The 72089-nt window shown below is 32.4% G+C and overlaps 3 protein-coding genes across 3 annotated transcripts; 2 read left to right on the forward strand and 1 right to left on the reverse strand.

Annotated features, from left to right (window-relative positions):
- The first annotated feature begins 13837 nt into the window (after positions 1 to 13837).
- Positions 13838 to 16369, forward strand: LOC133295946 (ultraviolet-B receptor UVR8-like). The gene is made up of 6 exons (XM_061494883.1): positions 13838 to 13931; positions 14162 to 14323; positions 14420 to 14455; positions 14584 to 14732; positions 14859 to 15768; positions 15820 to 16369. Exons 1-6 carry the CDS (start codon positions 13838 to 13840, stop codon positions 16143 to 16145), a joined length of 1677 nt encoding a protein of 558 aa, XP_061350867.1. The 3' UTR covers positions 16146 to 16369.
- Positions 16370 to 16938: 569 nt separating this feature from the next.
- On the forward strand, positions 16939 to 30336 carry LOC133295888 (nuclear pore complex protein NUP85). The gene is made up of 18 exons (XM_061494779.1): positions 16939 to 17323; positions 17754 to 17856; positions 17977 to 18087; positions 18192 to 18275; positions 21902 to 21973; positions 22081 to 22137; positions 25115 to 25234; positions 25325 to 25525; positions 25660 to 25770; positions 25911 to 25948; positions 26189 to 26345; positions 26809 to 26910; positions 27030 to 27086; positions 27208 to 27354; positions 27496 to 27566; positions 27658 to 27745; positions 29152 to 29208; positions 29901 to 30336. Exons 1-18 carry the CDS (start codon positions 16965 to 16967, stop codon positions 30093 to 30095), a joined length of 2130 nt encoding a protein of 709 aa, XP_061350763.1. The 5' UTR covers positions 16939 to 16964; the 3' UTR covers positions 30096 to 30336.
- Positions 30337 to 67480: 37144 nt separating this feature from the next.
- Positions 67481 to 68236, reverse strand: LOC133295937 (ethylene-responsive transcription factor TINY-like). Its single transcript, XM_061494871.1, has one exon. The coding sequence runs from the start codon at positions 68234 to 68236 to the stop codon at positions 67481 to 67483; it is 756 nt and encodes a 251-aa protein (XP_061350855.1).
- Positions 68237 to 72089: the final 3853 nt, after the last annotated feature.

A 72089-nucleotide genomic window follows, 5' to 3' on the forward strand; every position in this document is an offset into this window, starting at 1 on the left:
TCAAACGAAGAAGACTGTTGTGCATGGATAGGAGTCCAGTGCGACAACAATACAGGCAGGGTTACAAAGCTTGCTCTTGAAAACTTGAGGTTAGAAGGTGAAATAAACTTATCTTTGCTAATAATTTGTCAGGAGAAATACCCTCAGATTTATTTGGGCTGATTAAAGTTCAATCATTAAACTTATCTCACAATCATTTCACTGGAACAATACCAAAGGAGATTGGAGGCATGAAAAATCTTGAATCTCTTGATCTCTCAAATAATAACCTTTCGGAAGAAATTCCTCAAAACATGACTGTTTTGTCTTTTCTCGGTGATTTGAACCTATCATACAACAATTTTAATGGACAAATCCCAACAGGGACTCAGCTTCAAAGTTTTAGTGCATGGAGATGGTGGCATAGAAAGAGAGTCACTGTATCTTGGAATGGGAGTTGGATTTGTAGTGGGCTTTTGACACACATTATCGGTTCATTGATCGAGGGATAACTGATCAAAATGTCACTTTTCACTAATTTTTTTACCTAAATGCCACGCGAACAGTGTTATACTGTTATTTCCCAATCTGTCACGGGGGCAAGTTCGCTTCTGACACAGGCGAACTCGGTTTGCTGACGTGTCACATTTTTAGTGGATAACAAGTATCAAATTTAAAATAAAAATAAAAATGAAGGTCATCTACATGGTAGGCGAACTTAGTTAAAAACAGAGATCGCCTGTGTCAGAAGCGAACTCTGACACTACCAGCTTCCTGACACATCATCATGTATAGTTCGCTACTGCTGCAAGCGACTTTGCCTGCGTGACAGTTTGAAAAATTAGTTCAGGAGCATGGCATTTAGGTAAATTTGTGTGGAAAGAGTGACACAATAGTCAGTGTACCTTGATCGAGTGACTGACCAACTTTATGTTACATTAAATGGTAAAGTTCAACAACTTCCGTAAAGTAGAGGTATCTGCTAGTTGAGGTCAGTAAAATCTACGCTATAGTTTTCGATATTGTTCCTGTTAGAATTTATATTGATTGTGGAATTTTTAATATAGATTTAAGTGCAATTTAATCCACTAAAATTAGTTAATAGCTGTTGCTAAAGTGTTTTAAGTGTGTGAATAATTTTTGATGTGAGCAATATGAACATGAGAGATATTGAGCCTTTTACATAAAAGAGTTAGTAAGTGCAATTTATTTTCAATATTTAGTTATGCACACAGAAACATAATATTATTGAAAATCTCTTTTATAATATGGTCTTTAGAGTAGAAAAGAGTGGGAGCCTATGACAGAAGCCCTGAAACCATGCCTCTAAAAATTCATCAGCTTAGGGACCAAGTTTATGACAGACATTATTGAACTCAAAATGACTAAAAGCATACCCATACCATTATAAGTGGCAAATAACATAAACCAACAATCATAATGTAGCGCCATAATATAATTTTCTAAAGGCCTCAATGGGATGCATTAGTTTGTATATATATAGAACTAGAAAAATGTTATATTTACAAAGTTTTTGTTTACAAATTCTTACAAATTACACTATGTCTGACCGGTAATACATTCTTGAGTGAAGTATTGCCGGTCAAACATATATAGTGTAATTTGCAATCCTTCCGTGTAGAACTAATAGGTGATATAGCTACGTTACAAGTAAAAAGATTGTGTTTTATTGGATTAAGAAGTATCTTTCTCGAATGATCTATAAAATAATATAGGGATAAATAACAATAATGTTACATGAAAAGGATTCCTGTAATGCAACACCAAAGACAAAAAAATTTATTGAAAAGAGTGTCTCTTCCAATTCTTTATTATTATTTAACTCGTCATTTTTTGCTGCAGGAAACGAAATTTGTTGTTGACGCATGACGAAACCAAAGCCCAATAATATATATTGTTTTAGGATATTCTTACTACTAAAATCTTCTACTACTAACTTAGTACCTATCTAATCACCATTGAATCAAGGGGAGAGAATGCTAAAAAGTTTTTGAAAAAAAAAATATTGATCCAATGGTGATTAGATAGGTAGTGAGTTGGTAGTAGAAGATTTTGGTAGTAAGAATATCCCTCCTCTTGTTTTCAAAAGAAACTCATACGACTAACAAAAAAATTTCGACTTGCAGTTTCTCATGGCAAGACTTTGGCACCTAGCATTAAGGAGGAATACCCGAAGGACCATTCTAAATTAGTGCAGTAGTTGTAATCCATGTGTATTTTGCACCAGTTTCAGCCTTTTATTCTGGTCAGTTTCAGTTAACATTTTATCTTCCAAAGCATTTGAGCCCAAAGTATAGAGATAAAAGATGAAGCAGAGGATGAACTCGAGCATGCACCAACAAGTTTCATATAGATGCTGCGACTAGTGCTTTGGTTCAAATTAGTCTTCACAAATTGTGTTTTGTTAAATTATAATTTGTATTTTTATTTACTTTCCTTTTTGCTGTGTTTTGTTGGCCACTTCAATGTCTATTCTCAATAATGGTTGACAACATATAAATGGTCCCACTATAACTACCATGAGATTAGATCTCTTTTCTCCCTGATTGCCTTCAAAATAACTTAATTAGAAATGATTTTCCAGTAATAACTTCTAATAAAACTACATAGCTTAATCCTCCAGGATTTAATATACAACTGGTGAAAACAGGGAGACCGAACAAACAGGTCTGATCAAACGGACATTTTTCCAGTATTTACAGGATTACATCAAGACTTGACTATCAAGACCTTAGCTCATATATATGGGCTGGTTTGGAAGGGCTGACAAACCTGTACAATAGCTACTATCATCTCCAAATACTTTTCACCAAATATTTTTAAAATCTTTTATTAGTTTTACTTTTAAAGAATAATCAACATTATCATAAAACAAAAAAAAATTAACATATATAATGATGCAATACAACTAGTTTCAATATAAAGTTGTAATATATATATATATGAAAAAATATTTGTCCTTTTAAAGGATGATCATTTAGTTAAAACTAGTGTTTTTTATTTAAAATTTAAATTAAAAAAATATCACCCACTTTCTCCCCCCATTATTTTCATTGTGTATATCTTTCTTTCATTTGAAATGACACAATTCTATGTCCTTTAAGAACCCGTTTGTTTGGACTTCTCAAAAAATTAACTTTTATCTCTTCCTTATTTTAGAAGTGCTTTTTATAAAAATTAAAGCTATTTATATTTTTATAAAATATTTAGTTTTTGAAAAAAATATTTGGCTTTTGACTTCTGATTTTCTTAAAAGTTAAAATTTTTAGCTTCTGAAAAAAGTAGGTTTTTGACTTTTTTTGCGACTTCTGCTATTTTTTTAAAAGCAGACATCCAAACAAACTAAAAACGAGAATGACTTTTTTCTCAAAAGGACAAACACCAAATCCTATAATATATATATATATATATATATTGGAAAATCAAATCTTATGTTGCAGGAATGGAATTTTTTTCTCCAGCTCTCCATTCGAAAGTAGCACCGCATGTTTTTATGTTTTTTTTTCTTCCATGTAAGACCCCCACCTGATTGTTTCTGCGGGAAGTAAAATCCTCATCCTGCAACATAAGAATTCCATTGCCATATATATATATATATATATATATATATATATATATATATATATATATATATATATGGCTTATAGTTTCTCAAGTTACTTGAGATAATTTTATCTCTAGCCACTAAATCATAACCATATAAAGATGGATAAATGGTAATAAAAGAAGAGAGAGAAAAAGAGAATTATGATTCATAACCATTCAAAGGTGAATCAATTAATATAAGAAAATAAATAAACAAAATGACGTAATTTTGGTGTGGATGGAGATAAATATATCTCAAGTGACTTGAGAAATATTTTTTCATATATATATGAAAAAATATTTCTCCAGAAACCACACATTTATAACTATGTACCATATGCAGTATATAGTTATAATGATAAAGTTATTTTTTTTCTCTCTCCATGTGAGCAGACAAGTCCTGAAAAAAGTTTGAAGAGAGAGAATTTTTTTTTTAACATTATAACTATATATTACCCGCAGTACATAGTTATAAGGGGTGACTTGATATAAGCTTATTTCAAGTGGATAGTTATAACGGGTGGCTTGATATAAGCTTATTTCAAGTGGCTAGAGAAATGTTTATCCAATATATATATATATATATATATATATATATATATAGGGATAAGTTATTCTACCTATCTTTTTTCTGCCTACCTTTGCTTACCACTTTCCAACACCGGTCATATATGTATATATAAAAATGACAGGTCATTTATCTTTCTCTCTCCTCTTTAGATTCTAATTTAACGGTGTTGGAGAGTGATAGCCAAAGGTAGCCAGAAAAAAAGGTAGGTAGAATAACCTATATATATATATATATATATATATATATATATATATATATATATATATATATATATATATATATATATATATATAATGTTATATTTACAAACTTTTTGTTTACAAACTATATTAAATATGACCAGTCATACTCTAATCAAGAATGTATGACGGTAATACTTAATGTAATTTGTAAAAAAAAAATTGTAAATAGATCCTTCTCCATATATTTATATATATATATATATATATATATAGGGGCAGGATCATCTTACACCGGTGTAAGAATAAAAAGTCTTACACCAAATCTTAACCATTGATTTTGTGCATCTAACGGTTAAGATTTATTAGATTCCACTCATTAATTAATTTTTAATTCCCAATAAATCTCAACCATTAGATGCACGGAAATCAACGGTTAAGATTTGGTGTAAAATTTATTATTCTTACACCGGTGTAAGTTGATCCTATCCCATATATATATATATATATATATATATATATATATATATATATATATATATATATAGGGCTTATCGTTTCTCAAACTGTTTGAGATAATTTTATCTCCGGCTACTAAATCATAACCGTAAAAAGATGGATCAATGGTGATAAAGGAAGAGAGAGACAAAGGGAATCATAACCATTCAAAGGTGAATCAGTTAACATAAGAAAATAAATAAACAAAACGACGTAGTTTTGAGGTGGCCGGAGATAAACTTGTCTCAAGTTGCCTGGGAAATGTTTTTCTTATATATATATATATATATATAAAGGAATCAAGGATAAGTTATTGTATGTCCTCGTTTCGATCACACATTGCCAACGCTTCCAAAGCCGTTTGGCAACGAAAAATTGGTATTACAAGTTAGAAAGAAGTTATAGTTAAATTTGCGTAGTTAAGTACTGTTTTTCTTATTTGGTCTCTCTTGCTATTTCTGACATATTCATGTATCAAAGAATGTGATTGCAAAATAGCAAGTAGAGACGTATAAAACATTAATGCTTGGAAAGACAAATAGGAATACGTAGTCATCATAATCATATTTCGTGATATTATCTGAATCTTATTCCATCTTGCGTAGCATAATTTACATTTGGCTAATGAAAGAACATTCCACACCACCAGTATCATACCCCACGAGAATATTAAGTAATCATTGACAAATTCCAAATTTCTAATGTCGTTTTTCATGATTAAACCAAAGAATAGACTAATATTTCATCACAATAGTACATATAATCTGAAAATATATGTCTTATCTGCTCTAATCAATTGTACCTAATTAGTCCAACACATATTAGGCTGAACCTAATCACACATAGTTGAGGTTAGAGAATATATTGATGGGGGAGAATGAGAGAAATGATACTGTTGTTTAGAAGCTTGAATGCCTTATGGGATAGGATGGAATGTTGGCGAGATATACACGAGATCTCTTTGACCTACTGGATCGTTGTTGAGCGATTGGAGGTACTTGCAATAACACTCTGACGCTCAAGTTAGTTTAACTCTAAGGAGGTTCAAGTATTATAAGAGAGATATATATATACATGGGCCAATGACCTCTGTATTTATAGTGATCGAGCGCCTTGTTTGTCACCGTCCTTTCATTAGGCGGAATTCATGTTGATTGGTGGAGAGGGGTTATAATAACCCTTACTAGTAATGGTGGATTTAATGTTGAAGAATAATTAGAAGTAAAAGAAATAAAGTCACCTTTGGTGAAAAAGGAGTTAAAATGACAGTTAAGGAGTAAAAATGCAGGTAAATAAAGTTACCCGAAAGTAAAAAGTAAAATTATAAATATTACCATAAAAATATTCTGGACTAGTATACAAAGTTTGGTAGGGAATGGAGATGTGTAGATAGGTAAGCTGTTACCCAGTTAAAAAGTAACTTCAAATAAAAGCCTTAAGAAACCCGTAAGCTTTCATTTCTTCCTCTCCGTGCGCGTTGGTTACTGTCATTTTTTTTTCCTTAGAAGCCAACTTAGGGTTTCATCTTTTCTTCCTTCCATTCTCACTCATTTGGTCACCAAAAGTCATGATGCCATACATGAAAATTGTAGGAAAAAGGCTAGTGAATCAATTCCACTACTCTATTTGGGCTGATTTGGCTTGTGGAGAGAGTTATTCATCACCCCTAATTCGTGGCACTATTCATCCTTGTGAAAAAATGGGGCTTTTGAGTGAGCAAAGCTTAGGTTTTGTTCTTTGGAGCTTGGAATAGCAACTATAGGTAAGAAACCTCTAATTCTATGGTTCTATGTTTGTGATTTAAGTCTTGATAATTGTGAGCATATTTTGGTAGAAAATAATTTAGTTTGAATTAGAAATTGATGATGAATTGTTGTTCGTAGTAGTTGAAAAGTTATTGAGAATGGATGTTGAAATTTGAGAAAATGGATGGCCTACCTCTCATGTATAATTCAGCCTATGTACAATAAAAGGGGTAGACCAAGTGTGTGATGAAATGCCAAAGTGAAAATAATACCTTGTATGTAATTATTGATAAGTGGTGTGAATTAGGATTGGTAAAAGTGATGAAAGTTAAAGAAAAAGACATTGTTCCTATATATATGTATTATGGCCAAGAGGAAAAAGAACAAGGAATATCATGCTTTAATATGTTTGAATGTGTGTTTATGTGTCTTGAGGTTGGTTAATGATTATCTACTTAATTGGAGTTATGTGAAGTGAGAAATAAAGGAAAGAAAAGCATGAGAAAAAAATGATAAACACTTATGAGTGCAAATCTGCCCTCATCATGAAATAGGTACAAATGAGGTATTTGGTGATATTTAAATAAGAGATGATGATGGATATTCGATGTAGTGATGAAGGGAATGGTTGCTAACAAAAGATAGCTTGAGAAAAAGTCATGAACACACCTATATGTGTCATTTTCAACCCTTAAAGAAGTAAATGGGTTGGAATTGTATTGGACTTGGAATTATGATTTGTAAGTTATGTTGAGGACATGATAAGTCCATGTAAAGTGAGAAATGCCCACTAAGAGTTAGTGGTTTTATCCTAACTAGCTTTGGGGTTCTATATGTAAGTTTGAAAGGAATTAGTATATGACTTGTGTATTGGCATAGATTTAGCATAAACGTAAAGAAACGAAAATAAACGATAAAATATATGCCTTATGTAAAATCTAGGCATGATAGCATTTTATTGATTTGTATTTTTGCATTCTTTCTCTAGGTGTACCTAGGGACTGAAAAAGATCGGAACCTTCTTGAAGATATATAAGTAACTTGTGCCACAAGTAAGCGGATTGAAAAAGCTTCAAGAGGTAAGCTCTATGTTTATGAGGTTCGCTCCTACTTTGTGTTCCGCCATAGTGTACGGACTGTGGTCGGGTTGTATGATATGTATGAGATATATTATATAGATGCATTCATATAGAGCTATATGATAATATGATATGGTTTGTTTTGATGTGTTTACTTTGATGTGTTAATATGATATGTTTTGTTATGATATGACTTCTGTAATATGATTTCTGTAACAATATCTGACCATTGATTGTATAGTACCCGGATGTTCGCTTTGGGGTCCTCCCTCGGGACTGATGGTGTACGCCTCTGATATGTTCTGGTTCCGCTTTGGGGTCCTCCCTCGGGAACACGTGCGTTGATTTTCGCTTGGGGTCCTCCCTTAGGAATGACTGCGTACGCCTCTGATATGTTCTGGTTCCGCTTTGGGGTCCTCCCTCGGGAACACGTGCGTTGATTTTCGCTTGGGGTCCTCCCTTGGGAATGACTGCGTACGCCTCTGATATGTTCTGGTTCCGCTTTGGGGTCCTCCCTCGGGAACACGTGCGTTGATTTCCGCTTGGGGTCCTCCCTTGGGAACACGTGCGTTGATTTCCGCTTGGGGTCCTCCCTTGGGAATAACTGCGTACGTTTCTGATAAGATATGTGTATATGTTTTGTTTAGTTATGATATTTGATTATATGACATGTTTTATGGGATATGTATGATGATTTTGTAAATGATATTTGTTACGTACGTTGATTTCCGCTTGGGGTCATCCCTTGGGAACGATTACGTACGTCTCTGATATAACACGTTTTGTTCTGATGTGAGTATTGTGATGATTTTTGTAAAAGATATTTGTTACGTGCGTTGATTTTTGCTTGGGGTCATCCCTTGGGAATGACTGCGTTTGTCTTTGATAAGATATGTATATATGCTTTGTTCAATTATGATAATTGCTTATATGATGTTTTGTATATTATGTATCTGCTTGTCATGCAGGAAGTGAGCCCAGGGTATGAAGGGTTTTCCATAAACCTGGAGTTTACTAGAGATTCGTCTCTAACCCCGTTTGGGGATATGATTTCAGGAACACAGTTAATTGAAGAGCCTCATGGGACCAGGACACTAACCGTGGCTAGAGGTACTAGTATGAGGATGTGGAGTTTTGGGTGGTCGGATGCTACTATTTGTTTTAGACGTATTTTTGGAAAAGATGTATTGTTGCATAGTGTTCATATTCGATACATGTACATTTATATATTCAGGCATGATGATATGACTATGTAGTATTCAGTTATGTTATGTATTGGATTGCATGCTATTAGATTTGTGGCACGGAGCCAAGTTCAGCATGCGCCCATAGATGGGTATCTGAGTATATTTGCATGACTGGTACTTCTGGAAATATATATTGTTTAAACTGTCTATCAGGAACTCTTGAGAGTGGGATTGGAAAATCCCCAGTTGTCCGATTTACAGAGGTTACTCTGTCCGATTTTCGTCTCCGTAAAATAAGAATTAAATTAGAAGAAGTATGCAATGTGATATGTCATGTGAAAAAGGATTAACGGAAAAAAAAAGTTAGTTCGTATTTTCGTAAGTTAAGTCTTCCGCTGTTTCTGTTAAGTATCATATGCATGTTAATTGAACCGGCTCGAGGCTGGGGATGTTACATGGGTGATCTCTCTTAGGCTATTCCTTAAGAGGCAAGCCTCAAATTCATAGGTGTGGTGGCAAGCTGGAGCTGCCACCCATTCACTGTCCCTTAGAAGTGGTCAACTTATCTGAGCTGCTGATAAGTGTTGGCAAAAATGAGCAACATGTCGGGTTGGCTCGTAATTGTCAAAAATGAGTCGGGTTGGGTTGGTAAAATGAGCTGTCAACCCAACCTGACCCGAGCCAGCTCTGGAAATAACGAGTCAACCCGCGGGTCAAACGAGCCAGCTCGCAGATTATTTTTTATATATTTTTTTAAAAATAATACAAAATATAATATACAAAAGGAACAAAACTCACACACGCTATCGTTGTCTTTCTTCTTTCTCTAAATCTAAGTCCCTAATCTTCTTATATCGTTGCCATTTTTATATTGTTAGACTGTGCTGGCTCTGTTTGGTTCAAATATCTTACCTACTTGGTAATAAGTGGTTCTTATTGTTTCTCGATGTTGGTGCAAATTTGTTATGAAGAAAATTCAAAACTAGAACATTTTTCTTTGGCTTCTCATTCTGTAACCTTTTTCTATTTTGCTTTTTTTATAAACTATTCTGTAAGACAATTATATTATTTAAGCTGATAGAAGCCACATAGCTGGTGCATTAATATTACAGGTTCATTTAAATAGGCTGAAAACGAGCCAACCCACGAGTCAATTTTTGAGTCAACCTGCGAGCCAATCCTAACCCGGCTCGGGTCGGGTTGGGTTGAGTTTTCTGACTCGCTTTTTTTTTTTTAACCAACCCTAACCCAGCTCATTTTTTTCGGGTTGCACACGGGTTGGGTCGGGTTGGGTTGAGCTGGGTTGGCCTGTTTTGACAATCCTACTACTAATGAGCTGCTGACTTCCACAATGATGACTTCTTGTAAACTAAGCATTGTTGACTTGGTAGCCAAGCATATACTAGATATGTGTTTCTTCAATATAGCCTGCTTTAAATACTATGTCGCCCTAGTGTAACTAAGTCAGTGATGGTGGCTTGGGCCTTATTTTTGTTGGGCCTTGCCCTTCCGTACGTTGGTCCAAATCAGTATCAAATATGATTCTTGATAACTTTACATGAAATTTTATTAAAAGAAGCCAGTTTTCACCTCGATAAGGAAATAAAAGTAAAAAAATAAAATAAAAATAAAGCATTGATTATGATATAAAAAATGAAAATATTTAATAGTTTTTTAAAGTAATTAGACGTATATAATAAAATTCTTCTACTAAAAAAGGAGTATATCATAAAAAATATTAAACTTTATAATCACTGTCTGGTACTCATTAGCAAAATTCACGTGTTATAAAATTATGGGATTAATATTTGTCCAGGACATAAAATTGTGTTATTTTAAATTAGAAAAAGAAATACACAATAAAAATTATAAGGGAGAAAATGAGTGCTTTTTAATTTAAATTTTAAATAACATATATTAGTTTTAACTAAAATAACCCTCCTTTAAAGGATAAATATTTTTATCTGAAATTATTTGTTATCAGATTAGTTTTTTTATTAAGTAAAGCTCAACTACCTCCTATGAGATGTATTCTAAAATTTTACTCCTGCAATTTTTTTGGTCCAGATCGGTATGAATTCTTATTCAAAAAAATGAAAATATAATAAAAATATTCTTTGGTCAAAATATTTAGTCAAACTTTTTATTTATTTTTTTATTTTTAATGACTTCAAGTTTTAATTTCAAACAGTTCGGGGTTTGCATACCAAAAAAAAAAAAAAAAGTTCGGTGTTTAGAAATAAGACATAATCCAGAAATGAAGCTAATTTTACGTTCATTTATATATTGTTCTCATGAGCAATATAGACAGTTTATATAATTTTAAATGATATTTAGGTTAATTTGAAAAAAATAAAAATTAAGGGACAAATGACTTTAAAATAAATCACATTGAGTAATTGAACTTGTTTTCTCTCCCTATATTAGATTAATCTTTTGTCAACGGGGTGTTAAGGTTGAAAACGAAATTGAAAGACACCTTGTCAATTGTCAAAGGAATTCTTATCTATATTGATATTAGATACGTGTGTAAACTCTCCTTTTCACTACTAGCCATGGATCCGTCATTTTGTCTTTCGTACTTCTAATCATTGTGTCATATTTACGTTACTCGCCGTACAAAAATAAATTAATAATGATAAAAAAATAAAGAAAAAAATATTAAAAAATATAATTACAAAATCATAATTATTGATTTATCTGTGTATGATTGTAATTGACTCACCTGACCATCTGTTGTTAAATAAAACATGAAAGTATCCATTTTCGCTTAAATTATTCATTTAATTCATATGGGTTCATTTTAAATTCAATTTATTTCCTAACGTGCAAAATCTTTATAAAAGTCCCTACAAATTTTAACTAATGTAAAATTGTCGAATAGTCTGTAAATAATGTAAAATGGCATTCATAGTTTTCAAACAACACAAAATGATTATGATTAAGTTTCTATAATTTCACTCTAAATAGAAATTAAACCCATCAAATAAGAACTGTTTACATTTTTTAAAAAACTGTACGGACTTTTTAAATGGGTGTAAATTATAAACTCTAAATTATATTTTCATTTAAACTATAAGGTATCAAATAATTAATTTAACCAAAAAAGATAATGATCTAAAGTTAAAATTTTTAAAATTCAAAATAGAGTAAAGCCCCTTTTGGGTACTAACAAAAAATACAGTTCCATTTTCGTCTCTTACAAAAATATATATCCTTATTAGTTCTTTTTTACATTCAATTTATTTTTGATTTTATTTTTATAATGGACGAAAATGAGGACCGTAATTGAAACGATATAATATTATTGAGTTAGGAACCCAAAAGGTGCTTACTCTTGAAAATAAAAATACTAGGTATTATTGAAGATAAAAATACAAATACGTAATTGAAATGATATAATATTAATAAGTTAACATGAACTAGGGGTGTTCATCAACCAACCTAAATCGATTTAAACCGTCGTGATCGAACCGAAAAATCGATAATCGAATAAACCGAAAACCGAAAATCGAAAAAAACCCGCAAATTTTAATTGGATTGGATCGATTTTTGGATGGGTTGATGAAAACCGATCCAATCCAAACCGATCCAATATATTAATTCTCCTCTATCTACTTGGGTCTTTCCCTAATCATAGTCCAAAAATTTCTAAACCCAAGACCCATTAACCCATCAACTAAACCCAAGAAAAAATTTAGTCACATCTCATCAACAAAAATTTATCTTTGTAGAGCTTCATATCTCATTGCCCAAAAAAAAATTATATTATAGTTTACTAATGCTTTTGTATTTTGAAAATAAAATAAAATTACAAAGCCAATATGTACAAAAAAAATGTTATTTGCACAATAATTATGAAATCAATTTTAGGATTTTCAAAAAACTAAAAACCGATTCAGTCCAAACCGAAAAAAATTGGATTGGATCGGATCGGATTTGAAAAAAAATTCAAACCGAATGGATGATTATATGATCAAACTGAAGTGATTGGATCGGATGATTTTTGCTTTCAAAATCGATCCAATCCAGACCGCGAACACCCCTAACATGAACCAATCTACGATGCATTAGTTAAACGCTTACATTTATGAATAATTTGAGAATATATACATTTAACTTTACTCTAAATTTATTAACTGACTTGTGATCATAAAAAAAATTAAAAATTATTTTGAAAATAAAAATCATTTCCCTTTAATATAATGTTTTATATTTCGTCCACACATTTAACACCACAAGCATATGAGATTAACTAATAAAAGGTTGTTAACCAATGATCTCGAATTCTTGTGTTTAAAACTTGGTAGCAGAAGCTTTATTGTTCTTGTTAGAGCTGGTAAAACAGGTTTGTTGAGCGGATTAACTCGTTCTGTCTATTAAACGAAACAGGCAGACTGAATTTTACAATTTATTCTCAAAATTAAGATGATACTGACTAACTTATTTTATGGCAGAAAAAAACGGAATGAGACGAGTTAGTGTAAATTAGATTTGGCCAGTGGACAACCCGTCCCGTTTGCTAAATAGGATCGGACACGCCACCAACTTTGTTATCTCTAATTCTTGTAATGTTGATCAACTCGAACATATTAGTAAATTAATTAATAGTATAGTGGAGAAATAATATGAAATTTAACCGCTTAATTCTTTAGCTCATTACGAAATAATATTGATATATATGCTAATAATATTTTTTATATTTATACACATATAAAAATATATTGAGTTCATATTTTTTTCTTTTCCTTTTATATAGGATTTTATATATTTTTATATGCGTATAAGAATATAATATAAACAACCTAAATTCTTGATATATATATATATATAATGACATTATTATTTTTAATACTGTGTGATAATTTTATTTAATATAAAGTGTGTAGGGCCAATCCGGCAATGAGAAAAAAAAGAAAAACATGAGCTATGTGTAGTTATCTCATACATGATTAAATAGAGAAATTGGTTATCTTGTGTAGCCGTTTGCATAATGGAAGACGCCGGAAGTTTTCCCGTCTCCGGCAACTTATCAACTAAGGTAGTCGCCGTCGCTGCGGGGGAAGCGCACACTCTCCTTCTTACTGGTTACTAACTTTTTCTGAATGTGCTCTTTTTCTTTTTCGACCTACTAACCACTAATTCGCATTTCGTCTTGATCGCAACTGAGATAAATTACGTTATGTCTTCGTTTCTGTAATTTGTTGCTCTTTCTGTTGGTTCCTTATTATTAGAGATTTGTTGCGTTAACAAAAGCAATGGAATTTTATTTTATCTTATTTTATTCTAATTTAATTTTTGGTGTTTATGAGTGTAGGGGATGGGCGTGTATATTCTTGGGGAAGAGGAATATTGGGACGGCTTGGGTTAGGTTCAGAACAAGATGAGTATTTTCCTGTTGAAGTGAAGTTTGGATCAGGAGACAGTGTCAGAATAGTGGGAATTACTGCTGGTGCTTATCATAGTCTGGCTCTAGCAGGTTCGTTGAACATATTTGACTTAGAGAAAGTGGAGTTATATTTAAAAGGTTTTGATTTTCAATTGTTGACTGTTCATGTTACTTGTGTGTTAACAGATGATGGATCTGTTTGGTGCTGGGGTTATAATATATGTATCCTTAATATGCTTCAAGTCCTTCCTTGGTGGAATTAAAGTTATGGAAATTACTTTGTTCAGTTATTCTTATTTCTAGAAGTTTGGTGATTTATGTTGTTTACTACATCCTTGACTCCTTTATGGATGGTCAACTTGGTATCAATAATGGAAAATGTGCTGATGGAGATTATTCTCCAGTGCCCTGCTTATTGAACGAGTTTCTCGAGTTGCATCCCCCTAATGCTGATTCTTCAATAACTGTGTCAGAAGCAGAAGGAAAAGGATCACTAAAGGTATAATATGAATTGCATTTTTTTGAGTTTATTCAGAAAAAAAAGAAAAGAAAAGAAAAAGAAGCCAAGGTGTGGGTGCATCATTAATGTGTTTTCAACTGTTCAACTCACCCCTCTTTGCAACAGATTGTTGATGTCAAAGCAGGAGGAATGATGTCTCTGTCTATTGATAATCTTGGGGCCCTGTGGATGTGGGGAAATTGTCCTCATCAAAGCAACGAAGTTGGGTTTTCTCTTGTAAGCAATTTCACTCCAACACCAGTGTGGGATTTTCATGGTCACACTGTAGTTAAAGTTGCATGTGGGAATGAACATGTTGTAGCACTTGTTAGTGCTGGAGAATCATACAAGGGTGAAGATGATCTAGTGTGCTACTCTTGGGGTAACAACAGCCATGGTCAATTAGGCTTGGGGGATAAGGAGAATAGGCCAGGTCCAGAAGTGGTGAAAACATTTGATCAGGAGTCCCCTTGGGCAATTTATGAGGTAGCATGTGGTGCCTTTCACACTGTTTTGCTCACTCACAAAAAGAGGTCTAGTGACACATTAGAAAGCACATGCTGGACATTTGGCCTTGGGGATAATGGCCAACTTGGGCATGGAACAACCCAAAGCAAATTACTTCCTGAACCTGTTAAAGAATTGCCACAATATGTTTATCTTATTTCTGTTGACTGTGGCTTGTTCCATACTTGTGCTGTTTCCTCAGCTGGGGATGTGTGGTCCTGGGGAATGGAGAAGGGTCTTGGCTTATGCCCTGATGCTAGTTATGCTGGAACAGAATCTGGTGACGCTCTTTCTCCCCTTCTTATCTCATGCCATCCATATCAACCTAAATTTCCAAAACCAGTTCAAGTCGCATGTGGGGCTGCTCATACTATTATAGTTGCACAGGAGGGATATAAGCTCTGGTCTTGGGGTAGAGGAAGGAGTGGGGTTCTTGGAAATGGAAAGGCAATGGATTGTTACACTCCCAAGGTAGTGCTGTGGCCTCCACTGATGGAAGATTTTAAACAAGAGGAACTACAGAACTCTGGTGAACAAGATAAGATGAGGGAAAGGGAGACTGAAGGAGCCACAGAAACAGATGAGAAATTATTTTCAGCATTAAATGAACTGAAGCTACTTCAAACAAAGCTATCTATGATGGAAAGATATGCTAGTATACTTCATAGTTCTATCTTTGGAAAACCTTTTGATGAGCAAGATATCCATGATTCGTTGCGAAATTCTGGGGCTTTTGACATTGCCAAGGAATGGGAGAACATGTTAGAGGCAGCAGATCATAAGAAGCTAATTAAGTTGGAAATGTTCTACCGAAACATGCTTGCTGGAGTGAAAGATAAATTGATGAAGAGAAAGATCAAGGAAATTATAAAGGAATGCCTACAATCTTCAGAGGTGGAAAATTAGTATATATAAAGGGTTTTATAAAAGCAAGAAGTATACGATTCTGATAAAAGGATTTCTCATACAGATTAATAAGCTAATTGTGCGCAAAATGGTATCTCAGGCTTGTTTACAAGACTCTGGGAGATTGAGATATGTACAGAAGTTGAGCACCAATAGCCCACAATTTAAAATATTTAAATTACTTACGTATATATTTTTTCTTTGGAAGCGATTACTAATGTACATTTGAATATACCAAAAAGCGTCATTTGGACAGCTGTGTGTGCATAAAATTTATGCAGTATAAAAAAGAAATGCAAATTAATTTTATGTATAGATGAAATTATTTTAATCCTAAAGAAACACTTGATACTAATTTAATTTTTTAAAAATTGTAACATTAAATTAATCTTTTAATATTTGAAATAAATTTAAAGTGTTCCTTTTATTAAGCTTGGTGTGATATCAATTTAGATTATTTGGATGTTACTTTAAATATTTTAAAAATTAATTTGATATCAGAAATCTTTAAAAGAATAAAAAATAATGTTATGATTAACGTAATATATAATTTTGAAACTTATAAAAATAATAACAATGCTTTAAATTTTTAGTGAAAGGGTATAGTGATATTTCTACTTATTTTTTTATTTTCTTTTTTCTAATTCATTGCCAGCATGGCAGCATGGGTTGAAGAAGTAATGAACAAGTTCCCGCGTAAACAACTTTGGCTTAGCTAGTTAGCTGAACTAAGCTAAGCCGAGCTCGTATTCTCCTTACGCGTATTTTTATTTTTTTTCTCTAAAACCCAAAACCCTAGAACACAGTATCCTTTCAACAATGCCCTCCGACACCGTCGGCAATGGCGCTCTGGTCCCGTTCTCCGGCGAGACCAGAGACTCGCCAGCGGTTTACCCTCTCCACCATGGCCTCACCCCTCCAATTTCTCGCATCGCCTTCTCCTGGTCCCGCGGCAACTCTCTTCGCGTCTCCCTCTTCACCGAACGTTCCGGAAGTTCCGACGCCGAAGCTGGCGGCAAGGTCGTTGAAGTCAAGCTCAGCGGTGAAGATCCGGAGATCGCCGACGCGCACTGGCGGCGTATCGAGTACGGCTCCGTCGAGCCCTTCGCTCTGCTCCAGAGTCGACGGAGCTCTCTTTCTGCTCTGTCGAAGGCTCCTTCGCCGTATCATGTAGATTGGTAATTGAACTCAAGTTGTTTTGCTTGTAACAATACTAATGTAGTGTTAGATTCGTTCGATTCACGTGCTTATTTGTTTCAGTTATTATTAAGGTTTGGACATTGAAGGTCTGGTCATTTCTTTTTTGGTCATTGAATTTTTTATTTTTACTTGGATGCATTCCAATGTTTCCATATAAGCATACCAAAACTGAATCTTGAGGTTGTGCCCTTCAATTTTTATATTTATTCATCTAAATCAACTTCATCTCGTTGCACGGGGCACCTCCTGCAAATGGTTGCACTTTCAAATTGGGTGGCATTGGAAATTGCTGACTTAATTTTATATGGATTTTTAAATCATGCATTTTTGCGGCGGGTTGACAATTATGTGCGGTTTCATGTTAAGTGCGCTTGTTGACAATAGCTTACCATTTTGTTTTACACTCAGGTGGGAGCATGTTCTTGAGTATAGCAGGGACATAACGTCACTTCTTGGGGGGCTAAAGTTGGCCCCTAGTCCTATAATTGAAGATCCGAACGCAATTGTTAAGGTACTATACTATTGTAGTTTCTAAATTGTTTTACTGACTGTATGGAATTGAGCTGAGGCCAGCTTTGTGGGACTTATAATACCAAGAAGTTAGTCGCTTACTTTTTAACCCTTGTTGTAGAAAGGTGAGGAGCCATCATGTTTGAAAGCTGCATGGGAGTTAATGGAAATATTCTATGTGGACAAGCAATCTCAAGCATGGCTACCCGAAAGGCTTGTTGATTGGTTAGCTGTAATAATCTTTTATTTTCTTGACAAGTTTTGCAGATTGTTGCTTTTTATTTTAACACTAATAGCATATGCTTATTTTAAGTTCATGGTTGCACTTCATGACAGGATTATGACAGTCTCTTTACTAGTACACACGAAACAATCCATGGCAAGCTTGTGGATTTTCAGAAAGACCTTGTCAGCATACAGGTCTGGCTATTTCTGCATTAGATGAATAATAGTAATAATAAGAAATGCATATTAGGAAGTCTTTGGTCACTTGATCCTTCAAGTGTGTTTTTCCGATAAATCTTACTTTCAATTTCTTACCCATTCGTCAAATAGAGTTTCATTCCACCTTGATAAACCTATTAGGAAGTCGAAATCTCCCTCTAAGGTTAAGTCCTTTGAGTTATGTGTGTTATGACATGTAGCAGGTTCATTGGCCACATAAGGCTATTTCCCCGAATATGTGTGTTATGAGCTCAAAATGAATTCTCCATTTGTTCTTACATTGCTTTGTAGCTGTTTCTTTATGGAATTCTTTGTTTGTGTCTGGGTTAAACGAAGAAGAGATTGATTGAGAAAGCAGAAAAGAAAAGGAGAGAGAAAACTGATCTTTGAATCTTGAGTATTATTCAATTGGTAATTATGAGAATACATGATGAGACTTTATAGCTTTGAGTTAACAGTACTAACCAAAGCAATTCAGTTACATAAGATGTAACTGATCATAACAAATCATAACTGACTACAACAGAAAGATAACGGAAAGTACAGCTAAGCTACAGCTATATATACATATACACTAATATTCCCCCTTCAAACTTAAGTGGGTTGGATCAGTAGTGAATGGTCCAAGACCTTAAGTTTGTCTCTTAATTCTGCAAACCTTGGAGCTGAGAGGGGTTTTGTAAATGTGTCAGCAACGTGAAGAGGAGCTGGTACGTGAAGAACAGTTAGAGACTTGGCAATAACCTTCTCACGAACAAAGAACAGATCTAATTCCATGTGCTTTGATTGTCACAGTATATGATGGGAACTTTGCTAGGAATTTGTAGTTCCTGTAATAGCGTCTGAACCCATAGGATTTCAGCTGTAGTGAGAGCTAAACTGCGGTATTCAGTTTCGGATATTAAGTTATTAACAGATCTCAGATTCTCAGAACTTGCTTGAAACTTGGCTATCATAGCTTCTTGAGCTAACAATTGTGACTCCAGATCTTCAAAACTACACTCCAGATCTGCAAAACTACTGGAGTCTCTTCCTTGAAAGTAAGTGATAAAGGTTGCATAATCTTCTGATAGACCTTGAAGAACGCATTGAATTAATTCATTTTCTAAAATTTGATCTCCTATTGCTATAAGAGTGTCTCCTAGAGACTTTACACGAGCAAGATAGTCTTCCACACTCTTTTCGTTCTTCTTGATATTCCTCAATTCTGAATGAACTTGATTTGCTTTGGCTTTTGTCATCGATTCGAAATGTCGATGAATTTTGTCCCACGCTTGAAACGATTGACGCACTCCAAGGATTTTGTTGATGATCTCCTCTGACATAGTTGATTGAAGCCAAGTCAGTAACATCTTATCGATTCGTTCCCATTCTTTGAATGCTGGATTTACAGTATCAACAACACGATCTTCTTTCGTTTGATATTTCAGAAAAACTTTTGGATTTACAAGAAAATGCTCCAATTGATGAGCGGTTATAGGTGGTTCAACGATCTGCTTCCATAACAGGAAGTTCTTGTTTGTGAGTTTCACTGAAAGCTGAGTGTTGAACAGAACCGGTGTTGTTTGTGAATATTTTGAAGAAGAAGCAGCAGTTTGAGGATTGCTTGTTGTAGCGGAAGCCATGGAAGCTTGAAATGTGGATTAGGGCCCAGAAGCTGGAGCTCTGATACCATAAACGAAGAAGAGATTGATTGAGATAGCAGAAAAGAAAAGGAGAGAGAAAACTGATCTTTGAATCTTGAGTATTATTCAATTGGTAATTATGAGAATACATGATGAGACTTTATAGCTTTGAGTTAACAGTACTAACCAAAGCAATCCAGTCACATAAGGTGTAACTGATCATAGTTGACTACAACAGAAAGATAACGGAAAGTACAGCTAAGCTACAGCTATATATACATATACACTAATATGGGTTTGCCAAAGTTCCTTGGACTAGTCTCTGTTGACAAGCTTGACTGTTTTCGGGAGAAGGAAAGAAGCCAAATTTTGGTGGTAATTCCTGCATCTTTAAGGGGGGTGTTTGGTAGGTGGGGAAATTTTTATTTTCCTGGGAAAGTGACATTGGATTTCTTACTTTCCCATGTTTGGTACAAAGATGTGCAGAAATTTTCTTGGGAAAATTACAATCCTAGGATTCTTATTCACACACACAAATCCCAACCCAAAATACCATCAACATGTGGTATTTTGAGAATCCCATCCGATGGGAAACTTTGTTATTTTTTCTGGGACAAAATTATCCCCGTCTCTTCTTCTTTGTTCTTCTTCTTTTGACTCCTTTCTGATCTGCTGACTGTTCAGGTAAAACATTTTAATCTTCAGCTCCTAAACTTTGCTTCCACGATTTTGTTTTCATATGTTGGTTAAGCCAAGCAATTGGACCTGTAATTTCTGGAACCGTTTTGCAATTTTGTGTGTCTGTTTTTTTTTGCCCTTTTGCGTTCATGGTTCCAACTTCTAACTTTGCCATGCGTCTTTATCTTTACCAGTAATGGATGAATTTTTTTCAATCTTTGTTTTTACTTTTTCAAAATTCTTTCAGGGCACTAAGACAATAAGAAAGATAAAAGTTGCAGGGTTATTTTCATAAAATTACTTCACATTCCTAGCAATATTTTACAATCAACCCAAACATAACATCAGTAAAATTGACCCAACATCCCCGGGAATATTTTGGCCTACCTAACAGTTTTTTTATAACATTCCCTAGAAATTCACTTTCCCACCATATTCCTGAGAATCGTGATTCCTGGATAATTTTTTTTTTCTCCTCTACCAAATGCCCCCTAAGGAGATTTTTTTGAATTAGCAGCTCCTTTGGGATAAGATTGGGTGTATGGCTTTTACTTGGTGTAAGGCCCATGGTCCTTTTTAAGGGGTTTCTCTTACAGAAATGTTAAGAGATTGGACAGCTTTGCTTTATTGATGTCTTTCTGTACTTTGTCGTTTTTTATTATTTATATTGTAAGGAGGACATCTTACCCTCCTACCCTGTAATCATCTCCTCTTCATCTTAATGAATTTATTCTTTTACCACCCCCTGCAAAAAAATAGTCCTATCAATAAAGAGAGGCTACAAAAGAGTCCTATACCATCACATATATAAGGGAAACAGGAGCCCTTGAAAAAAATGGGAATCCATTCCAATCAAATACTCCTTAGACAGCTCAAACCCCACACTGCCACTGCCACTGCCATAAAACCTTAGCTTCCGTATTCTTGCCAAATCTCTTGAAACATACCACAAGAGGAACTGCTTCAAGAAGGAATTATGCTGTATACATGCAGTGCTCACCAAGAGTTAGCCACTCGACAATGTAAAGACAAATTAGCAATTGTTTCTGAACTAGACCTACTCATAAATAACATCCATATGAGTTGAAAGATCTATATGAGGTCTGTGTCCAAGGGTTGGATTTTGTTTTCGTATTCCACATTTACAGAGAGTGCTACCTTAACAAATATAGAGTATTATTTAGTACATCACCTATTTCATTACTTATCAGTTTTTTGTTTAACTAATGTCTATAATCATTGTGTTTGGTCAATTTCTCGGATGTCTGGCAAGTAAAATTATGAAATTTGTCTAAGCAGGTGATTGAAGATAATGCTAAATACTGGGAAGTGATGTCATCTGCTTTGTCAGTTGGTTGGCTTGATATTGTGGTTAGTAAAGGCTAGTAGGCTACTGTATTTCTGCTATTTCTCTGTCGCATCTGATGTATGTTTCCTTGTACATAAAGACTTTATACTAAGTTGGATTTTACTTGCAGGTAAAAATGCTGCGGTTGCATGGATCTTACCAACTAGATCAGCTCAGCAATCGTGAGGTGGGCATGAAAAATATGGAAACGTTATTATATGAAAGAGATGAATTTGCATAATATGGTTTTGGTAATTTTATAGTTTGAATTTGGCTTTCCTGGTAAAAATCTGCTTTCTATTATTGGCCACATGCCTGGATTATTCAACTAGATTCACATCCCTGATCTATTCTTTTTTAGTATTTAAATCTTCCCTTGTGATTTTCTGTTTACCCACTACATATTCCCCTTCTCTTCACCGATAACAATTGATGAATATCAGAATCTGTAGTGTTGTGGGCCTTGTAGCTTATACACAAGCATTAAAATAGAATTTCTGATCTGATTACAGTATACGCAAACCAAACATATGCTTGTTAAAATATCTATAGTGTTGATATTATAAGGATTTAGGCATAGATGGAGAAAAAAGAGAAGACTGTATAATATTGTATATTGATGTGATTTAAAGTGATTAAATGATAGAAAAGACAAAGCTCTAATCCCTATTTATACTAAGTAGGGGACTCTTAAAATAAGGAAACAAATCATTATATTTAAGGAAATAGGGAAACTAATCCTAAGAGATCCATAAGGATATTCTAAACTATATTAAGATTTGTAATATTATATGATATCTTCAAGATATTCTAACACTCCCCCTCAACCTAAAGCTTAATAAGCTTTGAACTTATTATAAATAAACCCTTTAAAAAAAGAAAAATAACCAAATAATATATTTGGGCTCCACAAAACATGGTTGGAAAGGCAACTCAGGGATGTTGGAGATGTCGGAGAGATAAACATTGCTGGAATGTAACTTAGCAAGATGGTTGGAATGACCATCAACCTGAAGAACTGGTTGAAGTATTGTGTGACTACGGAAGAAGTGACTTCGCTATAATGACCATTAGCAAAAATGTGCTGGCAAGCAAGTATGCACAACAAGAATTCAAAACTTTTCCTCCAAGTTCATGAAGAATGACATTTGGAAGCTATATACCACAAGAAAACTTAGAAGACCCAACCAAAGCACGTCTTGAATGTGCTTATTCCTAATTTGATGGGATGTGATTTTCATAATCAAAAGTCCTTATCCCTAATATGATGGTGGCAATCAATGTTGTTAAAACGTAGAGTCTATGTAAAAACGGTAGGGGTGAGCAAAAACGTAAAATCGCAAAACGTAAACGAAACGTAAGAGTTTACTAACGTATTAAAAATAAAATATAAATCCAACATATATAAAACCAAAACCCACAAACATGTTTATTTTATAAGAATGTCAATTTTAATCTTTGTTTTAATTTATATAGAATAATTTTAATGTATTAATTATATGAGTTATTAAATTTAAGCTAATTAACGACAAAAAATATATATATTTTTTATTATTATTACGTGTTATATATATTTGAACTATGCAAAAAAAAATTCATATTACGTTTCGACACTACGTTTGAACCGTTTCTACGTTTCGACACTACGTTTGAACCGTTTCGGCTCAAAATCCGTTTCAACTACCGTTTTGACTCGATTTTGGTCATAAAAACGTAGACACGGTCCGTTTTTACGTTTCGACACTACGTTTTAACAACACTGGTGGCAATTGTCATCCTTATCCTTATCCTTATTATTATACTCCTCCTCAAGTTGGAGAATGGATGCAACAAATTCCCAACTTGCAGACTAGAAAATTAAATTGTTTCTTGTCTAATACTTTAATAAAAATTGGAGTTGATGACAAACCTGAATTTATTCTTCTCTTTTAGCGCATTTTTCACGGCTTTTTCCTAGTTTGCTTTGCGCAACATGACATTGGTCAATAAGATCCCTGTATTGTCCAATGAATGAACATAGATAATGGGGATATGTGACTTTGAGGTGTTTTCTGCTATTCCCATCCTTAGCCATGGCGACAATTGAACGGAAAGCTTGCCAAGTGAACATGCAAGACAGCCGTGAAACAAAGCTTTCAAATTAAATAAAAGGAGAAGCTTCATGCTAGGAAGATGAAAGAAGTGCCTAGGGCTAGCATGTGTTCAAGAGAATGACCGACGGGGTCGGACTACCATTTAATTGAAAAATAGATACTTGAATTACTTGCTGTATTTCAAGTAACTAGGGGAGCCTTGGCACACCGGTCAGTGTTGTCGCCATGTGACCAGGTCACATGTTCAATTTATGTAATCAGCCTCTTGCAAATGCTAAGGTAAGACTGGTTACTATAGCCTTCCCTGGACCCACCGTATAATGGAAGCTTCATAGCATTGGGTAGCCTTTTTTTATATTTCTAGTAAGTGGATGGATAAAAATAGCCTCTAATTGTTAAGGGGGTACTGGTACCCTTATAAAATGGAAGGGTATCAGAGAAACATTTTGTTTAAGGTTATGTCTATATGAAAACCAGCATAGGCTTTCAGGCTAGGTCTATTTAAGCAAAACCTATCCTACATCCACTCCTATCGCATGTTATATTAACTTAATTCCATTGATTGTTATCAAACTAATGTTTCGTGATATTTATCAGTAACAGTTTGCTGTCTGAGCCTCATTAGTTGTGGAACCTTAAACTATTCATGCTGATGCTACTATGGGAAAAATATTTCTACTTTTGTTGCAGAAATTTTTTTCTGCCACACTCACATAAAAGTGAGTGGGTCCCACAAACTTTTTCTCTCTCTTCTCTTTATAATGGGACTCACTCACTTTTATGTGAGTGGCAATTTTTTTTTTTCTGCGGCAAAATCAGAAACATTAAACCCATTTTATATTGGGAAAAGTGTGTATAATTTTAAAGGATGTAAAGTTGTGTCATTTTAAGAGAGAGAAAGAGATAGATAAAGGAGGAGAGAGAGTTGACAAAAAAAAATAAAGGTGTGGGTCCCACCTCTTTGTGAGAGTGAAAGGATGTAAGTTGTGTAATTTTAAATGATAGACACTTTTCCCTTTTATATTTATCCTTGTGTTTTGTCTTATTTTCTGTTCCCTTTTGATTGTGCAGTTAGAGAATGGACTTGTAGAGGCAGTTGCTGTTCTTATTTCCAAAATGCCCCACTTGCGTCCTGAATCTGCTGATGGAAAATTAGGCGAATGCTTTAAATCCAAGCCTGACTTTATCAAGGTATATCCAAGATTCCACAATACTTCTAGGATTTGCTATTTGGTACATTTCTTCTACTGTTATATGATGTTATTTATTTCCATTTTATAGGCCTGGGAAAAATGGAGGTCACAAATCACTAAACTGGATTGCAGTCCATTCTGGATTCAGTGTGATAATCACCAAACTTGTGAGGGCTTGAGAAACTTGCTACAAATTATGCTGGGTAACACCGAGAGTCTCTGCATGGCTACGTGTTATTGGATGGAGTTGTATATTTCTCATTTTCTATACATCAGGCCATTTACAATTGTAAGTTTAATCTACTTATGTAATTATTAACTTCTAACTATTTATTTTTCTTTTGTTTTTAGCTTAAATAATTCTCTTACTGTATCTTTGTTTAAGTGGACCTCTACATGATTTTTTATTTCCCCCCCTCCCAGGGAATAGAAAGCATGTATAATTTGGCCCAGAAATGCATCAACTTAAAACCACCATCCAGTACCCATAAGTTGACAGGACTTATGATTGGAATTCTTGGAGAAAATACTGAGGTGATTATTGAACTTTTACTTTCCATGCTGCATTAATTTTTTCTCAAAGGTTGTGGCCTGCTGCTACTTATTTCATTATTCTTTGATTCATTCCTTCCCTTCACATTTTAAACATGAATAAGCATTTTGAAATGTCTCAGGTTGTTTTAGCAGAATGTTCCAGAGAATTTGGCCCTTGGTGAGCTGCTTCTCTTCTATTGTTAATTTATTTTTGCTTTATTCATTGAGTGCATGTTTGGACTAAGCTTATTTTGCTTTCAAAAAAGCTTATAATTAATACGCTCAAGATGGAGATTTTGGCTGACAAACTTTTTGTGGGTGTAAATAAATCAAAACTGAACATGCACTGAATTTCTCTTTTGTTTAGTTTGGTTTGATGAAAATGGGTCTTTGTATGTGTCATGTATCAATAAAATAGGATGGTTGCACACGCCATAGAGTTGTTGACTGCAGGGAGTGAGCAAGCAGAGATTCTTCTACATGATGAGCGTTATAACTTGGGGGAAATCAGCATAGTGGAACTGCATCGGCTTGTATATGCTCAAGTTCTATCATCACATGCATTGACCTGGCAAGTGAGTGCAAATTACTTGAGCAAAATATCCTGTTAATCCAATCACAAAAGTGATGAATTATACGCATGTCTTGATGCACATTGGAATTTACTGTTGCACATACTCAAGTTCTATCGTCACATGCATTGATCTGGCAAGTGAGTGCAGGTTACTTGAGCAAAATATCCTGTTAATCCGATCACAAAGTGATGAATTATGTTGGATGAATTACATTCATGTCTTGATGCACATCAGAATTTACTGTTGCACATACATGCCTTGGATTTTGACGAGGTTGATAAACTTAAGAGAGTGAGGATGAAACTGATATCTCATACTTAGGTTCACCGAGAGACAAAAACAACCTGTGCCAAATGAAGGTTTTTTTATGATGAATGGAATTTAATCAACATTGCATGATAATTGTATTTTGTGCTAGTAATCTTAGTTGGTACTTATATAGCTAATGTTCACATTTCTACAGATAGCTCCAATATATTTAACATCATGTATGAAGCAAGGAAAGGGCTTGCTAGAGAATTTATTGTACAGGCAATCTGTTCAACATAATGATGTGTTGCTTAAGGTATCTGTTTCATCTTCTTAGTCATTGTTATTGTCTGTTTCACAAGTCATATCCTCACGATTTTTAGTATGTTTTTGATATACTTGTGAGTGACAGACAAATCATTCTTACTCATGCAGAACATCGAGATATGCCGTTTGTATGAGCTTGATTATATTAGTTCAAATATCAGGAAGGTAACCTGCACTATTGATTATAAGTTAACTGTTCTTGCTTATACTATGGGTGGGGATTAAAAATCTTCAGCTCTTTCATAATGAAGTTTACTGGCATTTAACATGCACAATAAATATATAGGTTGCTGGAGTATATCACTGGAAGCATGGTCGTAAAGGTGCTGGAGTTTTTTGGCTTCAGCAAGCCCAAGATGCAAGTTGTCTCAATAGGATTGCCCAACAGTTATTTGATTCTGTTGGAAAGTCAATCTCCGATGAAAGCTTTAAGGTACTTCTCATAATGTTCCAATAAACAACTGCTGGAAGATTTGAATATCTCTTAATTTATTCCTAGATATGAAAATTTGTTTTCTTGATAATTATTTAGATTTCTCACTTTGACTATCCTTTTTTTTATTTTTTTTAACAGCAATGGGAAGGCATAATTGAATTATTGGGTTCTGAGTCTAAACCTGCTGGGGGTCTTGAATTTTTGCACAAGTATGGATGTACAATTCTGTGCATATCTTGTTTTCTTGTCTTCATCTAATCATTTTCTTAGTTCTGACATTTGTGAAATATTAAATATCAGGTATAGGGATTTCAAAAAATCCCTTCAGCAGTTATCTGGTGGAAAACCAACTGATGCTGCTAGGCAAGCTGTATGCTCCCTCATATTGGTAATAGTTATATACACACTTCTATGATTACTTTGGCTCCAGCAAATTGTATGCTGATTGTAAGAACTAGTCTTATTACTTGATAGGATTCTTTCCGTGCTATATTGGACAGTATATGCTGTTTGGTAGGATACTGTATCAGTTAAGACAATTATACTGTGGTAAAATATAGAAGCCCTTACGCGTCGTATATTATTGTATTGAAATTAATTTGTACTGGTTTGTCAGTGTTAGGATGTCTCCAATTAAAATGGTCTATGTTAGGAAGAATGAGGGTGACAACTATGAAGCACCGATACGTCCAATTTTTTTTTCCAACGTATCGGACATTTGTCCTAGACGGATACGCTTCCATTTTGCCGTATCGATCGGTCAACAAAATTTCGACACGGTCAAATCTCATATTTCCATCGCGCACCAGTAGCCAACTGTCGTGTCACACCACAGCAAACCCACCTCGAGCTCCTCTGTGTCGTTCGCAAACCAGAGCTTCGCGCGCGCCATCTTGCTAGTCTGCCTGTCTTCTTCATCTTCCTGCTGCAACTCATCACCACTGTGTTTTTTCTATCTTTCCCAAAACTAGCCGCCGCTTGAGATGCTCGAAGGTTTTCAAGAAAGTAAAGTTAGGTTTAGTGATGTGGATATTTTTCTTAAAAGAAAGAGCCCAAGCAAGTTTTGTCCATGTAGTTTGTTTCGATGGGCTTGGTACACTGAGCCCATTAATCTCGGACTTTTAGTTTCTTTTAAGTAATTATTTGTTGCGGTCAAATATCATAAAATTAAAATAAACAAATACATGACATGAATGTAAATAATGGGTGCTGTTTAATTTTCATATTTTATACTCATCTAGTAAATAAAAAAATACTTAAATAACGTGAAATACATTCTATATATTAAAAATATTATTTAATGCTAAGACGTATCGGAACGTATCGAAATATTAGTATTTTTGAAGTAACGTATCGACGTCACGTATCGGGAACGTATCGAAAATGCCGTGTCGGTATCGGTGCTTCATAGGGTGACAATAGGGATTGGGGCCCAAATCTGTTAATTAACAATAATAACTGTCTGATAGACAGTTAATAGATTGGCACCTGTTATTAAGAATATGAATAGGCAAGTAAATTAGTTGGGAGTCATTTTTTTGTAATTAGAGGGAAGGGAAAGGAGAGCCCAAAAGACTCTCGCACATCATAGATGATGTGAGCTGTCGTGGTATTTACATTCTGTTTTCCGGCATTGTTCCTTGTACCTTCATCACTGATCTTGTATTCCATTGATGCAGATCTGGAGATAGGGGAATTCTATCAATAAAAAATCTATTATTTCCTAATTTCTGATCTAGTTCTATTTGTCAGCTTAATGCTTTGAAATATGATACATTTCTTTTCATTCTGCAGCTTATGAAAAATCCATCGACCCCTCAGCGCTTTTGGCTGCCCCTTCTGTATGACTCGGTGAGCTTATTTAATAATTTTCAGTATAATCTTATTCTAATATGTTAACGGGAACCTTTTAAAATGTCTTTCACATTGTTTCTTTTAGCATGCATTGAGTGGACCAAATGAAAAGCGCTGAATTGAGAAGACTGCAAAAATAATACGATTGAGATTTTGAAATATTTTCTAGTTTGCCCAGTTTTAACTAAGTTTCTCATATTAATTTTCCTTTCCTTGGCACATGCTTTAACTGCAGGTTCTCTTATTATAACTAATTCTGTCTTGGGCTCTCAGCGCATTGCATGCTGATTGTTTATGCAATTATCTATTTTTTCATTACCACCAATATCTTGTTATTTCGTCCTTCGATCCTGAGTCGTCTTGATCGAAATGGAGTGGATATGTCATGCCGCATTTTGTATTTTGGGATTGAGTAATAGTTGCTAATGATGTGGCTTATTTACTATGGGTTAATTTTAATACTATGATTTTTTTGATTCTAAAGCTTCTTGGCAGTTGTAAATTTAGCAAACCGTGTATTTTTTTAATCAGTTTGTTTCGTCTTGTTAGCCTCTCATATCATGATTGATTCTCTTAGCATTGATTTTTGCCTGTTATTTGTGGCCAGTACATGTTCAATATTGGTAGCTGTTTATTTCACTCATGAATCATGATTATATGATTGCCTTGTTTGTTTCTTTTGGGAGCAGTTGAAGCTGCTGAATTGGCAGGACTGTCCTCTTCTAAGTGTCTCCGAGACTAATCTTCTATTGAACAAACTTCAAGAGTTATCTTTGGCAAGGCTGCGCCCACACTTCACTGAGCCTAGCTTACCCTCCGATGCACTAAGCTCTATTAGGCTGGCTCTAGCTACAAATCTTGGTCGGGCTATACTTGATGAATAGGCTGACCAGATCTATCTATCTATATATAATATATATTAGTGATGTATGAATTGCAATACCATACAACCCCCCGGTGGACCTTCGGATTTAAGAAGGCATGTGGAAGGGGCTTGTAAATTGCTATGCTCCAATGATTGTGACCTGTTGTAAATTTGAATGGACATTGGACAGTTGTCTCAGCTTCCCAAGATTGGGCTTTGGTTGTATGCTTCTTTACCATTTGAAGAAGTGGAATCAGTGTATCGGCGAGAATTTCAAACCACTTAATTGTCTAATGTTGGGGACAGTTTTACAATTTATTATCGTAAAAAATAAGTCAATTTATTAATAAGATTGGATATTTGCATGCGAAGGGACATAAAAAATGGCTGTTTATATTTTCATTGAGGAGGCGACAACTAATGATCACTAGAATTGTTTCTTGCTGCTTAAATGCTTTTTAAAGTCACATAATTAATTAAGAATTGTTTCCCATTTTTACAATGACACTGAGGCACTTGATGAAATTTTCTCCCAATTTTTTTATACCATTTGCTAACTTCACGTTACTATATTTAATAAATTCGTTCGTGAGCTACAGCAAACGTTTTCGCCCCAAGCAGTAAAGTGTCAACGAAAGCAATGTATGAATTAACGCTTTTCATTCAAATACGTGGGACATAAACCCGCAAACTTAAAATTTTGGCATTTGCAAATTACATTCATTATCAATTTCAATTCTACTACGGAGTGGCCGAAGTAGACCAAGTACCTGAAATATTTTGCTCATTTCATATCAATCAGCCAGCCCAGCCAAAGGTGTTTCTAGTTGACAGGGCACTTTCCATCACTTCAACAGTAGAATGTGCAATGTCCAAACTTGTCTGGCTTGTGACATGTAATGTAAAGGGCTAGCGTATACACCCTGTTAAATTCCAACTTAATCTCAACGCCAGCTTTTCACGTCAGAAATATCATGAGACTGTTACTGTGACCTGAGTAATAATTGTTGGTATATTTTTAATCTTAAAGTGTTGATCAAATATGTGATGGACATATCCGATTAAATAATGAAATCTATGTATATATAGGAATGGTCATCTCTCTCTTTAGTTAGTGCTATCTCTTGATCAGAAAAGCATAATAATAAAAAATTTGTTAAGGAGAGTTTTGTCCTCTTGTACTACTACCTAACTCGAATTAGATTAATTGGATAATTGATGTATCCGTAGAGAAATTCTTTAAAAAAAAAGGTTTGAGAAAAAAAAAATACCCTAGGGATGGCTTCCACACTAATATAAGGTATGTGTTTACAATTTATAAAAATTCACCGTAAAATATTAAAATTTTGAACATCTTAATAATAATTATGAAGTTAGAGCAAATATTATAGTTCATACATACTAATAAATAATAGGGATATGATATTATGTTTATCTTTTTTAAGACCTACTTTATCTACTCATTTTTAATATTGTTAGATCACATTCTCAATAGAAGAAAGAAATAATGAAAGTCAATTGAGATTCTGATCAAATGATGTTGGAGAGGAACAAATAAAGTAGATATAAAAAAAAGTAGGTACAATATCACATCTTTAAATAATAACATTAAACTACAGTGCAAGAAGCTGTAAAATGCTTGCAATTCATACAAGTAAAAACAAGACAACCGCACCAGATAGGGAATTTAACAAAATAATAGTGGGAACAATGATGTCATTTTCTTATAATATATATCTGGAGAGAACTCTCAAAAGGAAAAAAATAAAAATAAAAATAAAAATAAAAATAGGAGTAAAAAAAAACGAAAACATAAAAGGCAAGAAGCTAAACACCAAATAAACCATCGGAAAAACTATGAAGATATCTCTAATTTCAAACGATAATTGAATCAGAAAAAACTCAATAAGCCAGTCGTACTCATGGCCACTAATTATTATGATGCACCACTTCAGACTATGAAAATATGCGAATAGCACTAAGCTTTTGACCAATATTCCCAATGTACTATACAGTACTGCTGCATAGGAAATCTTGTACTCAAAACTAGCAGGACCCGATGGTTACGCATAATGCAGCTTCCATGCACAGGTACTCAAGGATGTTGGATTCTTGCCGTCTCCATTATTAGATCCTCGCCTGAATTTGAAAAATCCATATTTCAAACCCTAAAAAAATGGATTTTTGGTGTGTAAATTGTCAACATTTAAATCTTATAAGACTCTTGATATGAACGAGTGTGTTAAGGAATAATATAATATAAATTAATTTAAAGTTTTTTCACTTAATAATTTAAATTTTTGAGTTGAATTGATATTTTATATGGGATTAGAATCTATGTGATCAAGTGGTCACGAATTTGATTCTATTCATCCCATTTTTTTTAACAAAAAAAGTAAATTAAAATTAGCATAAGATAAACAAAAAATAAAATAAAATATGATCATCACTTATATGTTTAAGTTTTTGGATTGAATTATTTTTTTTTAGATAAAGTAATAAACTGGAAGAGGGTTTATCTCCAAGGTTAATGGTCAAAACTGCACAATGAGGCTCTATGTGTTAGTTCTTAAAAGGGGAAGGATACTTCTAACAATGGCTGAAAATTTGTCAATTAGGGCCTGTTTGGTGTGATGTATAAGGCATGATAGTATAAGCTTATACTATACGTTATGACATTTTCAGTTGTTTGGTGTGACCATCGTATAATATAAGCTTATACAACATAATCCCTTAATACATCAAAACGATGTATAACTTAATCCGGCCTAAGGGTGAGGGATAAGACCTGATAAGAGATTGAGGTATTAACATCGTTGACCAATGTAATACTCAAAAATTAATATATTATTTTAATATTAATCTATTAAAATAAAAATTAATTTTTCAATATGTTAATTTTTAAAATATTGAATATTTTTAATTTTATAAAAATTAATTTATATTTTTGACACACAGATCAATAAATTTTTATAAAAATTAATATCATATGACATTTTTTGAAGAATTATATAAATTCTTTATTAAAGGATATTTTTATTAAAAATATTTATTTTTATCATATATAGTATTATACAGTGCATTATCAAATACTAGATGATATTATATTATACAATATATTATTTTATACAATACCGTGCCAAACGCTGGATAATATTAAAATTCAATCAGGTCTTGTACAATCAAGTCTTATACTATCAGACCTTATTCTATACTATGTACCAAACATGCCCTTACATCATGGTTTAGAACATAAAAGATAACTCCGTAAGCCATTGCCTCTCAGTTATGGAGTTCCTTCAATAAGACATGCAATAATAAAAGGTCATAGCGGTGATACAATAATAAAAGGTAAGCATGGGCTGAAAATCCTATGAATTAGGGCTAATTCACAGGCCGTCCAAAAGTATAGTTTTGAAAGAATTTATTTCTTTTATCGAATTCAAAATTATTTAAATAAATAAACATTTAATACTTTCATAAAGAAAATTTATATAATATTTTGATTTTTCATAATTTACGCTTAAATAAATTATTAATACCGTTTATTTTAGCTTAAAAACTTTCAAAATTGGGAGATAAAACTTTAAACCACGGTTTTAGCCATGGCTAAGTACCGTATTTTTTTATTTTTTTTTGTAGTGCAAACATAAGTCTAAACAAACGTGAGTGCATAATTTATTTATATTTATATTTTATTTTTATTTTTTTATCTAAAAAAAAAAAAAAAAACATACTGGTGCATAGCATATAAATACATAACCACTTCTTCATATATAAACCTTTCTTAATTAATGTTTGAGCTGTATAATTTCTTGTTATTTGTCCTATTCTCCCAATCTCTTTACGTCTTATTCGAACTGTTTCTCAGCTCCAAGGTAGAAACTAGAAAGCAAATATTTTTGTGGCTCCGAGATCACAACCAAACGGATGGAATCGACAACTTGAAATTGAAACTATTTCTAAGTTCTTTTTTTTTTTGGATTACGAAACTATTTCTAAGTTCTAACAAGGTTGGTTGAAGTGATATATGTTTAATTGTGCTTAAGTAAGGTTTTGGGTTCAAGTCTTTGTGAACATAAATTTTTTTTCTTTGGTAGAGTTAATCCCACTATAATATGAATATTTTTGACTCAAATAAGATTGTCTCCAATAAAAATATGTGTTATTTATTCAAAAAAAAAAAAAAAAACTATTTCTAAGTGGGATACAACTGTCAAAAGAGTTTTTCCGTAGCCAATATGTTGCTATTTGCTTCATTGTTTCTTTCTATGTTTTTGCAGCTAATTAAGATGCTTGCGTGTTTATCCCATACTCCGCTCCTGGGAGAATAGGAATTACACTGAAATACTTTGACCCAACATCACAAAAAAATATAACATAAAAATTAATATATAGTTAAACATATGAATAATTAAGTGTTCAATTTGAAGCATCTAAATATAGTTCAAGTGAAACTTAAAATGCTGTGTAAGGACTTGTAAAGCAATACATTCATAAAAAATATATAAATGTAAACATGTGCATTTATCATCACCTAAATACAAAAAAATAGGCATTTTGCGGCGGTTCATTTTTGATATACGCGACGGTTACAACCGTCACTAAATGCATTTTTGCAATTAGGGGCAGTTGTAACCGTCGCGTATACCAAAAATGAACCGCCGCTAAATGCCTGTTTTTTTGTAGTTATATTAGGAAATATTATTTCTCATGTTGTCTCATATAACACACATAAAAGTGAGTGAGACTCATCATTAAAAAAAGAGAGAAAAAAATAAATATGTTTTATCCATTTTTATGTGTGTTGCATGAGATAAATTATCGCATATAATATGAGAAATAATATTCCCATTATATTACGTGAATATGTGTGTAAATTTCAATTCTCAACACATATACTTAAATCTCATGCTTATCAATGTAAACGATCAATAGATGGATAATGTTTACAAATCCGTACAACTCATAGGTTTGTCGTAGCTTCAAAATATGAAACTTTATGTAGTTCAATTGGAGTTGAAAAAACTGAGTAGGTGAGAGTGAGAACGAGAGTATATGCGTTCGATCCTTCCTAGTATCGTCTTTAGGAGAGTTTAAAGCCTTTATCTTGGAACCCGTCCCGAACTGAACTAGTCACAAAGTCATAAACTTATTGGAATATCTAAAATAAAAAATAAAAAAAATGAAACTTTGAGAAACGCAAAGCCATTATCGCATTGTTAGAAAATGATTTTACTTTGACGCTTTTTCCTTTGCCAAATGGGACAACGCAAACTACACATCCATCAACAATTAGTAGTTAATTGGGTGACTAATCAATTAGGGTCCGAAAACATTCTCTGGTTTTATTTTTAATTTTGAGTTTTTTTTTTGGAAATATTCCATCGGTTCATCGCTTCGCGATTAGTCCGATTCGGGGCGGGTCCAGGATTAAGGCTTTAAACCCCTCCCAAAGGTGGTATTGGGGAGATTTGAACACATGCCCTCACCCCACCTGCTCAGCTCCCATGCGTCAACTGAGCTACCACCATTTGGTTAATTTTGAGTTTTTAATTTCAGATATGTACGATTTTGTTGGATAATACCATTTAATTAGGAAAGCGCAAATTTATATCTGACAACTTCTTTTTATTATAATATATATATTGACATCAGTATAGATCTAAATCATTAATCTGATTATAATATTTTTTTAAATAAAATTTCATACTAAGCTTATCATTTGGCTTATCTTATATATCATGATCATAAAATTTCATGTCAATCGAATATTAGTTTTAACTACTCTAGTCAGATACTTGGAAGCTGGAAGTTAAAGTATAATTTATTTTTTCAAATAAAAGGAAACATAAACTCTTTATCGCATTTTTTTATTTTTATAAAATTTGACATACAAAATGAATATAATGATCACTGATAACTTAATGGATTAATTGATCGAAAATAAGATTTTATAAAAAAAACTCAAACTGTAAATGTGTAAAGAATTATTTTATTTTCCAATCGATCATCAATTCATCATTATGCGTATTAAACTGTTTATGTACAATATTTAAAATATGATTGTTTCAATGTTTGAAAGTGTACTTATTCAGTAAATTAAATTAAATCAATAAACGTAAATAACATCCCTCCTAAACATTCATGTATAACAACGTTTATCCCACGTTGCATAGAAATTCTATATTATCAGAGTATTACACCTAAATTTAATATAGATTTTATTATACAGTTTTAAATTTAAACCAATAACATTGTAAGTTTATGTTTTGCGCAAGATAAAATTTACCTACAAAAGAAGAAACTCAGCACCAATCCCATCACATTCTACTCATGTAATTAATTAAAGTGAAAATAGACAGATAAGAAATATATAACATTATATTACCAAACAGCTATATATTAGTGAAAATTAAATAATCGAAACAGCCACTCGATCCAATATCCAATAACAATATTGCAAATTGGATCCTCACAGAACAATGAATCCCCTAATATATAGGTTCCACAACACACAAGTAGGAGTAACTGTTTTGTGATCCATAACTCGAACTATAGATTTTTTTTTTTTTTTTAACTGAAATTTTAGATTATGGAAAGCCACGCCCCGAATGCAAGTTCCATGAGGGTTCACATACTAATCGTGCTTTCTGACAACACCCTAACTGTGACTTGGATATATTTTTAAAATTTTGATAGACAATAAATAATCTCAATATTATAATTCCTGAGATTTGGAATCAAAAGCTCTAAAAAACTAAGCCTTTTCACATATAGTATTTTCATAAATTGATTATATATAATAATGTTAGAGAATTATAATATAAAAGTATTGATGAACCTTCATTTGTAAATTTAAGCTTTTGGATTGAATTAATTTTTTTACATGGTATAAAAAGTGATATGACTAAATGGTCATGAGTTTGATCTTTACCTTTTTCATTCTATTAATTAAAATAATTAATTTCCGTTCTATTAATTAAATAATTAAATATTATAATATAAGGAATGTTATATTTACAAATTTTTACAAATTACAGTGAGTATGATGAGTCATACTTCAATCAAGAATGTATGACGAGTCATACTTATTATAATTTGTAAATAAAGTCTGTAAACGAATCATTCCCCTTATAATACAATACAGATATGCCAAGTGCGATGTCCCTTCAAATCCAAGTGGCTATAAACCATTGAAAGCAAATCATTTACCAACACAATACTCAAGACGTGGACGTCATGCAATTGATGGATGCCATTTCAATAGAAGCCATATATAGAAAAGAGAGAGAGCAGGAGCACTCAATCATAAGAGACTACGAATACCATTCATTGTTATTAGTCGGTCAAGCAAGCAGAAACTATGTCAGCAGGAAATAGTCTCTTTTTCCCTAAAACAACGCCTGCTGTATGTTAAACAGTGATCCAAAAAAGGCAACAAAAATGAAACGGCTTTTGCTCTAAAGAAGTTTCACTTTCAATTATTGAGATAAGATTGATTTTTGTGTCTGTCTCCACATGCATGCAGTATATATGGTCGATCACATTAAATTATTGAGGTTGAGGCTACTCTTTCTAAAGGTTCTATACTAATTAATATACATACATACACCCCAAATTATTGTCTCTCTTTAATATTTGCGTTAATTTGTACTACTCTATATGTTGCTTCACTTTGCTAAGACAATATTGAAAATAAAAAGTGGAAAATCACGGCCAATTAATGTGAATAAATAAGAAGAAAAAGGGGCACTTAAATATTTTGAGGGGTGGGGATCGAGTGGGAGGTTTATTCATTCAATTGAATAATGTTAGGGGACCACACAAGACCTTTATAAAGCAAACGATCAAATTGAATTGACAAGTTGTCGTGGACACTGATGGAGATATATGTTGACCTCTCTGAAGCATTGTTTGTAGCTCACACAACACAAAGTCTGAAATTGTCAGCGGTAGAAACGCAAAAATTATTTAGGGGAAAGATAGGTCAAATACAATATTTCAAATACAAACTTATTTGATCAATTAATAATGGGTTTCTAAAATAATTACGAAATTATTATGATAACCCTTTTTTGCTAGAATTATGAAAAACCCTTTTTCTAATCTTAGTGGTGGTGCTCGCGAGCTTCTTCTAGGACTATGCTATAGCTATTATAGGTTCAGAAATAACAAATACTGGTCCTGAAACCTATAATGTAATAGTCAAAGTTACGTATAGGTGATAAATGCTGGTCCATAACCTTTCAAGTATAATGAATTATAGAGACATATCTAATACTGTCATGGTGATTAGTGCTTGATCTTGTGCAAAATCTTCCTTTCTATGCCCTATTGCTTATGGTGTTTATTTCATCGGACACAACCAAACAGAAAAAAGAAAAAGTTAAAAGACTTAACACCTTTTTTTATAGAGTAAATACCCTTTTTGGTCCTCAGCAAATTTTACGATGTACATTTTAGTCCCTAGCAAATAAAAAGGCCCATCGTGGTCCCTAAGAAATTTAAAATGGACCCATTTAGTTGAAATCGTAGTTCCTCACAAATTCAAAAAAGATCCATATTAATATCTAAAAGGACTAAAATGGGTCCATTTTGAATTTCTTATGGACCACGATGAGTCTTTTTATTTGCCAGGGACTAAAGCGGGTATCGTAAAATTTGCTGAGGACCAAAAAATGTATTTACTCTTATTTATATAAGATAGTGAAACCTCTTACAAGTTTCAATAACATTACGTCTATATACTGGATAGTCCCTAGGATATTTTCAGAATTAGCCAACCAACTATACAACGGCGGACCCACATAGGGGCACATGTACGCACTTGCTGACATGAAATTATAGATTTTAGGTTTTTTTATTTTTTTTGTTATATGTCCTTATGTGTCTCTTGTTCAATATTTATATTAGTCAATGTTAATTTTGCAATACAGATTTTAAATACTTTTTTTGTGTTGAGATTAAATGTCACTAATTTTTATGGCATAATACTGTTTTTCATGTAGTAACTGAAGAGATAGTATGACTTGATTTTCTAAGTTTGCACATTTCAATCGCTCAACTCAATAATCATTGGACATAGCTTCACCGTCATACTTGCTTCACTAGTAACATTTAATTTATGGAAAAAGTGTTTGTCCTTTTAAATGACACAACTTGTGTCATTTCACTCTCACAAAAAGGTGGAACCCACACTTTTTTTATCCATTCTCTCCGCCATGATCTATCTCTTTCTCTTACTTAAAAAGATACAATTTTGTATCCTTTAAAATGACACATACTTTTTCCTTATTTTATACATCATTTTTTACTAATTTATATTTCTATTTGCCTAGAATTGCTATTTATCCTATATGTTTTCCCTACATTGATAAGTCAACTCCTCCGTGTGAAAGTTATATCAAAAAAATTTGGGTTCAATTTGGGTTCAATTTTTATCAAATATATTTTTGGAAAAGGTGAAGAACTTTAATTGTGAGTAGGCTTTTGACTCAGGATTAGTCTCATATGCGTTCAAAAAGTTCATACTTATAGAAATACTTGAGACAAACAAATGGATAATTAAAGTCGGCATAAAAAAAAAAAACCATATCAAACATTTAACAATCCTCCCCAGTATCACCTTTGGGAGGGGTTTAAAGTCTTAATCCTGGATCCGCCCCGAATCGGACTAGTCGCGAAGCGAAGAACCGATTGGAATATTTCAAAAATAAATAAATAAGGCAATTAGTAATATACCACCTTTTCCCAACCAATTCAATGTATATAATAATAATAACCACGTTTAGAAACTGTACACGTTCAATAATTAATTGAAAAGGCATATATTTATTGTTCTAGCTCTAGCTACTTGTTTAATTTTGGCATAATCAATGGCAAGTTGCCTGAAAGATACCAGCGAAAGGTATGGCTTTCCCATTTTAGCAAAATGATTAATTTATATAATGCATCGGTGACAGATTATGATTAGGTACTAAATTTATTAGTTATCGTGCAAGCAAGACCTCTAATCAATCAAATTTTTTTAATATTAAAGTTGATCAAGGTATCAATAAAAAATATGCAAAGGTTCTTTCTCAGTTGGTGTTTTATATAATTAATGTAGCAGAATGATTTAAAGTTTGAAATGTATATATCCAGATTAGGTTGTGATTTGGTCCATTTATAGTAAGCGCTCGTTCAGATATTCCTCTGTGTATTTCCGAGTTAATAAGTTTCGTTGGTGTATATATATTTTTTTTTACAGCTTAAAATTTTAGCCTTTTTTTTAAAAAAAAAAAACAAAAACTTATTTTTTAAAGTTTGGGATTTTAAGATCTTCCAAAAAAGGAAAATATGCTTTGTACAAATAATACTTTTGACTATATTTTTAAAATAAAATGAAAAGAAAAACGATCAAATTAAATGCCCATAACGTAAAATTAATTACATGCATTAGATATAATAAGCGCTTTGCTTTTGGGGTGGATCAAGATTCAACTCCACTCATGACTAGAGAAAAGGACAATGATCGACTCCATAAAAGAGATGTATTAGTTTGTCGGGGGTGGAATGATTAGCCACTACTGAGTGCGTTTGATTCGACCTAAAATATAAAGTTTATAGCGAATTACTCTTTAACTGGATTACATTTATAATGATTTGTCTATTGCAAGTGGGTCAATTGCAGTCATCCATGGAAGACCATGTGATTAACGACATTTTTAAGTGAGAATGTATGACAGAGAAATTCTATGTTAATTTTGGAATCAATAAGAAATTTCTCTGGCTTCTTTCATATTATATCGGAATATATATACATAGGACTCTCCCAATTAAAAAATCGTACATTGACCAAAAGTGTATTTTTGAGCCAAAACAAGATGACTCTAGACTGACCAGATATTACGTAATCTTTTTTTTTTTTTGTCAAAATTTTCCTAATGTGACATTTTCGCGAATCACATACTTTGATAAGATATTATAATTCTCTCATAGTTTAAGATGGAAAAATGTGTCACAAGAAGAGTTAAATTTTGACTAGGGTGTTAACAGGCCGAGCCGAGTCGAGCTTTGGTCTTAAAAGGCTAAGTCTGTGTTTAAATGTGTCAGTCTGACCAAGTCTGTTACCTGTTATAAATATTATTATCGGCCTGTAGCTTGACTTGTTTACAAAAAAATAAAAGCCTGGTTTAGCCTGTTTAAAAAAATAATAATAACAAAAATTTATCGAAACAAAAAATACAATCAACGACACTAGTAATTTCATAAATATCATAAATTCAATGTATATCCAAAGAGCATAATATAGAACAAAATCATTCAAAAAGTTTATTTAACCAATAAAATAGGGTGAAATGGATTGAGGAGAAAGAGAGACTATTACAAGTAATATAAAAAATATAAAATATAAATAAAAAATAATATACTAGGCCAGTCTGAGAGGCTCTAAGGCCGAGCTTTTGAATTGGAGCCTGAAGCCTTTTTATTAAACGAGCTTTTATACAAGTTCAAGCCTGGTGCCAACAACCAATTTTAGACATGTAAGCCCATGCCTTCACGAGCCGAGCCAAGGCCCCTGGTTCGTTTAGCACCCCTAATTGTGACCACTGAAACTTTTTGCAACTTCAAAGTTTATCATTCTTTTCAAGTAATTCTCAAGTAAGACTGCCCTTAACACAAAATTGAAATGTTTTTATTATTTCTAAGGGAAAAGTTCAAAAACCCTGGCCTCTTGTGGTATTGCTTTGAATCACTTACATCCATTATTATTGAAAATTAGTCTAAAAATGCAAAAGTGCAGTGTAAAAACATGTTAAAACGTAAGTAAAAATGGTCCTTAGTAAATACGAGCAGAAACTCCGCGTAGAAACATAAAAACGATAGAAACGTAAGGTTTTGCATTTTTATTTAAACTCAATTTTTTATATTTTTTAAAAAAAAACCTATTTCATTTTTTTTAAACTCAATTTTCTTTTTTAGTGTTTTAAACTTATGTCGTTTTAGTTACGTGGTTTATATATTTTAAATATGAAGTTATTCACTAAATTTTGAATAATGACTTATGTGATTTTTTTACATGCATATATATATATATATATATATATTTGTATCTTGACATTAAGTAGTAGAAAACTTTACGTTTCGTGTCGTTTCTACGATTTATATTTCTACCAGCCCCTTCCGTTTCTACGTAAAAATTTGATTTTGACAACATTGCTTACATACTTATAATTTTTTTTTAATCACTTAACTCCCTGTAATTTTTTCCATCAACACCCCTACTTAATATTGTTACAAAATTAACTAAGTATACCTATTTTAATCTTCTTAGAAGAAGAAAGTAAAGTGATAAAGAAGAAAAAAAAAATAAGGCCAAATGTTATAAAAATTAAAACACTTAATAAATACTAAACCAAAAAAAATAATAAAAAAAATCAAATGTGTCTAAATAAAAAATATATAAAAAAGAAAAAAGAATAAGAAAAAAATAGAAAAAATAGAAGAAAAATAAATCACAGTTATAAATTTCCAATATATTTGCTTTTATTTTGTTTCTATTTTCCTTTGTCCTTGGCCTATTTATTCTTTCTATTTAGATATATTTGGTCTTTTTTATATCTCTATTTTTTTTTTCTCTCTCTCTTTTTTTTTTACAAAAATCTTTAGTAGATGAGATGACACAAGACTAAAAAAATGAAAAAAAAATCGGAATAAGATAGACCGAAAAATGAAAAAAAATAAAAAATAGAAAAAAGACCAAACATAATTTAAATAAAAAATAATAAAATTGGATAGCAAAAAAAAGAGAATAAAATATACCAAGGACAAAAAAGAAAAAAGAAAACTAAATATATTGGAAACTCATAATTGTGATTTCTTTTTATTCTATTTTTATTTTTATTTTATTTTTTATCTTAATTTTTCTTCCAGTTTTTTTGTCTTCAGTATATATATATTTTTTCATTTGGACTATTTTTTTTTAAGTTTAGTCTTTTATGCCACTATTGTGATTTTTAATATATTTGGTGTTATTTTTCTTATATTTTTTTTTTTTTGATAAACCACAAGTATCTTCCCCGGGAGACAATCTTGTACAGAACAGGTCCAGGATTCAAGATTTTATGCAATCAAGAAAAGCGTATTTAGAGATTTGATTTCTCTCAATCTCCCATAATCTCCCTTTTTATATTGCCAATCAATTTCCCTGATTTAGTTAAAATTCAATCTCTTGATATTTTAACCCTTTACTCCCTTAAGAGAACTCTAATTCCTTGGTGTTTCTCAAGAGGGTTTAAGTATTAAGCTCAAGAATCATAAAATTGATATATGACACCACCCATATGTCTATTCCTAGAATCATACAAATTAATGACGAATGAGCCAAACCAAATTCATATACCAACATTCATGTTGTCATATACAAATCCTAATTCAATCTACAAGAACAACTCATAGAAGGTATTAAGCAAAGGCAAATTCATTCAATTTAAAAAAAGATTATATTAAAAGAATAAGTCAAGAACATAAAAATTCAATTGAGTTTTATCTAATCTTAACTACAAAGAAATTTAGCTACTCATGGCAAAAACAAAGACAAAAGAAAATAAGCCACTAGCACTAGTCTAGTGGCGAGGGATTTAAGTAAGTTGTATTAGGTTGTGTGTTTAATTCTCACTTGTATCCAAAAAAAAGACAAAAGAAAACATAAAAGCTTCCCCAAACACTATAGCAATGAGGGCATGGTGAATCTCTAGAATCCCAACTTGATCTTTCCTTGAACACATCTTCAGCTCTCTGAAGCATGAAACCTTGGCGACTCCCGTTCCTAAAATGTCCAGAATCTTCAGAATTGCTTCCTTAGAAAGTCATAAAGGTAGTATTTATAAAGATGTCAGCTCGAAGGCATTAGGATTAAGCTTTTTTTTTGGGAGCTCGGCCACCAAATATTTTTTATAAATTTTTGTTGCGATTACGACAAGTATACACCGATCATTTCAAGTAATAAAATAGTTATAAAGAGTATCGTTCCACGAGGATTAAAGCACCAAGTACTATTACAACTATTCCCTTTAATTTGTTGATTTGGTTGATGAGAATAATTTTTGAATTAAAATAAAAATAACAGAACAAAAAGTAATTGCATGAAAAACTAAGAACATGCAAGAACGCAAATAAAAAGTTTGATTGAAGAAACTATGATAAAAAACTGTAGCTAGGGAACACTTCACCTTTAATCCCCCCTTATTAATCTAAATTAATTCTTATAATCAATTATTTCAATTATTCAGACAATTCATCTTCTTTAAATTAATTGGTTAAACCCTAATGTCTTAGTGTATTTAACCCTTCAACCCAATTCAAATTTTAATTTCTTAGTAATCCTTCTTGAATTAAGCATTAAGTTCAATGAATTAAGAAGTCTGCAATTCATACAAGCCTATGACTAGATTATGCACAAATTATTATTTTATTTCAGTCAGAATTAAAACTCCAATATGTCTATTGTGAGCTCTAACCCTCAAAATCCTATAAGAGTGATCAGTTCTATTAAGGATATAAATTTTTCATTCAAAGTAAAATAAAACTAATTGAAATAAAAGAATTATAAAAACAATTTAAATATCAAAAGGGTTCACATCAGATCCATGACCCTAACTACAAAAGAAAACTAGCCAGACATAGCTGGCTTAAACAAAACAAAGAAATAAAAAGAAGAAGAAGAAGAAGAAGAGGAGGAGGAAGAATCAATGTTGCTTAATCTCCTTCAAACTCATCTCTATCTGAAATCTCCAACTCTGGTATCCGTATTCTCTTTCTTCCTTTGAATGTGCTTCCTCCTTTGTGTTTCCAAGAGTTGTCATTTTATAGTTATTAAACCATATCTTTTAATTTTCCATAATATCTTCAATGTAATCTTCACTAGAATCTCCAATCATATCATTGATCCAATCCTTGAAATCTTCCCTTTTATATTTAATGGAAAAATTTCTTTAAAAGTATTCAAGGAAAGATTCAATAAGATCTTTAATGAATTATATGATTCAGGAATCTAAAGCAAATCTACTTGAACTCTTCAATTTATCTCTTTATTGAGCTGAAAATTATTGTAAAATATAAGAATTTTTATTAGAATATTATTAAGAATAAAATAATAATTTAATTATAATTCTCATAAATTTTAATTATTTTTAAATCAATTTTATGCTTATATTAACCTTTAATACATAACAATTGGAGACTCTTTAGTTTTCATCTAGTTTTTGTAGCAATTATAATATTTGTGACTCTATATCTTTCCCAATTATCTAAAACACCAAAAGTATAAAAATTAACTTAATTAAACATATAAAAAGATAACTTAATAACAATTGATCTAATGACTTCTGTTCGATCCTAGAGACCCGTATTGCTATATCGTATGGTATGCGCTAAGAGATACCCTAGAGATAGGTATCCAGATTGGCTTATAGCCAATACTCGCCAATACTCCAATCACTGCGCACAAGCAATAGGCTTATAGCCAAGACGTGGGTGTGTGCACAGTGTTGGCAGCAATGGTAAATAGGTCAAAAGTGTGTACCTGCGATCTTTAACCTCTTATTTATAAGAGTTACCTCTTGGGCTTATGTAGATCTCCCAGTTGTAGTAGGATTCAACTTCCTTTCTGTTGGGATAGAGATTTTATCCTTAGCAGCTTTACTGGTTTATATTGTTAGGATAATTGGGTAATTATCCTTTAAGAGATCCTTAGGTAGGTGGTTAGGATATGAAAATATTCCATAACAGTTGCCCCCTAACCCGGCAGTTCGGAAGCTCAGACTGCTGGGGTGCCTAAGTTTGATTGATAGGTCGACCCAACCGAGGTACTATGATCCTGCCTTGGGTCTGGTGCGACTATCTATTCTTGATTTAGCTTTGTATATTGACTTCTTTTCTCTTGAAGTCTCTGAGTGGTGAGGCGGTGTTTGCCTTTTTTTTTTTTTTACTTTGAGCTCGGCTTGTCTTGCCGAGACTCTTTAGTTTTGACTAGACTTATTGTCAATCTTTTATATAGGCATTCACCTAAGTTTTAGGACGGAATTTCGTGCCTACTTAATAATTAACTCGACTTTGCACTTCCTGGCTTTAAGTGTCCTGGTTCCAGATTTGGCTCGGTTTCACATACCAAGATCTCTATTAGCATGGATTTGACCTTTTGCAAATGTGTATTGTACTTTAGGGAGCACGAATTTTTGTACTATGACTTCCCCTTTTGGATTTGACTTGCTGCTTATATCTTAATTTTGGGAAGGTCTTTCGTGCCTTCTTGAACGATTAGTCTGGCTTCGAATACCATGACTTCTCTTATTTTTTACGGACTTGGCTTCTTTTGCCATAGTCTTGGATTCTTGAAGGAGGAGTTCACCTCCTCGATTTTAAGCCCGAATATGTATACCATGGCTTTTATTTTGAGCCACGCTTCTTTCGCGATGACTTTTCAATTTGAGGCCAACCTGTTAGGCCTTTGTGGCCAAAACCTTAACGACTTGGTTTTGCTGTTGTAGTCTTAAGTTACTAGGGCAGTTTTCTGCCTTCTTCATTTTAAGCCTAGCTTCACATACCGTGGATTTCTTTAAATTGACTTGGCTTTTGCCTTGTCTACACTTTTGAAGGCGGCATCTTTGCCTTTTTGATTTTAGCCCGGCTTAACGTACCGTGGCTTTACTGTTGGACCATACTTTTTGCCAGTTTTGTTTGCGAAGGTTGTATTCACCTTCTTGAACTCTGCTTATCATACGGTGGCTTTTGTATTTGTGACTAGGCTATAGTCGTTTTATATTTTTGGCATTGACTTTCGCCACATTTTGTTTGAGCCCGGCTTCGCATACAATGACTTTCTACTTTGAGCAACGCTTCATTAGCGATGGATTTTTAATTTGAGGCTGGCCTGTTGGGCCGCAAACTTTGTTATTTGACTTTGTTGCCAAATTCTTGAATAGGAGCCCGACATCATATGCCGCCTCGATTTTTCTTTTATCTCAAATTAGGGTGTGATCCTTTTCTAGGATCACGATCTCTCCAAATTTGTCTTCTCGGATTGGGGTGTGATCTTTTTTGCTAGAATCACATCTCTCCAATTCCATCTTTTTTTGGATCGGGGTGTGATCTTTTTGCTACGATCACATCTCTCTAATTTCGTCTTCATTTTTATCTCCAATTCTGATACTTTTGTTAGGATGACATCTCTCCTTTTGTCTTCATTTTGATCTCGGAGCCTGAAGCTATGGCTAAGGCTGAGTTGAAGCTCAAGGCTGATGCTGAGCTTTTAAACTTGAAGCCCTTTGTTGGGCTGAGCTCAAAGCCAAGGCCGAGCTAATAAATTTGAAGCCCTTAGCTGGGCTGAGTTGAAGCTCAAGGCTGACGTCAAGCTTTAATCTTGAAGCCCTTGGTTGGGCTGAGCTTAAGGCTGATGCCGAGCTTTAATCTTGAAGCCTTTGGTTGGGCTGAGTTGGAGCTCAAGGCCGAACCCGAGATTTAATCTTGAATCCCTTTGTTGGGCTAAGCTCAAGGCTGAGGCCGAGTTATTAAACTCTAAGCTCTTTGATGGGCTAAGCTCAAGGCTAACGCCGAGATTTAATCTTGAAGCCCTTGGTTGGGCTGAGTTGGAGCTCAAGGCCGAAGTCGAACATTTAAACTTGAAGCCCTTTGTTGGACTGAGCTCAAAGTCGAGCTAATAAATTTGAAGCCCTTAGCTACGCTGAGTTGAAGCTTAAGGTTGATGTCGAGCTTTTAAACTTGAAGCCCTACACTAGCCTGAATTGATAATCATGAAGCCCTTCATTGGGCTGACTTGAAGCTCAACGCCGAGGCTGAGCTATTAAACTTGAAGCCCTTCGTTGGGCTGAGCTCAAGGTCGAGGCCGAGCTAATAAATTTGAAGCCCTTAGCTGAGCTGAGTTGAAGCTCAAGGCTGATGCCGAGCTTTTAAACTTGAAGTCCTTTGTTGGGCTGAGCTCAAAGCTGAGGCTGAGCTAATAAATTTGAAGCCCTTAGCTGGGCTGAGTTGAAGCTCAAGGCCGACGTCAAGCTTTAATCTTGAAGCCCTTGGTTGGGCTGAGCTTAAGGCTGATGCCGAGCTTTAATCTTGAAGCCTTTGGTTGGGCTGAGTTGGAGCTCAAGGCCGAACCCGAGATTTAATCTTGAATCCCTTTGTTGGGCTAAGCTCAAGGCTGAGGCCGAGTTATTAAACTCTAAGCTCTTTGATGGGCTAAGCTCAAGGCTAACGCCGAGATTTAATCTTGAAGCCCTTGGTTGGGCTGAGTTGGAGCTCAAGGCCGAAGTCGAACATTTAAACTTGAAGCCCTTTGTTGGACTGAGCTCAAAGCCGAGCTAATAAATTTGAAGCCCTTAGCTAGGTTGAGTTGAAGCTTAAGGTTGATGTCGAGCTTTTAAACTTAAAGCCCTACACTAGCCTGAATTGATAATCATGAAGCCCTTCATTGGGCTGACTTGAAGCTCAACGCCGAGGCCGAGCTATTAAACTTGAAGCCCTTCGTTGGGCTGAGCTCAAGGTCGAGGCCGAGCTAATAAATTTGAAGCCCTTAGCTGAGCTGAGTTGAAGCTCAAGGCTGATGCCGAGCTTTTAAACTTGAAGTCCTTTGTTGGGCTGAGCTCAAAGCTGAGGCTGAGCTAATAAATTTGAAGCCCTTAGCTGGGCTGAGTTGAAGCCCAAGGTTGATGTCGAGCTTTTAAACTCTAAGCCCTTCGCTGGGCTGAGCTCAAGGCCGAGGCCGAGCTAATAAATCTGAAGCCCTTAGCTGGGCTGAGTTGAAGCTCAAGTCTAAGGTCGAGCTTTAATCTTGAAGCCCTTCACTGGGCTGAGTTGGAGCTCAAGGCCGAGGCCGAGCTATTATAGTTGAATCCCTACATTGGGCTGAGTTGATAATCATGAAGCCCTTCTCTGGGCTGAGTTGAAGCTCAAGGCTGAGCCCGAACTTTAATCTTGAAGCCCTTCACTGGGCTGAGTTGGAGCTTAAGGCTGAGGCCGAGATATTAAACTTGAAGCCCTTCGTTGGGATGAGCTCAAGGCCAAGGCTGAGCTAATAAATTTGAAGCCCTTAGCTGGGCTGAGTTGAAGCTCAAGGCTGATACCGAGCTTTTAAACTTAAAGCCCTTCGCTAGGCTGAGCTCAAGGCCGAGGCCGAGCTAATAAATTTATAACCCTTAGCTGAGCTGAGTTGAAGCTCAGACTTGAAGCCTTTCGCTGGGCTGAGCTCAAGGACGAGGCCGAACTAATAAATTTGAAGCCCTTAACTGGGCTGAGTTGAAGCTCAAGGCCGAGGCCAAGCATTTAAATTTTAAGCCTTCTTTTGGATTGAAGCTGGGTTATTAATGGTCAGCCAATTCCCTATCCCATAAATTTTGGAATGATACTTCCTTTAATAAAAAATTCAAAATTCCTAGTACCTTTTTCCTTATGATTTAATGACCTCCAGGTCTTCACTTGCTTCATCAAGAATTGCGACGACGAGAATCTTTGTCAAATCGTCATCTGCTTGGATCTAGAGCTCCATTCATGAGTCTCTCGGAGGATCAAAAGGCCTTTTTATGGTAGTGTTTGTCTCTTCATATATATGTGGTTTTAGCAATTTCAGGGCGCACGAGGTAGCCTGCAATCTGCGACTTCGTGCTATGCCGCGAGTGTTCACCATGGATGAGAGTCGAAATTTGCCGATTTCCACAGACGGCGCCAATGTTTGGTCCTAGAGAACCATATTGCTATACCGTATGGTATGCGCTTAGAGATACCCTAGAGATAGGTATCCAGGTTGGCTTATGGCCAATACTCGCCAATACTCCAATCACTGCACACAAGCAATAGGCTTATAGTCAAGACGTGGGTGTGTGCACAGTGTTGGCTGCAATAGTAAATAGGTCAAAAGTGTGTACCTGGGGTCTTTAACCTCTTATTTATAAGGGTTACCTCTTGGGCTTGTGTAGATCTCCCAGTTGTAGTAGGATTCAACTTCCTTTCTATTGGGATAGGGACTGTATCCTTAGCAGCCTTATTGTTTTATATTGTTAGGATAATTGGGTAATTATCCTTTAAGGGATCCTTGAGTAGGTGGTTAGGATATGGAAATATTTCATAACAACTTCAATATTAACAATTTAAGACATTAAATTCATATTTTGATCCTTAATTTAAGACACCAGACAATTCATATTTTGCATTCAAAACATTATGAATTTAAGGTTTACCAGGAAGCTAACTATGTAATTCATATGGCTAACATAGCTTCCATTAGCATGCAAGCTTGTGGTTATCTCAATACGGGGAACCATTATTAACGGACAGAGCGATGAGCTTAATAACTCAACTTAACATCACATCTCAACCCAAAATTTTAAAGTTGTGTTTGATGTATTTCGAGGAAAAAATGGAGAACAACATAAGCCAGGTAGTTAATGTTAGGTCTTAGATGAACTTAGGAGGAGGTGAATTGAGTTACATAAAATTTTTAATCAACTAATATAAATTTAGAATTATAATAATGAAAATTAAAGAGTAGAATTGAATGATCATATTAGAAATTGTGTGGGAAAAATTCATTGGCTCAAGATGAGAAAAAACCCACGAAACACTACCACCACCACCACGCCACCTCCACTACCACCATTACCATCGTCGCTGCCGCCACCACACCATATGTGTAATACCCCATATTTTTATTAATAAAATAATAATAATAATAAACTATAAATTAGTAGTAATAATAATATAGATATATATAAATAAATATTCTGGTGATAGATAGCAAAGTAGAATATTAATTTTATTTTTGATAAAATTATTTTGTGCGATATGAGTGATATTGGAAAATAATTTTGATACTTTGTAATACTCTAAATTATTTATAATAACATAATATTAATATGTATATATATTAGATGATAAATTATAATTAATTGGATTATTAATTGATTGATGATTTAAGCATTTATGTTTGATTGGTAATGTTTGATTGATAATGATTGATTAATAATGATTGATTGAAAATGTTCGATTGATAATGTTTGATTGGTAATGATTGATTGGTAATGTTGATTGATAATTTGATTAGATATGATGAGTCAATAATGAGTCAGCCTTGAGTTAGCAAATAAGTTAGTTGTAATCTGAGCCATAAGAAATTAATAATAAAATAGTGTATGAAGCCAATATCTGAGTCAAATACATCAATAAAGAAAAAGGAAATAAATGCACGAAACCCATACCCGAGCCCAAAACTTCAACTATAAATAGAGGCCTAGCCTAAACAAACCAATTCACTCTTTCAACATTTCTCCTCTACTACTCTCTCTCCTTACTTCAAAAGTTTATTTATTTTATTTTCTATATTCTTTTGGTTACCAACCGGTTCTCTGTTCCAAATTATTCTCTTCTAGAAGTTAGCGAAAACGGAGACCAGGTAATCCTAATCCCTAGAGAGTCATAGATTATATTGATATGATTTTTGGTATATGTAATCCTATTCGTAGGTTATTCCTTTTATAAAACTTGGATGTAATTTTAATCCCTAGATGTTCTTAGTATTTCTGTATGAATATTTTTTTTATATATAGGTATTTGTTTTTTTTTAATTTAAATTACTACATATGATAATTAGAATATGGATACAAGTTATTCCTTAGAATGAAAGAGAATTCCGAATAAGCTTTTTTGAAGTACATGGGAATCGAACTGCAACACACACACCCACTAAACACTACACACCCCACCACCACTAGGCTAGCCCTAGTGGGTTGAATTCCGAATAAGCTTGCAATATATGATATAAACTTTTATTTTAGAAATTATGATTATGTGCAATATATGGTATAAAATGTTATTATTTTAGAAATTATAATTATGTGCAATGTATGGTATAAAATTTAATTCATATGCAATATATGGATCTTATTGAATAATTATGAAAATTATGGAATTATAATACTCTTTAAGAAAAACTTTCCAAATATGTGTTTTAATGATTGAATTTGAATATTTATAACTATGATAATTGATGTGATGGGATTATTTGAATGACGATGATTGGATTTGAATTTTTTTCTATGATGAATGTTGAAGATTTGAATTATCATATCCTTGAATAAATTGGAAAGTTATGATGATGATCGGATTTGGATTTTACTGTGATGAATGTCGAAGATTTGAATTATCATATCCTTGAATAAATTGGAAAGTGATGATGATGATCGGATTTGGATTTTACTGTGATGACTGTTGAAGATTTGAATTATCATATCCTTGAATAAATTGAAAAGTTATTATGATGATCAGATTTGGATTTTACTATGATGAATGTTGGAGATTTGAATTGTTATATAAATTCAAGAATTTATGATAATAGTTGTTTGAATTATGATACTTTGGAATGTAATAGAGTTAGCCTTGCACTTGTCCCTGTACAAGTGCGGCGGTAACACTTCCCAAATTTGATTATTTTGAACTTCCGCTGTTATTTATAAAATTATTGAATTTATTTATGCTATTATAAATTGTTAGAATTTGGGGTGTTACAATATGAAAAGAAAAGTGATGACTCAAATTTTTTTATGCTTAATAGAAATTAAATTTTAATATATTAGTTGTTGTGTTATCAAACACAATTCTCATTTTCGGAATAAAAATAGAATATGTTATCAAACACATTTTTTTTCTCAAAAATTATTCTAGGGCACAGAAATATAAAAGAATTATTTCTTTTCAGAAATAATGTCAGGGAACAAAATGGTTGTCATGCACATCCCTAATATCCAAAGCTTTGTGATACACACCAGCGAGCAATGTGGAGGATAAGATAGAGAGTATTCTAGGAGGGTCTGTAAGGCTTGATTGTTGAATTCAACAAGCAAACAATCAATCTGTAGAGAAAATATTTTCATTTAAGAACTCGGTATTTCTTTTATCATTTATTTTATTATATTTTTTTTTACCTTTATATTTATTTTTATCCATATTCCACAATTTTCCAATTTTGACTAAGGAGTATGTACTCCTAAAGTACAAAAAATGAGCTCATCTATAGAACAAGCTACACAATGTCTTGTTAAGGAGTCCCTTGGTTCTTTTGAAACTTCGACAGAGTCCGCATGGGGTTTTGAAGCCAAGAGACCGTAATCAAAGATTGAGAGACAACAATGCAACTTTTTGAGTGAGCTATATTCTCGGACCGAGAACACTTTTTAGAGGGCCAAAATATTTGATCTAGAAGCAATGATCCCAAAAATGCTTTACACGAGCAATTGATAACTTTATGAAACAAAATTATTCTGTTTGTTGATACAGAAATTGATGTTAAAATCATATACAAAAAATCTAAAATTTAGAAGTTTTTAAATATTATTCAGTAAAATTTATTTTTAAGCTTAATTACATGATATATATGAAAAATCGTACATCTTACCTTTTAACTTATTTATAATATTTTTAAATATACTTTGAAAAATGAAGATATTTTTAATCCAATTTTTTTTTAAAATTTTTAAGCCATTAAAAATGAGTTAATAGAAAAAGATTTAAATAACTTAAATAAATTTATAGGCTCAAATTTTAGTATTATTATTATTATTAGAAAGAAGAAGATTATATTTACAAATTTTTTTGCTTACAAACTCTTATAACCAAATTTTAACCATTGATTTTTGTCAATCTGACAGTTATAATTTATTTAAAATTAATAATTAATTAATAAATATGACTTAATAAATTACCTTCAAATTGACTGAAATCAACTATTAAGATTTAATTATTAGAGTTTGTAAATGAAATTTTTTTATAAATATAATCTCCCTCTATTAAAAAAATAATCTTTTGATCGCAAAAGTAAGTCGTTAATTCGTTACTTACTTCCAATAGAATAAATTTTATCAGTCAAAATAGATTTTGTAAATCTATATAAAGTTATAATGGTAAGAAAATAACTTTTTACTTATATATTTGCAAAATATAACCTGAAGTGACTGAATCTCCCCCGGTGCTGAAAACGCGCTTAACATGGGAAGAAGTGCTTCGAGCTACACAGTGATATCTTCCTGTGTCTGATTATGCATGCTTGTGGTGTTTTTCGAGTCATCTTTTTTTTTTTTCCCTAAAAAAAAAAAGTAAAAGCTCTCTCCATAATATTTTAATTTTAATTTTTTAAATATAAAATAAGTTAATCTGACCATACATTAAATTAGACAATAAAACACGCGTTAGGAAACTCAGGCGATTTCAAAAAAGAAGATTCGCCGGGAAGGTTTCCCGTACATTTCCTCAATTATTCAAGGGTAATATTGCTAGCTCTAGAAACTAGAAATGGATTTGTATATACAAATGGATGTAAAAAATCTTGGGATATATCACTCTAAAAGTTAATTTAAAGTGTGTGAGTGTCAAGGCCTTATAAAAATCACATTAGTTGCCCACATAATCAATGTGAGACTATATATCTCAACACGCCCCCTCACGTAAGAGCTCATTGGGCTAGAAACGTGAAATTGCACGGGCCCAATATTTGGTTTATCTTTTTGTGTTTTTTTTTTAATTTTAATTTAACTTGAAAGTGGGGGATGTGAGAATCGAACTCGCCACCTCACGCAAGAGCCCTTTGGGCTAGAAGCGCGGAATTGAATAGGCCCAATTTTTGGTTTATCTTTTTTTGCTTTTTTATTTTATTTTAATTCCACTTGAAAGTGGGGCTGTGAGAATCGAACTTGTGATCTTTTAGTCATTCAAGTTCTGATATCATGTAAAGAACATACACTACCCCAAAAGCTAACTCAAAGGGAGGGAGTGCCCAAGGCCTTATAAAAGTCACATTAGTTGCCCACATAATCAATGTGAGATTATATATCTCAACACGCCCCCTCACGCAAGAGCTCTTTGGGCTAGAAGCGTGGAATTGCACAGACTCAATTTTTTGTTTATCTTTTTGTGATTTTTTTTTTAATTTTAATTCCACTTGAAAGTGGGAGCTGTGTGAATCGTACTCGCCCCTTCACGCAAGAGCCCTTTGGGCTAGAAGCGCGGAATTGCATAGGTCCAATTTTTGGTTTATCTTTTTGTGCTTTTTTTTTAATTTTAATTCCACTTGAAAGTGGGGCCGTGAGAATCGAACTTGTGACCTTTTAGTCATTCAAGCTCTGGTACCATGTAAAGAACCTTGGAATACACCACCCCAAAAGTTAACTCAAAAAGAGAGAGTATCCAAGACCTTATAAAAGTCACATTAATTACCCATATAATGTGAGATATCTCAACAGCTTGTAAATGTATGCATATAACAGCAGCAGGCAAAGTCCCATACCTGATATGACCATGGCTTGAAATGGTAGCTTTTATTTTTCTTCTAACACCTCAAATGGGAAAACTTTTTTAGTACTGCAGGCCTACGAGCTCCTTCCGTTAACAGATTAACATTTGAATAAAAAAATAATTTTTCTCTCCTTCATTATTGAGTCAATGGTGTTCTGGGAGCAACAAATTTTTTCTCAAAATCTATCTACTTGTACAGAATATAGATCTTCAAATAGGGCAAAAGTTAAGGTATGTTATTCTAATTCTAATAGTGTTGCAAAATAGAATAATATAGTATAATGATTTAAGTCAATGACAAACCCACATGGTTGCTTATGTGGTGCAGACACAAAAATAGTTTAATATATTCAAAAATTTCTTTCTCACATGTTATCATATAACAAGTTTTGATTTGGTTAATTTCAATCCCCACGAATTTTTAAATTGATCCACTGATTAAAAAAACAAAAATGAGAAGTAAATGCAATGTCCCAAATTATAATAAAGTTAAAATGATAAAGTAAAAAAATTTACCCAAAAAAAAGATAAAGTAATGATTAAACCCAAAAAGAAATACAATAGAAGTTTTAATATATTTTTTCAAAATTTAATATATTTTTATACAAAAGAAAACTATTATGCGAACCTATATAATAGTTTTTTCTTTCATTTAAGGGGAATACTTTTCTCCTTTTAACATGAGAGAAGAGTTGTCTCCTAATGAGACAAAAAAGTGAGATCAATAATTTAAAAAAAAAAGTAAAAACAAAAATAAAAGCTTGGCACGAAAGTCGATGTATGTGTAGGAATAAAATTTTGTCTCATGTGAAAGGAAAAAAATATTTCTCTTCATTTTTTGTTTTTATTTATTTTTTAATGTATTTAAAATTTTCTTTAATTTTTTTTTTGGAGAATGTTGCCTCCAAACTCTCGCCATTAAATATGTAAATATAAATAATTTTTTTTAAGTTCGCCACTGATTTTGATTTAAGTAATAAAAAAGTAGGATAGAAGAAAGGTCATAGGAAAGGCATTTTGTCCTTTTAACAGTATCTCATGGTCTACCACAGTGAAGTGAGTGACTTACTATTCTATACATTAATTAATTTCGCTAAAAAATAATGCACTCGACTAGGCTCTCTAATTAACAAGGGGGCCTGCCTCAATATGAAAATGGCATTGGCCTGCTATATATGACTCAATGATGCAAATTCATTCTTCGTTGTGTTGGATTTAGATTGCCTCTTATTATTAAAATAACACGAGGTTTTGTTAAAGAGAAAATAATTCTTATAATAACTTCTAATATAATTTGTAAATCTCATAATCAATCAAAGTGGTTTATAATAAGATTTTTATATATTATTCCCTTCCCCAACAGGATAGTTCATGAGAGGATTTAATTCCATTTGTCTTGTAATCCGCCTGTAGAAAGTACACAAACAGTCTTGCAAATATTCAATTACTATTACTACTACTACTATTATTATTATTATTATTATTTGGTTATAAAATAAAAGTATTTTCTAGTCATTTCTTTTTATTATATAGTAAGGGTGTATCATCTGGCCAGCTTTTGCATCATAATACCACATGATCATTACACACCAGCTATTTATAAAATTTATTGTTAAGCCTATAAATATGAATTTAACTCGTTAATGTAATCGAGCTCAAAATCAAATTAGCATTTAAGTTTAAATTTCACCAATAGTTAATTTTTTTATATACTAAGTGTAATATAAAGGTTTACTCTCAAAATAATTGGATCCGATGTGTCCCTTAATAATAATACACAATATTTTTATGGGCAAAGCATGTCATTATTTTTTAGACGAACCTTCTTATTTCTAAGCAAAAAAGAAGAAGCACGTATTGATAATAAAGTAGTACTACAAGTTGAGTATCTAACAAACTGTTGTCCGTAATTAGCTTCACCACACGTTTTGTTTCTTATAGCTGGTGTGTTCGTTATACGTACTCATAGTCATATTCACTTTTAAGTTTGCTGCTTTTCCGCTGTTAGCTAGAAGTTGTTTCCATCTCATTGCTTATAGCAATTATATTTGATAAAGACATTGAAGTTGATGGGTTTAGTTTGGTTAAATATTCCCCAAATTTATTTGCTTGAAAGAATTGTTACTCTCTATATAAAATTCCTATATTTTTTTATTTTGAAATAAAATCTTGATTTATCTTACTACTGGAAAATTGATTTCAAAATGAAATAATGGAGAAAAGTAAACTTAATTCATTAATTTACAATGGAACAGAAGAAGTCCTGCCATTGAGGGTTAATTTCAAAATGAAACAGAAATCGAACAAAACTGTAGACTTAATGTTTTGCCAATGACACAAGTGCCTTTATATTTACGCTAACAATGATAATGTTACGGAGAATATGAGAGGTTCCGTTCCTAGTTTCTAGAGTAGAGTTGTTCGGCTATAAAACACGGAATCGTCATTTTTTTTGAATTGTGCGTCCGAAAGCGGTTAATATTTTGGGACACGTGGTCAACTCTTCGACACGTTCAGACACGTTCAGACACGTTTTTTCTACACGTAGTTAACTTTTTCGGACACGTGATTAACGTTCGGACATAGTTTTTTTTAGTCTTAATTTTATTTTATTAACTAAAACAAAAAAAAATCATTTATAAATCAATTTTTTTCTGTTATGAAATTTGTCATGAAAAATTAACAAGGTAAGAAAAATTATTTTTGTTTATATTTATGTTATGAAATTTGAATATTTAATTAGTTATATGACTTATTATGGACTGTTATATCTATTAAATAAAAATTATATTATATATATTAAAAATATTATTTAATATCAAAACATGTCCCAACGTGTCGAAATATGTCATTTTTTAGAATTAACGTGTCGACGTGTCATGTCGTGATGTGTCAGTGCATCATAGTTGTTCGGGTGGCCACAGAAGCCCACTATAGGAGAAAACTATTATCAATGGGCTAAATGATAATTTATCATAATAATTGAGTTTAACATCACATCTCAACCAAAAATCTTAAAAATGTTAGGTTTATGAGTTCTTTCATTTATATGCTACTCACTTAATCCATTTTTAATCAATACAAGACTTTACTATTCAAATTTTCTACATTCTCGTAATTTTATGTCGCTGTTATAATTTCTAAATATTCATAGTTTTATCTAAATGCTCTTTAAATAAATTAAATTAAAATTTATAGGTGCAATGTGAACTCACAAACTTGAATTATTTTGGGGTGTATTGGATTGTAATTTCAAAGGATTTTAATGGATTGTTTTTTGACAAAAAAATCTATTGGTATTCGATTAGTATTTTAAAGGACCGAAAAAAAGTCATATGAAATTCGATTAGGATTTTAAAAGATTATTTTAGAGTCTATCCAAATCCGTTGGTATTTAATAAGGATTTTAAGCAAAGGAAAAACAATCTTGTGGTATTCAAAAATCTAACGATTTTAATGAATATTCTATTGGTGTGGATTTCGTGATACTTTTTAGTGAGAAATATAAATAGGATGCTCTCTTACAATCTCACCCTAATCCCTAGGATTTCTTGAGATTTCTCTATTGCAGTGTTTTCTTCTTTCTGTGGTGGGTTGACCTGCTCAAAACCAGATTCTGCCATAGGAGTTTCATCAAAGCTCAAAAATAACAGTTTTTTGAGCGATTTTCATCACAAAATAACCCAGAAAAAATAAACCAACAAGATTCTAATACAATCCATCTCAAAAATAGCATATTTTTTAGAGCGTTTGGAAGTTTAAAAAATGATTTTTCAAGCTATGGGTTACGATTTTTCTTGGCACAAAAAAATATTATTTTTGTATTAAAAATAACATAAAATTCGCAAACCAATTTTCATTTTACATCAATGAAACAAGATCAATTTAAAGAAAGATTGAAACTTTTATAATATAAATCCTATATTTCGTAATAATACATTCATGAACGAAATTCTTTCGCTATAAAAAATGATTTCAAACAATTTTTGTATCAATAGATAACTAAAAACTTGTTTTTCAAAAGCCCCAAAATAATTTAATGAATACTCAGAAATTCAGGTTTTAATGTATGGATTGAAAATAATTTGAAAAAATTTCTAAACTTTTATGTAATAAAACTCAGAAATTCAGATTAGAAATACTCAATGAAAACATACATATGATATATGTTTTAAAAACTCTCCTCACGTAGAACAAAAACCCCAAGGTTTCCAAGATCAATTGCAAAAAATTCCAAACGAAATTTTATCATGAACTTTAGGTTCTATATTTAAATTTAGAATTATTTCAATAAATAAATAAACTTTGAGTCCTATAATCATATATGCATAGCTCTGATACCAAATGAATAAGATAATTTTTAACTCATTGGTCAAACCCAAGAGCATGAACAAGAAAATGCTAATACATGGAGGACTAGTATAATTTTAGATATGTGAACAATTGTTGCTAAGTAATTTTGAATGTTTTTTTTTAAATTATATTATGTTTTATTGATTGAGAAAATTATATTATGTTTTACTTTTTTTTATTATATTTCATTTCATATATTTGTTATTTTTTTTTTGACTCTTGTAATTTTGAATATTTGTTAAAATTTTATATGAGTTTTTAAAATATTATAAATCCATATTGTCCTTTCAAATCTTATAAATTCTATTAAAATCCTTTAAAATCTAATCTTATGAAATCTTGATTGTAAAAAATATCTTCTAAAAAAGTCTTTAAAGTCTGTCCAATTATAAATAGTCTTTTAAAATCTATAAGATTTTTTATCTCAAAAAAGTCTTTCAAAATCCTAATCAAATACACCCTCTGACTCTATAAAAGTAGTTGAAATTATGTTTACTTTCTTTTTTAATAACTTATACTCTACTCAATTTTTTTTTATATCAACATTTTTATTAGAGGGCAGTTATACTTACCATCATTTTAAGTTTATCACTCTTATAATATGTTTGGTTATCGTTGGATCAATTTGAAATCAATGACATTTATTTTATTTTTTTCAATCGGTGATTTCAAATTTATCTTACGATAATCAAAGTATCAAACTGGTAGTAAGAGTGATAAGCCTATTTACCAAAAGAGAGAGAGAGAGTGATAAGCCTAATTAAAATGATGGTAAATATGACATTTCCTTTTATTAGCATTAAAAAGATAAAATTGTTAATTCAGAACAAAAAGTTATTAACAAAATACAAATTACAAACTGTTAGAAGGGAAATAAAAAATTCACAACACTTTTGCAATTTATAAATAATTGTACTCAAAACAAGAGCATATAATAATTATTAGTGACGAGATATTTGGTGACGGATTTTTGTTTATCCCTAATTCCGTCCTAAGTAAATTAGTGATGGAAAATTTTTCTTTAGTGACGGAATCTTCCATCTCTAAATAATGTTTTTAGTGGCTGGGGAGCTGTTAAGATGCCCATATACTGCATTTACTGCCCATTCTGTATAGTTATTACGCATTATAATACTTTCGCTCACCATTGCATTGATATATTCACCTATTATACGTTAATGGATGTTACATTGTTCAGTTTCATTTGTTATATTTTTCTTCATACTTATATATTTAGGAAGTGTTTAGTCTGTGTCTTTTTAAAGGATACAAACAATTATGTCTTTTTAATTGTTATAACAATGTATTACGGGTAATACATAGTTATATTATTAAAATTCTATTTTTTCACTTTCTATGTCAGCAGACAACTTCTGAAGAGAGAGGGAAAAAAGTACAACTTTAATATTATAACTATGTGCTTGTTTGGATCCTCTTTTTTTTAAGCTATAAGCTACTTATAAGTATAAGTTAGGCCAAACAGGTTTTGAGAAAAATTATTATAATAGAAAGCTCTTTTTTTATAATAAAGAAAAAAGCTGAAAGCTAAAAGCTTTTAGGAGGAACTTTTTTTAAGTTCTTATATGTTTTTCTTGAATTATGTGTTTTTTTTTAAAATGAAGAGTTATAAAGATTGGAAGAGAGATAATTTTCTTGAAATATGTGATTTTAAATAATTTTTAAGCTAAAAAATTTATATAATTATCAAACAACTTTTAGCTTTATTTTTTAAGCTCTTTTTTTAGCTTTAGTTTATAAGTAGCTTCTAATTTAAAAAGATGAAGATAGTAACCGACTCTACATACTATTCGTAAAGAACACAAGCACCAAACTTTTTTCCCTTTACGAAAACGCATAAGGTGGAGGCGATCTATGTAGCACCGACACTGACACGGGACATGTGACACGATACGACACGACACTCCGACACGTTAATTTTAAAAAATGTTAAATTTTGACACGTTTTGATATTAAATAATATATTTAATTTATGTAGTATATATTATATTTAATATTCAATAATTTAACAAAAAAATGTATCTAAAATTATAATATTCATAAATTTTGCAAAGAAACATAAGATATTCCAAATATTTATATTAAACTCAATAAAATGGTAATCATAATCTAACGAATCTAACAGTTGGAACTAAAAACTCAACGCAATTTAACCTTTAAATCGTTTTTTGAATTTCAATAATGCGTGTTGGATTGTTGGGGAGTGTCGGAGTGTCCGAGAGTGTCGGGAAGTGTCGAACACGACACATTAAAATTTTTAAAGTGTCGATGCTAGCGATTGACTTTGGCTTCGTTAAACTTAAAGTTGAAGCATTGAACTATATTACATAATATTGTGTTATATAATTTTATTTGCAATTATAAAACAAATGACGTTGCCTTTAAGACTTTTGAGTTTTGGAAGGTTACTCTTTATCCATTAAATACGTGATCCCTTTAACAGGCAAACCCCCTTTCCATTGAAACCGTGCTTCATTTTCATCGGGTACAATTAGCGGTGATAATGGTATCCAAGTCTAACCATTCCGATATTTTCAATATCTTTCATTTTTTTTTATATATCGATCATAATTAATTTTTTAAGTCGAATTGGTTAGGTGTCCCTTTAAATTTTAATTTGAGTAAACACTCTTTTTAGTCCCTGTCAATATCTACGAAGTCCTTTTTAGTCCCTGACAATAAAAAAGGACCAAATTGGTCCCTGAAATTACAAAAAAAGGCCATGTTAGTCCTTATGTCAACTCCCAAATATGTAGAGTGGCCCTTTTCTTGTACTTTCAGGGACCAATTTGGTCCTTTTTTATTGCCAGGGACTGAAAAGGACTTCGTAAATATTGCCAGGGACTAAGAAGGGTGTTTACTCTTTTAATTTTTGAACCGGTCATGAGACTAATCTCGACTCGAGGTTTAGTCTCAATTAAGATTATCTCAAATTTTAAATAAATTATATGACAATATTTTTTTTTATAACTATGACAATATTATCTGTCACATAAAGAAATTGCTGAAGAATTCAAGTGTGAATGATTGAGTGAAAAAAAGTCTCACATTGGTTAAGAATGGACTAAGTGAGCAATTGAGCACCATATAAGTGGAAAGACCCATGCACCTAATGCTTTAAGATTTTGGGTTTGATTGTGGTGTTCCGAGCCACTTAATGTTGCTGCTCACTTGGCCCATGGTTGGTGGTCTCTCCCCACCATGAGCTCCCCGTGAACGGCCCAACATTGGTATCAGAGCTAATGGTGGATTGGCTGGCCTGTGGTGATCCGAGTATGTCTTGATGTAGGAAGCCAAGGTCTTGATGGATAGTCAAGCCTTGATGAGGAACCCCATGAATACTCGAAGAAAGAATGTGGCCGATTCACACTTGAGGGAGAGATGTTGAGGAATCCAAGTGTGAATGATTGAGTGAAAAAAAGTCCCACATTGGTTAAGAATTGACTAAGTGAGCACCATATAAGTGGAATGATTCATGCATCTAATGTCTTAAGGTTTTGAGTTTGATTATGGTGTTCCGAGTCCACTTAATGTTGCTGCTCACTTGGCCCATAATTAGTAGAAATGTCCACAAATTTGAATTAACTAACACGATTGTCTTTTTTTTTAGTAATGGTCTCACAATTATTTTTTATGCTCCATTCATGTTTACTAAAATATATATATTTATTACAAAGCGATCTAATTTAAACTTTTATATTATTTACACAGTTTTATATATGAACCGAACGTGAAATGATATTTTGATCCCTCTATATGACAAGTCTCTTAAGAATGTGTTGACTTTCAAGTACTTTTTAATGAACCGTGCATGATGATTGAAGAGAAAAGAAGAAAAACGTATTTGCCAGCAAGTGATTTCAACGAAGGATTAATATAGGGCACATGGTTTTGTTTAATCTGTCACATCTCACATTTCCTTTATATATATTATGGAAAAAACATTTATGATATAACTTTGCGTCATTTTATATCTTAACCGTTGATTTTGGTCAACGGTTAAGATTTATTGGGTCAAACTTATTAATAAATTAGTAATTTACAATAAAACTCAATAAATTCTAACCGCTGATTCTAAAATGACACAAAATTATATCTTTTAAAAAGACAAACATTTTTTTTTCATATATTATTCATTGGTTCATTAGATTATCATTATATAAAACCATTAATATAACCTCACCAACAGCTTAAATTTTGATTTGAAATAGTTCTTTACATAGCATTTAGAGCTTCATGTCACGAGTTCGATCCTTACCGCCCTCATTTAATTAATAATTAATTTCGTATTATGGAGTTTCTTAACACAAGTAAGTGGATCTGTGCATTGTCCACATTTTAAACCCAATAGGCTTTCGTACGAGGAAGCGTGTTAGAATTATATAAAACTATTAATATAGTCTCATTCAACAGCTTAACCTGTTGGGTTGAAATAATTTTTACACATTAATTACTCGACTAGTTCAATTTGAGCCGAAATATTATATAGGCGGCAAAATTTTTCCTACCAAATTTTAACACATATGCTTTTGTAGAAATTCGAACTCAAACAAAACCAATGATAAGTTGAAACAAACCCTTACGAGTTAATTCACATCTCACATCTCCGAGAAGAGTGAACGTACTAATTAGCAAGTGAAAATAAACTAAACCTTTCCCATGGGCAAAATAAAACATGTTCTTGGAAAGGTTGATTATTAGGAATAGGAAACCACCAGCTTATTTAATCGGTTCCGGTTTATTTGTAAAAAGGAGAAAAAATTAAGGACAACATTCCAAGAAACATTCGTTGGATTTCGTTTACCAAAGCATGCACTTCTTATCTTATGGTTCATAAAAGATGGTGTGTTCAATATATCGATAGTGTAAATTAATGTGAAGTAAAAATGAAATTGGTTAACTTGATCTAATTATCAGTAAGGAAATATATATTTAATTTTAAAACTTCGGTTAGATTACGTTGCAGGCTATTTTCAAACCCGCATTTATTATAAGTTCTAGTTTAACACCTTACATGCTTATTGACGTTACAGACGTGTTATTCAATCAAATGCCAATTCAATTACTTAATTACAACTTATACGAATACATAATTAGTTTTTAATTAATTGATGTTTGAGAATCAATTAAATATTATCTCTTATTATTTAAGCAAATCATTAATTATAGGTGGTTGAATGATTAAATTAGTTTAACAATTACTTAACATAGTGAATGCTTTTAATTTGCTAAAAAATAAAGGATAATATGATAAAAAGTAAAGAGAAAAATGTTTCTGCAGTTAATGCAGATAAGTTATCTGCATTTATTCCCAAAACAACATCGTTTTGGTATTGAAATCTTAAAAAATTATGAATATAAAAATTATTATAACCCTAAAATAAATTAAAATTACAAAAACACCATGATTTCTGCCCCAAAACGACGTCGTATTGACTTACTGCAGATAAGTAGAAAAAATGAACCCAAAAGTAAAATATATTTTATTTGATTGTTCAAATAATATATATGCTGGATTAAAAAAAACAACTTAACGAACTCATATATGTCTAAAGTTTGTTATCCACTAAACAAGCTATAAAATCTTGTCTACAGAATAAAAAGAAAAGAAGACCAATATTAACCTTATTCCTTGATTATCTTAATTTCATTGCATGCAAAACAATGTCCAGCATAAATATTGTTATAATAAATTTTACGTTATTTATATGGGATAAATTATTCTACTTACTTTTTTTTATGGCTACATTACCTACCACTCTCCAACACCTTTAAATCAGAATCTTAAAAGGAGAGAGAAATAATAAATGTTAGTTGAGATTCTGATCTAACGATGTTAGAAAATGATAGATACGGTAGGCATAAAAAAAGATAAGTAGAATAATCTAGGAAAAACTTTTTATCATTTCAAAGGACTTAAGTTATGTTCTTTTAGCTGCTAATAACTATGTGTTTTAGAGAGTAATAGTTATAATATTAAAGTTATATTTTTTTCAACTTTTCACGTCAGCCGATAATTTCTAAAAAAAAAAGTACAATTTTAATATTATAACTATGTAGTTCTCATAATTCATAGTTATAAGCATGTAAAAGAATATAACTTAGATCCTTTAAAAGAACAGACCATTTTCCCAATAACCTACCTATATTTATATTATGCATTAGGGAAAATAGTTTGTCTTTTTAAAGGATTTAAGTTATGTTATTTTATCCCTGATAACTATGTATTCCGGGGAGTGAAGTATATAATTATAATATTAAAGTTATATTTTTCTCTCTCTTTAAAAATTGTCGTCAGATGTAAAAAATAAAAAAAGTAATTTTAATATTATAATTATATACTTCTCAAAATGAAAGAATATAATTTTAAATACTTTAAAATTGCAAAACGTTTTTCCTATGCATTAACTATCTAAACTAAAAAAATAATTATTGGTAACTCAATCTCATGTTCTGGAAGTCCTCTATCTCTCTTAATATGCGTATGCATAGAATGCAAGCAATAGTGTGTAAAGAGCTCTTGCACAAATATTTGGATTCAGTGCTTATTTATGGGATTGCTGAGATCAAGACACATCAACACGATTGAGGCATGATCGTAGCAGTCCGTGTACATGTGTTCGTTTCTTTTTCTATGAAATAATTTGTCAGTCTCATCACAGTTCACTTGGCCTTAATTAAAAATAATCATCTGCCACTTGCTATTAGGAAACCCTAAATTTTTACAAGGCATTAATAATGAGAAATATTCGGGTTAACTCAACAATATTAAACATATAATCATCTGACATAATTAATGTTTTTTATCATTATTATATATAAAATGATACAATTAATTTGTTGTTAATTAATTAATTAAATTTACTTAAATTACATGAAAAAATGGAATACTATATTCTACCTACTTTCTTTTCATGTCTGCCTTATCTATTCAATTTCACTACTGTTAGATCATAATCTCAATTAGCTTTTAGCTTTTATCTCTCCTCTTGGAATAGGCATAATAATATCTTATCCAAAAAAGATAGCCATAATGTCTTATCCGAAAAAATTTACCTAACTATGTTTTCTTTATCGTTAATCACATATGGTTTTTTGCCAGTTTATTTATTTAATTTTTTAACCCAATTTTTTTTTGCTTTTTATTGGAAATCAACCCAAAATTTTCTGTACCAAACAATAAGGCCCAATTATAATATAGTCTATAGTCAACGGACACCTTCGTCAAGATTCCCATAATGTGAAGTTTTCCTGATTTGTTTTTGTCAGCACTGTTCTTTCAAGCAAGAACATACACATACATAGCTTGTGATTTCTTGAGCTTGGATAACAACTCAAAAGCTTGAGTTATCGACCCTATTTTCGAAGCAGGGTACAACATATTTTGTGCCAAAACAGGGAAATTTATGACCTTTTTCGATTGTTCACTCTGAAACATTTACAGTTAAATTCAGAGGAAATAAGGATAAGAAACAAAAAAATAGCCAAAAAAAGTTGATATAAAAACATAAAATCAAACAGAGAGAGCAGTGTCAAACATAGAAAGTGAAAGAGAAAAAAGGAAAAAAAAAAAGGCTAACATAGAAAGTGAAAGAGAAAAAAAAAAAAGATTGAGATTACAGAGAATAGAGATTATATAACACAAAAGCATTCACATAAAAAAGAAGAAGAAAAGAAAAGAAACAGAAACTGAGAGTTTAATAATTAATTCCAAAGAAAACTCTCAAAACTAGTTACAACCTCATTCTCTGGCACTGCGAACTCATCATTAGCAGCATACCTATCATCACAACCATCTTGTGTTGTCTGTAACCATGGCAATGGTGGCTGATACATCCACGTGTCATGCGAATCCACGAACACAAACTCCTTCCCCAACTCGTAATTACTTGTTTCCAACCTCGGCAACTCAATGATCTCGCCGAGTTCTTCTGAACCAGTGGACAAGTCCAATGGTGAAACCAACGAGGATAATGAAGAGGACGATGATGACAACGTTGTTGAAGCCAATGATGACGACGAGGGTAAGTCAAACTTGTTCATTTGAGCAGCTTTTGCTGCAGCAGCTTGAACATCACGAGGTGCTAACGAAGCAGGTCGAGGGAGAGAGTTTGCAAGCTCAGGGAAGTTGAGAATGGCGTTGTTTCCTTTGATGCTAAGAGCAGCCACGTCATGTGCTCTTGCTGCCATTTCTGGTGTTGGGAATGTGCCAAGCCATATTCGAGATTTCTTGCGTGGCTCTCGGATTTCAGATACCCACTTCCCCCAATTTCGCATGCGAACTCCTCTGTACAATGGGTGCTTGTTCGAGTCTCGGTTGCGTTTTGTTGTTTTGGATTCTGGGTCGTCGTGAGTTTTCGCACGTGAGACGAGTGAGTTTGAAGATGATGTTGGTGGTGGTGATGATGAGAATGAGTTTGAGCTGCTCTCTGCTTCAAAATTCTGGGATGAAACTCTCATTGTTGATTTAATATTTTGGTGCTTCGGTTGATGTAAGGTTTGAAGGAAGTGTGGAATTTGGAAATTGATGAAAGAGCAAATTGATCTGCTAATGTCTTTTTTTATATTTTTATTGTTACTTTGCAAATGAGTCATATAACACTTATAAAGGTTGATAGAGGACCCACTAGAGAAATGGGTCGTCCTGCTAGTCCTAGTGGGTACAAATACGATGGATGGGTCACCCCTTCTTTGTGCCACGCAATTTTCCTTTTGGTTTTTGCTCTGCATGTGTACATATATACACTGTTAACTTTATCCTAATCTTTAACCGACCCTTGGTTTCACTCTTACACTGTTCATTTGTCCTTTATCCTTCTTGTATTCATTCAAATAGTACACAGCTTTTCAGCTCCATTACCATTTCCCCTTTATTATATGCGTCCTTTTTTTTTTTTTTTTTCAACCGATTATAATTTCATATTCACGGAAATATATAATTGTAATTTTAAAATATTTTTTTTTCTCTTTTTAAAAATTATATGCCGATATGAAGAAAAAAAAATAGTTTTACAATTATAATTATATATTCTTAGAAATACATAATTATAATCAATTGTTTTTTTTTAGTAACAGAAGAAGTACATTTTTCTTTATATATATATATATAGGGTTTTGTATCTATAATTTAACATGACCACAACAACTTTCCTACACACACGACATTTTGTGGGACCCACAATTTTTGAAACCAAAAAAAAAAAAAAAAAAAAACTCTGGCACGCAAAACGAATCTCTATAACATAACACAATCACTTTTCCTACAACATAACTCTTATTAAACCCATATATATATAGGGGATAACATTAGTCATGTCGCAGGAATGAAGTTTTCATCTTGCCCTCGTAAATTTATGTGGGTCTCATGCATGTTAAAAAAAAATTAAAAAAGAAAAAGAGACAGAAACAGTAATCGATGTACAATATTATTTTTATATTTACCACATATATATATATATATAGAGAGAGAGAGAGAGAGTGAGAGAGTTAGGATCCTTTAATACCAGTGTCAAATTTAAAATTTGACACCTCACTGAGAGCCGTTAGATCAAAAAAGATCAATGATGTCACATGCTTACAAATCATAGTCGTTGATATTTTTTGATCTAACAGCTCTTAGATGAGGTGTCAAAGGATCCCTGCCTCTTTCTCTCTTATATATATATATATATATATATATATATATATATATATATATATATATGGTCAAGATCATTTTACATCAGTGTAAGTTACACTCTTAATCTTGTTCGTTGATCCCACTTATATCTAAGGGCTCTAATTTTTTAATAATGTGAGTCATTGGATACAAGTGGATCAATGGTCAAGATTGGGTGTCAAATTTCTAACTCTTACACCGGTATAAGAATATCCTGCTCCAAATATATATATATATATATATATATATATATATATATATATATATATATATATCCAACTTGCCCTTTTCCTATTGCAAATATTTAATGTTATGTTTATATATATGGAAAATATAACCCTCGTGTTGCATAAGAAAACTATCTTATGCTATATATTCATAGAATTTTGTGCAATTTTTTTTTCATTGTAGACCCCACATATTTATCTCACTCACATGAGAATACTATCTCCAATAATATGAGATTAGTATATATATATATATATATATATATATATATATATATATATATATATATATATATATATAGAGGAAAGATATTTTGACTACCAAAAGTGTCCACTACCACTTTACTACCTATCAAATCACCATTGGATCAAAGAGAGAGAATGTTAAAAAGTTTTTGAAGAGAGAGAAAATGTTAATCCAATGATGATTAGATAGGTAGTAAGGTGGTAGTGGAAACTTTTGGTAGTCAAAATATCCTCCCTTATATATATATATGGGGCAGGATCATCTTACACCGGTGTAAGAATAATAAATCTTACACCAAATCTTAATCATTGATTTTCTACATCTAACGGTTAAGATTTATTAGGTCTCACTCATTAATTAATTTTTAATTCCCAATAAATCTCAACCATTGAATGCACGAAAATCAACGGTTAAGATTTGGTGTAAGATTTATTATTCTTACACCTGTGTAAATTGATCCTATCTCTCTCTCTCTCTATATATATATATATATATATATATATATATATATCTTTGATCAGAATCCCAACTACATTTTTCATTTCTCTCTTCTATTGAGATTCTCATCTAACAATATTAAAGAGTGATAGGCAAAGGTAAACAGAAAAAATGGTAGGTAGAATAAAATATATCTCATATATATATATATAACTTATTCGTTGCAGCTTGGCAGCAAGATTGGTTGGTGGATTTATAAATGTTAATGGTGAGGTAACAGGATAGCACTAAGAATGTAATTAGGTTGTTAATTTTGTACTTCTATATTGGCATCATGCTACTAAGTTAACTCTTACGCGTGCCTCTTTATTTCGATTACGTACAAGGGTACTAAAAAGGATGTTTCATGCAGAAGGGTTTGATTTTTGAGGCTCTCAATTCACTGGCCCCAACTTTCAACTCAAAGGTGATTGAACTAACTAACGATCTTTCCATCCATCATCCATGTGCTATCATCATCCGGTTTTAATACATTCACACTTGGCTGTTAACCCATTGCTTAAATTGATCAGAAATATTTCATTTCTTGGGGAATGCTGTTCCAAATAACTTGGTATGTAACACCTATCAAATTTGTTAAATTGATTGCATAAGGTCCATCCTCTATGTGAGCTATTCTAGAGAATATTATATATAACAAACCGAGGCATGTGACTGCCTTTATAACCAGATAGTAAGAGCCAGCAATGATTAGGTTTTTGGACCCTTCTTTGATATCTTCCCTTTTACTATATATTATTTTCCACTCCTAGCAGGTGCAATGATCTCTCTCTTTTTTTCTTCTTCAATTTTAGACTTATGAGAGCAACTAGATAAACTAGTCTGCTAGCTACTTGTACAAAAAATTTTCATTGAGTGATTGTCCAAATTCATAATCTTATAGTAGTGTTGTAAATGCTGTATTTATATTCAATATGCTCTTCTTGTTGCACGTATGGTATGGTGCACCATAGGTGGTTCCAATTGTGCTCTTCTTGCCACGTGCTGATATGTGAACAGAGATTTTACTATAATGGACTAACACCAGACATCGAAGTGACATTGCTTAGTCAAATTTTTCAAAGGGACCCTTTTCCTATTATTAAGACTTGACACATTAAGTTCACCGAAAGAAAGAAGGAAAAAAAAAAAAGATTTAACACATTCCAAATCCTTGTAATTTACAGTGCCAATTATTGCATGATGATTCAAGTAGATACCAAAGAAAGTAATGAAACTAATTAAATCATAATGACTTTGCATTAACAACGACGTGAATTAAATTTTGTCCTCATGGTTGTTGTTGTATATGTACGTTCGCTAGTTTTCAGCCTCCAGAGTATGGCTACTTATTGAGAAGTTGACATTGTACCAATGAAATGAGCTGTTGTCTTAATAAGACTTACGAATTCTATCTGCACAATGTACAAAGGAAAACACTTGGAGCCAAACCATTACCACTCATTTTTTTTTTTGTTTTTTTATTAAGAAAACGATTAAAAAACCTTGATACTGACACTTATGGGCCATATATATATGCATGGATCATGATCTGAAGGCCCGACAAGGCCACTCCTATTTAATACCTAAGTTGGTGAATGAAGGGTTTATGTGTTACAATATTAGTCCCAATTTCATGATTTGTTTTGGCATTTTCATAAAGTTGAGTTTCTCACTTGTGATTAATTAACCAAGGAGTATGTT

This window comes from Gastrolobium bilobum, unplaced genomic scaffold, assembly GCF_033153095.1.
Source record: "Gastrolobium bilobum isolate Gb01-03AN ecotype WA unplaced genomic scaffold, APGP_CSIRO_Gbil_v1 utg2195, whole genome shotgun sequence".
In the NCBI taxonomy this organism is placed as follows: Eukaryota; Viridiplantae; Streptophyta; class Magnoliopsida; order Fabales; family Fabaceae; genus Gastrolobium; species Gastrolobium bilobum.

What these genes read in the sequence shown, in the direction of transcription:
- LOC133295888 (XM_061494779.1), top strand. Translation starts at nt 16,965, where the DNA reads ATGCCCTCCGACACCGTCGGCAATGGCGCTCTGGTCCCGTTCTCCGGC. An exon ending in TCGCCGTATCATGTAGATTG is followed by an intron (nt 17,324 to 17,753) that starts GTAATTGAACTC and finishes TTTTACACTCAG; the next exon opens with GTGGGAGCATGTTCTTGAGT. An exon ending in TGCCCCTTCTGTATGACTCG is followed by an intron (nt 29,209 to 29,900) that starts GTGAGCTTATTT and finishes TTTTGGGAGCAG; the next exon opens with TTGAAGCTGCTGAATTGGCA.
- LOC133295937 (XM_061494871.1), bottom strand. Translation starts at nt 68,236, where the DNA reads ATGAGAGTTTCATCCCAGAATTTTGAAGCAGAGAGCAGCTCAAACTCA.
- LOC133295946 (XM_061494883.1), top strand. Translation starts at nt 13,838, where the DNA reads ATGGAAGACGCCGGAAGTTTTCCCGTCTCCGGCAACTTATCAACTAAG. An exon ending in GCACACTCTCCTTCTTACTG is followed by an intron (nt 13,932 to 14,161) that starts GTTACTAACTTT and finishes TTATGAGTGTAG; the next exon opens with GGGATGGGCGTGTATATTCT. An exon ending in TCATAGTCTGGCTCTAGCAG is followed by an intron (nt 14,324 to 14,419) that starts GTTCGTTGAACA and finishes GTGTGTTAACAG; the next exon opens with ATGATGGATCTGTTTGGTGC.